At 45.3% G+C, this 72,089-nt stretch overlaps 1 protein-coding gene and 1 pseudogene across 2 annotated transcripts; one reads left to right on the top strand and one right to left on the bottom strand.

The window, feature by feature from the left end:
• Window positions 1-40,083: 40,083 nt before the first annotated feature.
• MIIP (migration and invasion inhibitory protein) lies at window positions 40,084-69,851 on the bottom strand. 2 transcript variants are annotated; one of them, XM_089681626.1, is made up of 10 exons: window positions 69,776-69,851; window positions 65,273-65,437; window positions 60,503-60,916; window positions 57,019-57,115; window positions 54,215-54,326; window positions 52,464-52,528; window positions 52,259-52,385; window positions 48,843-48,939; window positions 46,808-46,930; window positions 40,084-41,194 (listed from the first exon to the last, which is right to left on the bottom strand). In XM_089681626.1, exons 2-10 carry the CDS (start codon window positions 65,417-65,419, stop codon window positions 41,102-41,104), a joined length of 1,275 nt encoding a protein of 424 aa, XP_089537752.1. In that variant the 5' UTR covers window positions 65,420-65,437; window positions 69,776-69,851; the 3' UTR covers window positions 40,084-41,101. The 2 variants fall into 2 exon arrangements, with proteins under 2 accessions (XP_089537752.1, XP_089537753.1); XM_089681627.1 differs by lacking the exon at window positions 69,776-69,851 and adding an exon at window positions 68,195-68,402.
• LOC149459096 (U2 spliceosomal RNA) lies at window positions 58,144-58,255 on the top strand (annotated as a pseudogene).
• Window positions 69,852-72,089: the final 2,238 nt, after the last annotated feature.

Raw genomic sequence — 72,089 nt, 5'->3', positions numbered from 1 at the left:
AGCGTCTACAAACTGTGCTACAGATACTGCAATTTACACAGCTTTTACTTTCTGACTGCCCATCACATTTCTTGAGGTGCTAAAATACCAGGACAGTACAAACACCTCCAAATGACCCCTTTTTGGAAAGTAGACACCCTAAGCTATCTGCTGAGAGGCATATTGAGTCCATGGAAGATTTGTTTTTCCACAAGCTACTGGAAAACAAATTTTTTTTTTTTTTACATAAAGTTGTCATTTAAATGATTTATTTCTAAATATATTGGGAGCCTAGCCACATACAGGAGCCTGAAATCCAATGACCACTTTGAAAGCCTGAAGGTGCGTAACTTCCTCATTTCACTTCCTCACTACCTATCACAGTTTTGGAGGCCCTGAAATGTCAGGATTGCACCAACCCTCCCCACCCCACCCCTAAATTACCCCTTTTTGGAAAGTAGACACCCCAAGGAATTTAAAAAGAGGCATGGTGAGTATTTTGCAGATCTCATTTTTTCTCACAAGGTTTTAAAATATGAAAAAAGAAAAGAAAAAATATATTTTTGTTTTTTTTCTTAATTTTCTAAAAACTTGTGGCAACAAACGAGATCTGCAAAATATTCACCATGCTTCTTATCAAATTCCTTGGGGTGTCTACTTTCCAAAACGTGGTCATTTGAGGGGGGGTTTGGTGCTATGATGGAAATTTCAGGACCTTCGAAACTGTGATAGGTAGTCAGGAAGTGTAATGAGGAAATAAAGCCTTTTAAAAGCCTGAAAGTGCTTATTGGATTTTGGGGTCCTGTACTTGGCTAGACTGCCAAAACGTCTCTCACATGTGGTACCCCCATACTCGGGAGACATAGCAGAATGTATTTTGGGGAGCAATTCCACATATACCAATGGCATGTGTGAGCAATAAATCATTTAATTGACAATTTTGTGTAAAAAAAAAAAAAAATTATCTTTGTCATTTTCCAAAAACTTGTGGTAAAAAAATGAATTCTTCTATTCGTTCAACATGCCTCTCAGCAAATAGTTTGGTGTATCTACTTTCCAAAAAGGGGTCATTTTGGGGGGTGGGGGATTTTATGCCCAGCATTAGAAGTTTGTGCCACACATCACTCACTCTTCAAACCACCTGAAGATCAATTCTTTTCTGACACTTTTTGTTCACATGAAAAAAATCAGTATTTTTTTGCTAGAAAATTAATTGAAACCCCCAAACATTATATATTTTTTTAAAGCAGACACCCTAATGAATAAATTATTCACACAGCGATTTTTCAAAAGCAAATTAAAAACAAAAATTTTTTACTTTTAATGTACAAAAACACAATACAGTATGTAGCACTGCCCCTTGGGACAAGCTGGAATATATTATGGGTCCTGCGCTCAATAGATCCAACCCTAAGCAAACCCAATCCCTCTGGCACAACTGGTAATGAATAGCAAATACCCCGCCAAGAAGTTTGCTGACACAGGGTTAAATGAAACAAGAACAATTTTATGGAGAATGAAATGCAGTGTAGAGGGGTGGGGTTCCCCTTTCAACTTCAAAACTTACTTTTCTTCTTTTATGCAATGCAGTAAATTTGGTCTGCCACTAGAGGGCTTCACAGCCAAGAGTCTCCGGATGGCAGAACCGCACTTTAAGCAGAATACAACTGATATCAAACAAATAAACTTACTTATACTCTATCAATGAAATGTATTACCCACACCGGTGTATGATTCTGCTTCTGAGGGGCGTTAGCCAAAAATCACCTCAGAGTCAGAACAGAATGCAATAAAGAGGTACCTCTAATAAGGCTACTAAGCCAGATTCCCCCACTTCAGTCCTTGTAACGGTGGAGCTCTAGTTGGTGCACGTTTAGTCCTTACAATGAAGTAAATAGCAGCTGAAGGCTTCTTTGGAGTTTCAGCTGGTGTGGGTTACATCAGATTTCACTAGGTTTCTGAGCTGAGAGGGTCCAACCTCAGTGTCTAAAGGCAACACAAAGCACCCCAAGACCAGAGGCAGTCGCAGGATGCAATCTCCCAGCATGTGTCAGTCCCCGGGCAGACAGTCTCAATTACACTGGTGGTGAGGGGCAAAGCAGGCAGAGGGATCTGTGGCTTGCACAGGGCCCCGGATGGGTGAGATCCCAGCAGTGGGGTGCGGATGTCCCAGTCTATATGCAAAGTGTAAATGGTGTGTCTTACTCTCTCCAGTGGGACAGCTCACCAGACTCTGAACACACAGCAGGGTCCCTCTATCCGCGCTGAGTGCTGTAGTGCCTCCTCCTCTGCTTGGACGGGCTCCACATGTCCCTGTCTTTTCTCCAGCCTCGTGTCTCCCTGTTCTCCCCCTTCACTTCCTGCTTCCTCCCCCCCCAGCGTTCTTTGCTGTGTAGTGGATGAGTCATGAACTTGGCAGAATGCCCAGGTTTTACAAATAGGGGAGAGAGAGGAAGGACTGACTGCTGAACGTGTGATAAATCCTCTTGTACAAGGAGCCTGCTACAAGTATATTGGCCAATTATTTGGTAAAATATAAAAGATGATGGTATGCCCAGTAAACAGATTCCAAACATGACATTATTTAAAACTGCACATGCCCCGTGCAATGGCGACAAACTGCATACATTCACTAGGGGAGGGTAGTGTGTTCTTCACAGGAACACACTGATCTGGAAAGCTGAACTCTGCTATCTGGTAGAGTGTGCTGGAAACTGACAGGGAGGAGAGCTGCAGTGTAAACACTGCATCCGTCCTCTCTGTCAGTAATTGCCGGTAATCGCTGGGCTCCAGCGAGTAATCACCGACAGGGACTCGGTGATTGACACCTGTGGCCGCGATCGGCAGCGTGGGTAGGGCAGTCACACGCCTCCTACCCGATATGCAAAATCACGTATATATACATGATTTTGTGCAGCGGTGTCGCCCTTCCGCAGTGAATGTACTCTGGCTGGTCATCAACCAGTTAAAATCAATAAACTCCATGAACAATAAGAAATAATGACAGAATATCTGGTTGGAGTTTGATTTCCATCAGATCAGATTATTGGGAGAATATAGGAAATCTCAGGAGTATATGTCAGCTATATAAATGTGCAGAGCAGAGCAAAACACGACTTACCTATTCACTCTCCCAGCTACAACTGCCACTTCTGCCACTCACCTCCTTTATACCCCCCCCACTCCCCCCCCCAACACAGTGGAAGCTAGTCATGTGACCAAGCATCATACCATATATGGTCAAATGCACAAACAAGTGCCCAGCCATGTCTCCTATGTCAGACTTTGAATGACAATTGCGCGGTTATGCAACATTGTACCCATATGAAATTTGTATAAATAGAGCTTTCTTTTGGTGGTATTTAACCATCACTGGGTGTTTTATTTTTTGCGCTATAAACAAAAAAAGAGCAAAAAAGAAAGTTTTTCTTTTTTTCCATTATAAAATTTTGCAAACAGGTAATTTTTCTCCTTCGCTGACGTGCGTTGATGAGGTGGCACTTATAGGCAGCACTAATGGACACTGATAGGCTGCACTGATGAGGCGGCACTGATGGGCGTTGATAAGGAGGCACTGATGATGCTGCACTGACATGCAGAAATGATGGGCACTGATAGTTGAGACTGGTGGGCACTGATAGGCTGACAGCACTGACTGGCACTGCTGGGCGCAAATGCTGGGTGCTGATCATCAGGGCACTGATCATCACTGCCAATCTGCTGTGTGACATGTGCCGGTTATCGGCAGTACTTTCCTCGTGCCGTCACAGCGTGAGGAAAGTGCTACTGATAACCGGCAAATGTATTTACTCGGTGATCTGCTGTGTCATTGGAGACAGCTGATCACGTGGTAAAAGGCCTCTGTGATTGGCCTTTATTTCATCACACGATCAGCTGTGTCCGTAGGTTGTGAAGTGGTTACAATTGTCCTATTGTTGGCCAATTGCACACTGCTGTATTCTCTGCGGTATCTTTTTTTTTTTCACTTTAAAAATGTTATTGATTTCAACAAAGAGGTGATACAGAGTAATAAAAGCGTTTAGAAGTGCTGTAATGACATTTCTGAGCAGATGACATTCAGGTAACACACTATATTCGTATATACAGGATGAACTCCAGGAAGAGATGGTGTGCATCCTGACCCGGGTATCAACCAAAACAAAGAGAGAAAAAAAAGAGAGCTACATAAGGTACGTTGAAGCAATTCAAGCCAAGTATTGTCATCATATAATCATCGATGGGGGTGATCAGATGGGTTTCACCACAGATATTCCGGTGACAGGCAGAAACTATGTGATGAGAGGGTCACTGGAGAGATCATTTAGTCAGGGTGACCAATTTGCTAAAAATTTGGGGATTTTTAAATGAGCTTTAGCAAACACATATTCCATATTTAGAATTTGGTTAGGAATGGAAATAAGTTGTGGAATATTTGGTGGTGTTTGATTTTTCCAGGTGCGAGCAACAGATAGGCGTGCTGCTATCAAGATGTGTGTGATAATGGAGTGGTACTGACTAAGCCATCGCTCCAGGCTAATTCCGAGCAGCGCCAGTTGGGGTGTAAGATCATGGGATATACCTGGAATTCTTCTAATTAGGGACTGTACATCAATCCAAAAGGAAATTAAAATAGGGCAAGTCCACCAGATGTGTACTGTTTGTCGGAGATCGTCGCGCCGCTGGGCTCGGCGCAGGCGCAGTACACCTCCCTGTACGCGAGCGCCGGGACTTGGCCGACCGCGGCAATCAGGTTCGCGCATGCGCAGTAGTGACCGCGGGCGCGCGCCTGGCACCAATGACAGCGCAGGGCGGGATATTTAAACGGCCCTGAGCTGTCATTCAGTGCCTTTTGGTCTTCTGTATCCTGTGAACCTGTGAAACCTGTTTGAAGTAAGTTGCTGACCCGGATTGTGCCCTGACCTTGCTGTTTTCTCCTGTTTTGACCCTTGCTTGCCTGACCTCTCTCCTGAATGCCCCCTATTGGATCTGACCTGCTGTTGCTGACCTGGCGTGTGACCCGACTATTCTCTGCCCGCTGCTCTGTACCGCACCATCCCCATAGTTACCGACCCGGCTTGTATGACCCTGCTCCTGCTCAGCCATCCATCCATCCATCCGTCCCTCTCTACGGGGTCTCCAGACCTCCTCATACCTGGCTCTCTCCCGTGGGAGCCCCTGGCGAATACCCCTACCACTGACGGGTGTCCTCAGTAGTCACGACCTGGTCCTGGGGTACTCCAAGTCCATCCCCACCATCAGGGGCCCTGGTGAACAAGTACTCTGGGGCTTAGACTCCGTGCGCTGGGAACATCCGATCAGTGGAGTGCTAGTGGTACCGCCGGGCGGTCCCTTACAGTACCAAAAGGCCATGACTGAGCCTAGAGGAGGGCCCTCCCCGCTAGAGGAAATTTGCAGGCACCTAGCTAATTTGACGCAGGCCGTAACGGTCCTGCAGGACAGATGCATGCAGCTGGAGAATCGCATCCAGACTGGCTCTGTTTCTGACCCTGCCCCACAGGCCCCGGTTTCTGCACCCCCGGCCCTGGTAGCTCAGGAGCCAGTCTCAGGGGCCTCCGCCCCGCTCCCTATGGTAGAACCCCGAGTACCCCTACCGGAGCGTTTTCACGGGGACCGCACACGCTTCCGGTCATTCCGCGATTCCTGTCTCTTGTTCTTTGAGCTACAACCCCGTACCTTCCTGACCGAAAACGTGAAGGTAGGATTCATTATTTCACTACTACAGGGTGAACCCCAGGATTGGGCCCACCGGCTAAGGGGAAACAATGATCCTCACCTGGGATCGGTCAATAGTTTCTTTGAAGCAATGGCCATCTTGTATGATGACCCACAGCGGGCAGCCTCTGCCGAAGCGACCTTATATGCGCTCCGACAGGGCCGGCGGGCGGCAGAGGAATACGCCTCTGATTTCAGGCGGTGGATGGGGGACACACGCTGGAATGAGTTCGCTCTGTTGCACCAGTTCCGTATGGGGCTCTCCGATCCCTTGAAAGATGAGCTGGCCCGGGTGGAGGTTCCCGAATCTTTAGAAGACCTTATTGCCCTGACAATTAAGATTGACCGAAGACTGCGGGAACGCAGGCTTGAGAGGTCCGGCCAGGGTCTCGGAAATACCTGGGGTCCATTCCTAGGCCCCAGCCCACCAACCCGACAAAGCATCCAGAACCCACCACCAGGAGATGTTCCGGAACCTATGCAGCTAGGTCTGGCACGGCCTAAATTATCACTGGAGGAACGCCAGCGCAGACGAGCCCAGAACCTCTGCCTTTACTGCGGTGATGCTGGTCATATGGTGCGATCCTGCCCTCAGAAAATGAGTAAGTGCACCCGTTTTTCTTCCTTGTCTATTAGCAATACCTGTCCTTCGCAATACTTAGTAGTGCCCCTCTCCTTTCAGCTTCCAGGAAAGATCGTGGAGGTGACAGCCATAGTTGATTCGGGGGCATGCAGCTGTTTCCTGGATCTAGAGTTTGCTCACCAACAGGGTATCCCTCTCCAACACAGACAGAAGGGCTTCAACATCTTTTTGGCTGATGGTTCCCAGATAAAATCGGGGGTAGTTAATCAGGAAACTCCCCCCATTGCCACTATCATTGCGAACCAGCACCAGGAGTTCCTCCGCCTGGACGCTATTGCATCACCTCTTTTCCCAGTCATTCTGGGGCTCCCATGGTTACGGGCCCATAACCCCCAGATTGACTGGGAGACCGGGTCAATCTCGTTCCCTTCCCCATACTGTCGGGAACACTGTCGCACTTCGGGCCCCGCAGGGCCCCGAGTTCTCCTTTGCTCCGAAGGAGACTCCGACTTGAAACAGGTTATTCCCGCAGCCTATCATGGGTTCCTGGACGTGTTCAGTAAGCGGGGAGCCGACACTCTGCCCCCCCACCGCCCGTATGACTGTCCAATCGACCTGTTACCAGGCTCTGAAATCCCTTTTGGGCGTATTTTCCCCCTATCTGAGCTTGAATTGGGGGCCCTGAAGGAGTATATCGAGGACAGCCTCCAGAAGGGATTCATCCGCCCCTCCACTTCTCCGGCAGGAGCGGGAATCTTCTTCGTGGAGAAAAAAGACAAAACCCTGAGACCTTGTATTGACTACCGGGAGCTAAACCGGGTCACGATAAAAAATCGTTACCCATTACCATTGGTACCAGAACTGTTTCAGAGCCTAAAGGCTGCGGTTATTTTCACAAAGCTTGATTTAAGGGGGGCCTATAACCTGGTACGCATAAGAGAGGGGGACGAGTGGAAAACTGCTTTCCGTACCCGGTTTGGCCACTTTGAATACTTGGTCATGCCATTTGGGCTGTGCAATGCACCAGCCACCTTCCAACACTTTGTGAACGACATCTTCAGGGATTTTTTGGATGTCTTCGTTATTGTCTACTTGGACGACATACTAATTTTTTCACCCTCTCTAGAGGATCATAGGATACATGTGGCAAAAGTTTTGGGGCGATTGCGGCAGCATGGGTTATATGCTAAGGCGGAGAAATGTTGCTTTGAGCAATCTAGCATCACGTTTCTAGGCCTGATTATCTCCACTGCGGGGGTCGCGATGGACCCCCAGAAGGTCTCTGCAATTTTAGATTGGCCTGAACCCACGGACAAAAAAGGTGTCCAACGGTTTATAGGGTTCGCGAACTTTTATCGGAAGTTCATCAAAAACTTCTCGGGTCTGGTCTCCCCCATTACCCAACTAACCAAACTTGGAACCCGGTTCAAATGGACACCAGAGGCTCAAAGAGCCTTCGAAGCTCTGAAAAAGCTGTTTACCTCGGCACCCATCCTGGGCCACCCGGACGCGGCCCTGCCCTACATCTTGGAGGTAGATGCATCGGAGAATGCGGTAGGATCCATCCTGTCTCAGCGGAAAGGCACCAAAGAGTTACTCCATCCCGTAGCATTCTTCTCGAGGAAACTCACCCCAGCAGAGAAGAATTACGATATCGGGGATCGAGAGCTGCTGGCTATCAAAGCAGCGCTGGAAGAATGGAGATACCTGCTGGAAGGTGCCTCACACCCTATATTGATTTTCACAGACCACAAGAATCTGGAATATCTGAGGACTGCCAAGCGTCTACGCCCACGGCAGGCAAGATGGGCCCTGTTCTTTTCCAGATTCAATTTTCATATTACTTACAGGCCCGGTTCTAAAAATACGAAGCCTGACGCGCTATCTCGTATGTTTGAGGACTCCGAAGAAGAATTGGTACCCGACACTATCTTGTCCTCAGGGAACTTCTTGGCGCTCCAGACGGACCTTCGCTCCAAGTTAATAGAAGCATCTACGGCCACACCAGCCCCAGTTTGGGTATCCCTCCAGAACAAAGGGGGACTCCTGTGGAAGGAGGATTCTATCGTGGTTCCTGAGGAAGTCCGGACCCTGGTTTTGGGGCATTGCCACGATCACCCGCTGGCAGGTCACTTTGGCCCAGTCAAGACTCTGGAGCTTCTCCGGCGCTCGTTTTGGTGGCCAAACATGGCTAAGGATTGCAAGCGCTACGTGAGATCCTGTACCATCTGCCAGAAGAGCAAACCGTCAAGGAGCAAAGCCTGGGGGCTGTTGCGACCTTTGCCGATTCCCGAACGGCCTTGGCAGAAGATCGCGATGGACTTCATAGTCGAGCTCCCACCGTCACAAGACCACACAGCAATTCTGGTGGTCATTGATCGCCTATCCAAGATGGCTCACTTCGTGCCACTAAGGAAGACTCCGTCAGCAACCGAGACGGCGCGAATATTCATCCGGGAGATCGTTAGACTTCATGGAGTACCAGAGGACATCGTCTCTGATCGAGGGGTCCAGTTTACTTCTAAGTTTTGGAGGGCTCTGTGCAAGGCCCTGGACATCAAGTTGTCCCTCTCCTCCGCTTTCCACCCTCAGACCAACGGTCAGACTGAGAGGACGAACCAGACCCTGGAGCAATACTTGCGTTGCTACACGTCTTTCCTGCAGGATGATTGGCTGTCTCTTCTACCCCTGGCGGAGTTCGCTTATAACAACGCAAGCTATTCGGCAACGGGGCAGTCCCCATTCTTTTCGAATTATGGGTTTCACCCTGTCTTTCTCCCTGATTTGGTCTCTGAATGCCCAGTTCCAGCAACGCAGGATGCGTTGACCTTCTTCTCCGACAATAATAAATTACTCCAGGAAGCCATCGCTCGGGCTCAAGAGGACAATAAGAAGGAGTTTAACAAGAAACGAAGAGGGGATTTGGCGTTGCGGCCTGGGCAGAAGGTGTGGTTGGCCACAACCAACTTAAAGATGCTTTGTCCCTCGAAAAAATTGGGACCTAAATTTGTGGGGCCTTTTCAGGTAAAGCGGATGGTCAACGAAGTGGCATATGAGCTGATCCTCCCGGCCACGTTCAGAATTCATCCAGTCTTCCATGTATCTCTGCTGAAGCCAGTGATCCCAGATGCCTTCCCAGAACGAGAATCCAGACCCCCAGAGGCCATAACGGTCGAAGGACAAGAGGAGTTTGAGGTGGAAACGATCCTTAAGTGCCGAAGAAGGGGGGGCCAGACCCAATTCCTAATTAAGTGGAAGGGCTATGGTCCTGAGGACAATTCCTGGGAACCGGCTCATAATGTCCACGCACCTAGACTAGTCCGGGAGTTTCTTCGTGATCACCCGTGGTGGAGAGATCGGGTGGGCATCCGGAGGTTGCCCGTAGGGGGGGGGCAATGTCGGAGATCGTCGCGCCGCTGGGCTCGGCGCAGGCGCAGTACACCTCCCTGTACGCGAGCGCCGGGACTTGGCCGACCGCGGCAATCAGGTTCGCGCATGCGCAGTAGTGACCGCGGGCGCGCGCCTGGCACCAATGACAGCGCAGGGCGGGATATTTAAACGGCCCTGAGCTGTCATTCAGTGCCTTTTGGTCTTCTGTATCCTGTGAACCTGTGAAACCTGTTTGAAGTAAGTTGCTGACCCGGATTGTGCCCTGACCTTGCTGTTTTCTCCTGTTTTGACCCTTGCTTGCCTGACCTCTCTCCTGAATGCCCCCTATTGGATCTGACCTGCTGTTGCTGACCTGGCGTGTGACCCGACTATTCTCTGCCCGCTGCTCTGTACCGCACCGTCCCCATAGTTACCGACCCGGCTTGTATGACCCTGCTCCTGCTCAGCCATCCATCCATCCATCCGTCCCTCTCTACGGGGTCTCCAGACCTCCTCATACCTGGCTCTCTCCCGTGGGAGCCCCTGGCGAATACCCCTACCACTGACGGGTGTCCTCAGTAGTCACGACCTGGTCCTGGGGTACTCCAAGTCCATCCCCACCATCAGGGGCCCTGGTGAACAAGTACTCTGGGGCTTAGACTCCGTGCGCTGGGAACATCCGATCAGTGGAGTGCTAGTGGTACCGCCGGGCGGTCCCTTACACTGTTGTTCCTCTATGGCCACAATTTCTCCAGCAAGCTGGAGAGTTGGATGGAAAGAGATGGGAGAGTGTTGCTGGTGTGTAATACCAGTTGTGAAGGATTTTTGGGCTCTCTCCCAGTGGATGAGATTTCTGGAGAATCGTAGGGTAGATTGAGTTGCTGCATGCCATTCGGTTAAATCCAGCTGGAAGTTGAGCGATTTGTCCCAAGTTTCCATGGAAGGCAATATTTGTTCTGCGCATTGGGAATGTAGCAGTTTATAGATGTGTGAGATTCCTTTTAACGAGGATGATGGATGTTCAAAGAAGCGTATGATATCTCTCTGCAGTATCTTAATTCTTTCATTAAAACCTCAGTCTGAGCTCTTTGTCTCTAGTAAATTTGGGCCTAGTCTTGTCATGGGAATTGTCCTGCCATTGTCCTCCATGTAGTAAAAAAACCTGTTAATGCATTTCATGTTTTCTCTAGTACATTTTAACCAGTTCTCTCATTAGAAAAATGCCCTTCTGCTGGCTAATGTTACATGTTTATCCTCTGCAGTCACTCAAAGTGGAACTTTCTCTATCAACATGGACTATTTTAAATCCTTATGCTGCTAGCATGACTAAATGGATAGGAAGTATATCATATTTATTTGGTTTACATTTTTTTTTTCACATTTCTTCAGTTACTTCCTGTTTTCCAGCTTAGAAGAAATTGTCCAGCAGCAGGACAGATGAAAAAAGGGACATCCACGGTGAACTACCGGCTGATTTTTTTCCACCTTTGAAATCAGGCCTTTTACCATCTGATGAAAAAGCGCGTCGCTAATAATGATAAATAGAAAAAAAAATATTTTAAAACTGAAATGATTCAGATTGCAATGCTGCTGCTTTATGTAAGCCAAGCTAGATGGAAAAGAAAAAAAATCAATTTCACAGCCCCAATATGCACTGCCAAGGTACACTGTTACACTCGGTTCACATCTGTGCTGGTGGTGCCGCTGCAGGACCCGCACAAATACCTGCAGCCGCACCACCCACACAGAGGAAGGCGGGGGCCAATAATTCTAATGGCACACCACCCACACTGGAAATCGCAACCATACTGGGTTCCCGTGCGGGCTGCGATTTCCTAAGTAGTGCAGGGACTTCTTCCCTGAGTGTCCAAGGGCACGGGGGTCCATGCAAATGAATGCAAATCGCGGCCCGCACGACCGCGCAGATGTGAATCCGGGGTAACTGGGACTGTCAGTGAAAATCATACTGTTCTGTAACTCCATACACAGATTCAAGGCATTCCCAAGCATATTATTAACCCCTTGCCCTCCTGAGGATTTACCCCCCTTCCTGACCAGGCCATTTTTCATGATACGGCGCTGCGTTACTATAACTGACAATTGTGCGATCCCAAATTAAATTTACGTCCTTTTTTTCCCACGAATGGAGCTTTGATTGATTGGTATTTGTTTTTATTTTTTGCACTATAAACAAAAAAAGACCGAAAAGTTTGAAAAAAATCCCCATATTTTTGACTTTTTGCTATTAACCATTTGCCGCCCGCCCTATGGTCTAATGGCGGCTGGCAAATGTCGTCAGCGTTCCGGGTGGACGCCATATGGTGTCCTCCCGCACATGTGCAGATTGCGCTCCTGCAGAGCCGCGCAGCGGAGCGATCTGTCACCGGCCGTGTACCTCGGACACGGCCGATGACAGATCTGAGTATCGGCCCCCTTTGCCGGTACCATATGACCTGCGGTGACCAATCACAGCAGGTCACATGACAGTTGTATACAATGGATGGCTTCATTCATGCCATCCATTGTATACTAGTGTCTAGCTGTGAATGGTCACAGCTAATCACATGCACATGTCATGTGATTAGCTGTGGCCAAATCACAGCTAAGCACAAAATAAAAAAAACCCCTGAATGAATCGATGTCATTCAGGTAAATGATTGCTTATAGCAAAGTAATTCTTTGCTATAAGCAAATTGTGTGGAAAAAAAAATACTGATCATATTGGTGACAATATGTAAAAAAAACATAGTGAAACTAATTTTTTAAATTTTTTAATTTTCGGAAAAATTATGACAAAAAAAATACAACTTCAAAAAATTCGCAATGCCTGTTATGAAGTACGTCGGACTGTCTACTCTGCAAAAAGGGGTCATTTGGGGGATATCTGTACTGTTCTGACATTTGGGGATATCTGTACTGTTCTGACATTTGGGGGATATCTGTACTGTTCTGACATTTGGGGGATATCTGTACTGTCCTGACATTTGGGGGACATCTGTACTGTCCTGACATTTGGGGGATATCTGTACTGTCCTGACATTTGGGGGATATCTGTACTGTCCTGACATTTGGGGGATATCTGTACTGTCCTGACATTTGGGAGATATCTGTACTGTCCTGACATTTGGGGGACATCTGTACTGTCCTGACATTTGGGGGACATCTGTACTGTCCTGACATTTGGGGGATACCTGTACTGTCCTGACATTTGGGGGACATCTGTACTGTCCTGACATTTGGGGGATATCTGTACTGTCCTGACATTTGGGGGATATCTGTACTGTCCTGACATTTGGGAGATATCTGTACTGTTCTGACATTCTTGGACCTCAAGAAATTAGATTGGCTGTCAGTACTTCAGGATTGATCAATATTCAGATCTATACCATAGTTGGTGAACTCTATAACTTTCCTACAAACTAAAAAACACATCGTAATTTGGGTTATTTTCACCAAAGACATGGAGCAGAATACATCTCGGCCTAAATTTATGAAGAACAATTATTTATTTGCAAACTTTTATAACAGAAACAAAGAAAAACGTGTTTTTTAAAAAAAATTTTTGGTCTTTTTGTGTTAATTTAGCAAAAAATAAAAACCCCAGCGGTGATTAAATACCACCAAAAGAAAGCTCTAGTTGTGTGAAGAAAATGATAAAATTTTAGTTTGGGTACAGTGTTGTATGACCGCACAATTGTCATTCAAAGTGTGAGAGCGCTGAAACCTGAAAACTGGCCTGGGCAGGAAGGTGTAAAATTGCCCGGTATTGAATTGGTTAAACATGGGCAGTAAAAATTTTTAAAAAATCTACATTTCTTCATAAATTGAGGCCAATGTATTCTGTGACATGTCTTTGCTAAATAAAAATCCCAATATGTGTAAATTAATAGGCTTTTGTGAAAGTCATAACCTTTGATACTGAACGTCGCCACACGGAAAATTGGCGACTTCAGTCACAGAGGCACCAGCTAAGCGGCACCAACAATTTGCCCAATCTCAGTCCCTTGGCGGTGGGGGGCAGAAGGGGTACCTGCCCTGGGTGCCACGTTGAGGGGGGTGTGCTGGAGATTGGTTCCGCTCCTCATTGACTGAGTGACTTTAGGCTCACTCTTGCTAGAAGGAGGATTTGTCTTTCTCCTCCCTCCAGGCTGCAGAGGGCAGCAGAGAGCCGGGATGCTGGCAGCCCTTCTATCCCTCTGCCTTGTTTTTGGATCCCTTACCTGAGCTGAGGGGAAGGGGACATGAATGGCGGACTGAAGAAAACCATGTGAGTCAGATATTATCCCATATATACAGCTGAGAAAAGTGAGGCCAGCCTGGGCCGTATTGTATGTTTATCACCCTATAAATGTCCCTGGGGGAGGGGGGAACTGTCATGGCTGCTTAGCAACTGACTTCACACTGCTGATAGGTCTGAACCGGGCCTACGGTATTTCTGAGCACACATGTATTGTATGCCGTCCACACCGAGTACATGTATGGAGGGATTGTACGCCGTCTGCACCGAGTACATGTATGATGGGATTCTACGCCGTCCACACCGAGTACATGTATGGAGGGATTGTACGCCGTCCACACCAAGTACATGTATGGTGGGATTGTACGCCGTCCACACCGAGTACATGTATGGAGGGATTGTATGCCGTCCACACAGAGTACATGTATGATGGGATTGTACTCCGTCCACACCGAGTACACGTATGATGGGATTGTACTCCGTCCACACCGAGTACACGTATGATGGGATTGTACGCCGTCCACACCGAGTACACGTATGGAGGGATTGTACATCGTCCGCACCGAGTACATGTATGGAGGGATTGTACGCCGTCCACACCGAGTACACGTATGATGGGATTGTACGCCGTCCGCACTGAGTACATGTATGGAGGGATTGTACGCCGTCCGCACCGAGTACATGTATGGAGGGATTGTACGCCGTCCACACCGAGTACACGTATGATGGGATTGTACGCCGTCCGCACCGAGTACATGTATGGAGGGATTGTACGCCGTCCGCACCGAGTACATGTATGGAGGGATTGTACGCCGTCCGCACCGAGTACATGTATGGAGGGATTGTACGCCGTCCGCACCGAGTACATGTATGGTGGGATTGTACGCTGTCCGCACCGAGTGAATTTTTCTATCCATAGGCGACACTTTAACCGATTATCGCCGCCCGATAGCAGAAATATTGCTACAGGGCAGCAGCGGTGCGCAGAATCACCTATATATATATATATATATATATATAAAGCGGAAGTTACGGAGCGGCCATTTTGGAAAAGGTATTCATCCAGTTTTGCCAGTAGGAGTGTATGCTAAGACACCTTGCTTGTGTGTAAGCACATTTCATTATTAACCCCTCGCCCTCCTGAGGATTTACCCCCCTTCCTGACCACGCCTCTTTTTGCTACTTGGTGCTGCACTAATTCAACTGATAATTGCGCGGTCATGCAACGCTGCACCCAAACAAAATTTACATTCTTTTTTCACACAAATAGAGCTTTCTTTCGGCGGTATTTGATCACCTCTGCACTTTTTATTTTTCACGCTATAAACAAAAAAAATCAAAAATTTTGAAGAAAAACAATATTTTTAACTTTCAGCTATAAAAAATATATAGTAAACTCAAAGTTAGTTATAAATTTAGGCCAAAATGTATTCTGCTACATGGTTTTGGTAAAAAAAATCCCAATAAGTGTAATTTGATTGCTTTGTGTGAAAGTTATAGCGTCTACAAACTGTGGTACAGATACTGCAATTTACATCATCTTGCTATACAGCGCTGCGGTAGCTTAACAGACAATTGCGCGGTCATGCAATACGGTACATAAATGAAATTTACATCCTTTTTTTCCCACAAATTGAGCTTTCTTTCGGTGGTATTTGATTGCCTGTGTGTTTTTTATTTTTTGCTCTATAAAAAAAAAAGGTTGACAATTTTGAGAAAAAAATAACAATATTTTTTTTCATTATACTAATAATGGCGGTGATCAGCGACTTATGGCGGTGATCAGCGATGACAGTGATCAGCGACTTATGGCAGGACTGCGGCGGACATTTTGACACTGGGGGGGAACTGACTTGGAGTCACTGACATCCCCAGTGACACCAATACAGTGATCAGTGCAAAAAAAAAAACACTGACACTACTAATGGCACTGGGGAGGAAGGGGTTAACTTTTTTATTAAATGAAAGGGTTAACTGTGTGAGGGGAGTGTTTTACTAGTGGGTGGGGTGTGTACTTCACAGGAACACACTGATCCCCAGAGATAGTCTTCTCTCAGGTTCAGCATGCTCTGAACTGACAGATAGCAGAGCTGCAATGTAAACACTGCAGCCGTGCCATCTGTCAATGATTACCGGTAATCGCCGGCACCCGGCGGCTAATGACCCGCCGGGATCCGGTAATGGACTCCCGCTGTCGCAATCTGTCGTTATAGCGCTGCGTTACTATAACTGACAAATGCGCAGTCCCAAATTAAATTTATGTCCTTTTTTCCCACAATGGAGCTTTCTTTCTGTGGTATTTGATTGATTGGTATTTGTTATTTTGCACTATAAAAAAAACCCGACAATTTTGAAAAAAAAAAATATATTTGTGACTTTTTGCTATTAACCACTTGCCGCCCTGCCACTGCATATATACTTGTGCAGGGCGGCACTGGGGCGCAAAAGCACGTTTTAAAACAGGCTCCGCTCTCCCGACGTTTTCGCGGGCAGGTGGCGCGCGCTCGCGCGTGCTCCCTCCGACCCGCGGGTGACACCATTTGATGTCTGCCTGAAATCAGATGATCGGTCCCTGTCCTATCCTGTCCTGTGTTGACAGTTACACAGGACAGGATATGATGTCATTCTTCTCTGCCTGGGCACATTCCGTTCCAGACAGAGAAGAAGACATACAAATTGTGAGTAAAACAGCACATACCCACAGTTAGAACACTGTAGGACACATTTACCCCCTGATCACCCCCCCCAGTTAACCCCTTCACTGCCCTGTCACCAGTGTCACTGATCAGTGAACCGATTTTTACTGATCACTATATCAGTGTCGCTGGCGACTTCCGATAGTGTTAGCGCCCCTCCCAGATAGCGCCAGTTTGCCCGCCAGTACACCAGTAATCCCATTTAACCCCTTTATCGCCCCCCACCCCCCGCCAGTTAACCTTTTCACTGCCCTGTCACCAGTGTCATTGATTACAGTGAACAGATTGTTACTGATCACTGTATTAGTGTCACTGGTGACTTCCGATAGTGTTAGCGCCCCTCCCAGATAGCGCCAGTTTGCCCGCTAATGCACGGGATTTTTTTTACCAAAAACTTGTAGCAGAATACATTTTGGCTTAAATTTATGACTAACTTTGAGTTTACAATATATTTTTTATAGCTGAAAGTAGAAAATATTGTTTTTTTAAAAAATGTTTGTGTTTTTTTGTTTATAGCACAAAAAATAAAAAGCGCACAGGTGATAAAATACCACCAAAAGAAAGCTCTATTTGTGTGAAAAAAAGGACGTAAATTTCGTTTAAGTACAGCATTGCATGACCGCGCAATTATCATTTGAATTACTGCAGCGCCAAACAGCAAAAAAAGCTGTGGTCATTAAGGGGAGTAAATCCTCAGGAGCTCAAGTGGTTAAACATGGGCAGTAAAAAAATTTTTAAAAATTTAAATTTCGTCATAAATTTAGGCCAAAATGTATTCTGTGACATGTCTTTGCTAAAAAAAAAATCCCAATACGTGTAAATTAATAGGTTTTCGTGAAAGTTATAGCGTTTACAAAAGGCGGTATATATACTGGGATATTTTTTTTTTTATACTAGTAATGGTGGCAATCAGCGAGTTAGAGTGGGACTGCGGCGGGCATTCTGACCATAACTGACACTGACTAACTGTCACTGACATCTCCAGTGACACTAATACAGTGATCACGTATATACACATGATTTTGCGCAGCCCCACCTCCCTGTTGCAGTACTTCTGCTATAGGGTGGTCGGGAAGCGGTTAAAATGGTTTGTGTATTTTCATTGCTGCCTTTGAAGCCACATAACATACCCTGTCCCTGCTGTATAGTGTATTTATTTGGTACATGCCCCCCTTGGCAGCGCACAGCTTCTCGGGATTTTTTATATACAGTGGTAGCCTATTAGCTCTAAGAATGGCCAGAATTCAGCAACAAGATTCATTCCCTATAGACTCCGCCTCTAAGTTGGGGTTTCCCTCATTTTGAATGAGATCCACCCTGGAAGAACTAAACTCCGGCAAATTCGCCCGTCACTAAATCCGATGCTGCAGCTCCATCTGGTCCCATCGCATTCTGCATTGAATGTAAAGTATAAAGAGACCTGAGAAACAATGACCTGACTCCCTGGTTTATGATCAGCGGAAACCCCATGAAAAAGGGGTGTGGCCTTAATATATGGGACTGAGTGGATATCACAGCTATTTTTCACCTCGGGGTCAGTAGCAGATAGATGTCCTTATTAATCCAACCGTATTACAGATCATTTATTTAAAGTGTTACTAAAAACACAACAGTAAAATCAGTCGGTATATGCAGTCATGCATGCTTGTTCTACTCACTGTGGGACCTAAGGGGTTAATCCTCTGCATTATCTAAAGAGGCTGTTTGATCTTGTCTTCTTCGATCCTTCTTTTCTTCTACTGTCCCCAATCTATTTGCTGATAGAACAGAGCCTTTGGAGTCACTCTGTACATGCTCAGCTTAGTGTGTATGTGCTAGTGTTTTTTTTTTCTTGGGAGAGTGCATGTGAACAGCACAGGGCCAATCAGCGCTATCCAGAGGGTCAGGGGTCATGCAGCCTCATAGGGCAGTCATAGGAGAATGAAAACTCCTCCTACTAGCTTTAACCAGTGCTCTGCTGGACACTGATAGAAGTCACCAGGCTGCTGTATGCTGCTGATGAGTAAAGGTATTTAGCAGTTTATATTTACGAAAATAATTGCATTTCCGTGTTTTGTGTACTGTGGGAGACCAGATATGGTGAATGCAGGGCCCAGGGAGAGCGGATATAGTGAATGCAGGGTCCGGGAAGACCAGATATAGTGAATGCAGGGTTCGGGGAGAGCGGACATAGTGAATGCAGGGTTCGGGGAGACCAGATATAGTGAATGCAGGGCCCGGGGAGAGCGGACATAGTGAATGCAGGGTCTGGGGTGACTAGATATAGTGAATGCAGGGTCCAGGGAGACCAGATATAGTGAATGCAGGGTCCAGGGAGGCCAGATATAGTGAATGCGGGGTCTGGGGAGACCGGATATAGTGAATGCAGGGTCCGGGAAGACCGGATATAGTGAATGCAGGGTCCGGGAAGACCGGATATAGTGAATGCAGGGTCCGGGGAGACCGGATATAGTGAATGCAGGGTCCGGGGAGACCGGATATAGTGAATGCAGGGTCTGGGGTGACTAGATGTAGTGAATGCAGGGTCCGGGGAGAGCGGATATAGTGAATGTGGGGTCCGGGGAGAGCGGATATAGTGAATGCAGGGTCCGGGGAGACCAGATATAGTGAATGCAGGGTCCGGGGAGACCAGATATAGTGAATGCAGGGTCCAGGGAGAGCTGATATAGTGAATGCGGGGTCCGGGAGAGAAGATATAGTGAATGCGGGGTCCGGGGAGAGCGGATATAGTGAATGCGGGGTCCGGGGAGAGCGGATATAGTGAATGCGGGGTCCGGGAGAGAAGATATAGTGAATGCAGGGTCCGGAGAGAGCAGATACAGTGAATGCAGGGTCCGGGGAGAGCGGATATAGTGAATGCAGGGTCCGGGGTCTATATATGTACAGTATATAACCCATCAGGTGCTAAAGGGGTGTGACCACATGTTTAAACTAAAAATTCTGACAACTCTATGCACGTTTCTTAAACCTCCTTTCTAGCAAACTTTGCACAAAAACAGGGATTTTTAGTTTACATACATTGCAATATATGTTTAAGCCGGCCAACTACGTCAAAGTAATCCCTCTCTGGCCAGTCCCTAATCTACGCTGCAAAGTACTTGCTTATAGCATACTTATTTATTTTTTACAGGTACTTATATAGGGCCGTCAATTATGCAGCGATTTTACATATAACTTTAAATACATGCGCTAATGTGACAAATCATATACAGTATGCCAAAATAGAATAAAATATGTTGCCGCTGTTCCTAAAGTGAAAAACACTTTAAATAATAATAAATCAATAATACAGCGCAAACAATGCTTAAATGTGAAATAGTGAAAAAGTCCCCAACAAACTGTCCTTCAAAGAGATTTTTCTGTTGCAGGTGAAACGCGAAAGACTAGAATATCGTGCAAAAGGTCATTTATTTCAGTGCAGCAACTTAAAAGGTGAAACTAATATATGAGATAGACTCATTACATGCAAAGCAAGATAGTTCAAGCCGTGATTTGTCATCATTGCGATGATTATGGCTTACAGCTCATGAAATACATTACTGAAATAAATGAACTTTTCCACGATATTCTAATTTTTTGAGTTTCGGACCCCTGCAAATCATGGAGGGGTCTGAAATTCACATTGTAGGTCCATTCCCACTCTGAGAGACAGAATTGAAAAACAAAATTCAGGAAATCACATTGTATGATTTTTAAAGAATGTATTTGTCTTGCACTGCTGAACATAAGTATTTGAACACCTGAGAAAATCAGTGTTATTATTTGGTACAGAAGCCTTTGTTTGCAATTACAGAGGTCAGACGTTTGCTGTAGTTCTTGACCAGGTTTGCACACCCTGCAACAGTGATTTTGGCCCACTCCTCCACACAGATCTCCTCTAGATCTGTCAGGTTTTGGGGCTGGTCTCATCTGACCACATGACTTTCCCCCATGCCTCCTCTGGATCATCCAGATGGTCATTGGCAAACCTCAGACAGGCCTGGACATGTGATGACTTGAGCAGGGGAACCTTCCGTGCAATGCATGATTTGAAACCATGACGGCGTAGTGTTCTACCGACAGTGACCTTTGAAACTGTGGTCCCAGCTCTCTTCATGTCATTGACCAGCTCCTCCCTTGTAGTTCTGGGCTGATTCCTCACCTTTCTTATCATCAATGATACCCCACGAGGTGAGACCCCAGTCCGAGGGAGACTGACAGTCATCTTTAGCCTTTTCCATTTTCTAACAATTGCTCCAACAGTTGATCTATTTTCACCAAGCTGGTTGGCAATTGCCCCGTAGCCCTTTCCAGCCTTGTGGAGGTCCACAATTTTGTCTCTGGTGTCTTTTGACAGCTCTTTGGTCTCGCCCATGGTAGTAGGCGTCTGACTGACTGTGGGGTAGACAGGTATCTTTAAAGAGCTCAGACAGGTGCTACTACGTTAGAATAATGAGTGGAGTAGAGGTGGACCTTTTAAAGGCACAGTAACAGATATTTGAGACCCAGAATTCTTGCTGTTTCTTAGGTGTTCAAATACTTATGTTCAGCAGTGCAAGACAAATACATTCTTTAAAAAACATACAATGTGATTTCCTGAAATTTTTGTTTTAATTCTGTCTCTCAGAGTGGAAATGCACCTACAATGTGAATTTCAGACCCCTCCATGATTTCTAAGTGGGAGAACATGCAAAATCGCAGGGTGTTCAAATACTTCTGTTCCTCACTGTATATCCAACAAGGGATATCCTTTATATCAAAGAGACATCCTCCATGTCCAGCAAAGAGACATCCTCTATATCCAGCAAGGGATATCACCCATATCCAGCAAGGGATATCACCCATATCCAGCAAGGGATATCACCCATATCCAGCAAGGGATATCACCCATATCCATCAAGGGATATCACCCATATCCATCAAGGGATATCACCCATATCCATCAAGGGATATCACCCATATCCATCAAGGGATATCACCCATATCCATCAAGGGATATCACCCATATCCATCAAGGGATATCACCCATATCCATCAAGGGATATCACCCATATCCAGCAAAGGATATCACCCATATCCAGCAAAGGATATCACCCATATCCAGCAAAGGATATCACCCATATCCAGCAAGGGATATCACCCATATCCAGCAAGGGAAATCACCCATATCCAGCAAGGGAAATCACCCATATCCAGCAAGGGAAATCACCCAAATCCAGCAAGGGAAATCACCCATAGCCAGCAAGGGAAATCACCCATAGCCAGCAAGGGAAATCACCCATAGCCAGCAAGGGCTATCACCCATAGCCAGCAAGGGATATCCACTCACAGCCAGCAAGGGATATCACCCACAGCCATCAAGGGATATCACCCACAGCCATCAAGGGATATCACCCACATCCATCAAGGGATATCACCGACATCCATCAAGGGATATCACCCACATCCATCAAGGGATATCACCCACATCCATCAAGGGATATCACCCATATCCAGCAAAGGATATCACCCATATCCAGCAAAGGAAATCACCCATAGCCAGCAAGGGAAATCACCCATAGCCAGCAAGGGAAATCACCCATAGCCAGCAAGGGATATCACCCATAGCCAGCAAGGGATATCACCCATAGCCAGCAAGGGATATCACCCATAGCCAGCAAGGGATATCACCCATATCCGGCAAAGAGACATCCTCCATAGCCAACAAGGGTTATCACCCATAGCCAGCAAGGGATATCACCCATAGCCAGCAAGGGATATCACCCATATCCATCAAGGGATATCACCCATATCCATCAAGGGATATCACCCATATCCATCAAGGGATATCACCCATATCCAGCAAAGGATATCACCCATATCCAGCAAGGGAAATCACCCATATCCAGCAAGGGAAATCACCCATATCCAGCAAGGGATATCACCCATATCCAGCAAGGGATATCACCCATATCCAGCAAGGGATATCACCCATATCCATCAAGGGATATCACCCATATCCATCAAGGGATATCACCCATATCCATCAAGGGATATCACCCATATCCAGCAAAGGATATCACCCATATCCAGCAAAGGATATCACCCATATCCAGCAAAGGATATCACCCATATCCAGCAAAGGATATCACCCATATCCAGCAAAGGATATCACCCATATCCAGCAAAGGATATCACCCATATCCAGCAAAGGATATCACCCATATCCAGCAATGGAAATCACCCATATCCAGCAATGGAAATCACCCATATCCAGCAAGGGAAATCACCCATATACAGCAAGGGAAATCACCCATATACAGCAAGGGAAATCACCCATATACAGCAAGGGAAATCACCCATATACAGCAAGGGAAATCACCCATAGCCAGCAAGGGCTATCACGCATAGCCAGCAAGGGCTATCACGCATAGCCAGCAAGGGATATCCCCAATAGCCAGCAAGGGATATCACCCATATCCATCAAGGGATATCACCCATATCCATCAAGGGATATCACCCATATCCATCAAGGGATATCACCCATATCCATCAAGGGATTATCACCCATATCCATCAAGGGATATCACCCATATCCATCAAGGGATATCACCCATATCCATCAAGGGATATCACCCATATCCATCAAGGGATATCACCCATATCCAGCAAGGGATATCACCCATATCCAGCAAAGGATATCACCCATATCCAGCAAGGGAAATCACCCATAGCCAGCAAGGGAAATCACCCATAGCCAGCAAGGGAAATCACCCATAGCCAGCAAGGGAAATCACCCATAGCCAGCAAGGGAAATCACCCATAGCCAGCAAGGGATATCACCCATAGCTAGCAAGGGATATCACCCATAGCCAGCAAGGGATATCACCCATATCCATCAAGGGATATCACCCATATCCATCAAGGGATATCACCCATATCCAGCAAAGGATATCACCCATATCCAGCAAAGGATATCACCCATATCAAGCAACGGATATCACCCATATCCAGCAAGGGAAATCACCCATATCCAGCAAGGGAAATCACCCATATCCAGCAAGGGAAATCACCCATATCCAGCAAGGGAAATCACCCATATCCAGCAAGGGAAATCACCCATATCCAGCAAGGGAAATCACCCATAGCCAGCAAGGGCTATCACGCATAGCCAGCAAGGGATATCCCCAATAGCCAGCAAGGGATATCACCCATATCCATCAAGGGATATCACCCATATCCATCAAGGGATATCACCCATATCCATCAAGGGATATCACCCATATCCATCAAGGGATATCACCCATATCCAGCAAAGGATATCACCCATATCCAGCAAAGGATATCACCCATATCCAGCAAAGCATATCACCCATATCCAGCAAAGGATATCACCCATATCCAGCAAGGGAAATCACCCATAGCCAGCAAGGGATATCACCCATAGCCAGCAAGGGAAATCACCCATAGCCAGCAAGGGAAATCACCCATAGCCAGCAAGGGAAATCACCCATAGCCAGCAAGGGAAATCACCCATAGCCAGCAAGGGAAATCACCCATAGCCAGCAAGGGATATCACCCATAGCCAGCAAGGGATATCACCCATAGCCAGCAAGGGATATCACCCATAGCCAGCAAGGGATATCACCCATAGCCAGCAAGGGATATCACCCATAGCCAGCAAGGGATATCACCCATAGCCAGCAAGGGATATCACCCATAGCCAGCAAGGGATATCACCCATAGCCAGCAAGGGATATCACCCATAGCCAGCAAGGGATATCACCCATAGCCAGCAAGGGATATCACCCATAGCCAGCAAGGGATATCACCCATAGCCAGCAAGGGATATCACCCATAGCCAGCAAGGGATATCACCCATAGCCAGCAAGGGATATCACCCATAGCCAGCAAGGGATATCACCCATAGCCAGCAAGGTATATCACCCATAGCCAGCAAGGGATATCACCCATAGCCAGCAAAGAGACATCCTCCATAGCCAGCAAGGGTTATCACCCATAGCCAGCAAGGGATATCACCCATAGCCAGCAAGGGCTATCACCCATAGCCAGCAAGGGATATCACCCATAGCCAGCAAGGGAAATCACCCATAGCCAGCAAGGGAAATCACCCATAGCCAGCAAGGGATATCACCCATAGCCAGCAAGGGATATCACCCATAGCCAGCAAGGGATATCACCCATAGCCAGCAAGGGATATCACCCATATCTGGCAAAGAGACATCCTCCATAGCCAGCAAGGGTTATCACCCATAGCCAGCAAGGGCTATCACCCATAGCCAGCAAGGGATATCACCCATAGCCAGCAAGGGAAATCACCCATAGCCAGCAAGGGAAATCACCCATAGCCAGCAAGGGATATCACCCATAGCCAGCAAGGGATATCACCCATAGCCAGCAAGGGATATCACCCATAGCCAGCAAGGGAAATCACCCATAGCCAGCAAGGGAAATCACCCATAGCCAGCAAGGGAAATCACCCATAGCCAGCAAGGGAAATCACCCATAGCCAGCAAGGGATATCACCCATAGCCAGCAAGGGATATCACCCATAGCCAGCAAGGGATATCACCCATAGCCAGCAAGGGATATCACCCATAGCCAGCAAGGGATATCACCCATAGCCAGCAAGGGATATCACCCATAGCCAGCAAGGGATATCACCCATAGCCAGCAAGGGATATCACCCATAGCCAGCAAGGGATATCACCCATAGCCAGCAAGGGATATAACCCATAGCCAGCAAGGGATATAACCCATAGCCAGCAAGGGATATCACCCATAGCCAGCAAGGGATATCACCCATAGCCAGCAAGGGATATCACCCATAGCCAGCAAGGGATATCACCCATAGCCAGCAAGGGATATCACCCATAACCAGCAAGGGATATCACCCATAGCCAGCAAGGGATATCACCCATAGCCAGCATGGGATTTTAACCATATCAAGCAAAGAGATATCCTCTATATCCAGCAAGGGATATCACCCATATCCAGCAAGGGATTTTACCCATATCCAACAAAGAGATATCACCCATATCCAGCAAAGAGACATCCTCCATATCCAGCAAGTGATATCCCCTATATCCAGCAAGGGATATCACCCTTATCCAGCAAAGAGACATACTCAATATTAAGCAAGTGATATCACCCATATCCAGCAAGGGATATCACCCATATCCAGCAAAGAGACATCCTCCATATCCAGCAAGTGATATCCCCTATATCCAGCAAGGGATATCACCCATATCCAGCAAGGGATATCACCCATATCCAGCAAGGGATATCACCCATATCCAGCAAGGGATATCACCCATATCCAGCAAGGGATATCACCCATATCCAGCAAAGAGACATACTCAATATCCAGCAAGTGATATCACCCATATCCAGCAAGGGATATCACCCATATCCAGCAAAGAGACAACCTCCATATCCAGCAAGTGATATCCCCTATATCCAGCAAGGGATATCACCCATATCCAGCAAGGGATATCACCCATATCCAGCAAGGGATATCACCCATATCCAGCAAAGAGACATCCTCCATATCCAGCAAGTGATATCCCCTATATCCAGCAAGGGATATCACCCATATCCAGCAAGGGATATCACCCATATCCAGCAAGGGATATCACCCATATCCAGCAAGGGATATCACCCATATCCAGCAAGGGATATCACCCATATCCAGCAAAGAGACATACTCAATATCCAGCAAGTGATATCACCCATATCCAGCAAGGGATATCACCCATATCCAGCAAAGAGACATCCTCCATATCCAGCAAGTGATATCCCCTATATCCAGCAAGGGATATCACCCATATCCAGCAACAGACTAACAGACTAAAATATCTAATCTTTAGCTCCTGCTTTCTGATTGTTTCTTCCGCTTCCCATTGTTTATCTTTTGTTTTCTATCGTGAGATCTTCTCTGTGCCGCAGCCACTGTTCTTTCATTTTCTTTTCCTTTCTTTTTGCTTCCTCCTCTTTCAATCTCTCCATAATTCTCCAATCACTTTCTTCAATTCTCTTCTGTTCTTCTCTCTTCTTCTCTGCTTGTCTCCTTGTAGCCTCCTTTTTCCTGCGATCTTCTTCCAGACGCTTCTCCTCCTCTTCTTTTTTCTTTTCCCATCTTTTCCCCTCTCCAGCTCTGAGTCTGTCCATCATTTTCTGTACCTCTTCTTCCCTTTTCTTCCGGTTTTTTCTCATCTCCTCTGCTCTTTTGCATATATCCTCCTCTCTTTTGCGATCTCGATCCAGCCGCTTCTTCTCTTCTTCTTTCCTGTTTTCCCATCTCTGGGCCTGCCCAGCTCTGAATTTGTCCATCATTTTCTGTTCCTCTTCTTCCTTTTTCTTCCGTTCTTCTTTCCTTTCCTCTGCTTTTCTCCTTTTAACCTCCTCTCCCTTGCGAACTTGGTCCTGCTGCTCCTCCCCTTCTCTTTTTTTGTATTCCCATCTTATCGCCTGCTTTTCTCTGAGTCTGACCATTGTTTTCTGCTCCCTTTCTTCCCTTTCCTTCCGTTCTGATCTCTTCTCCTCTCCTTTTCTCCATTTATCCTCCTCTATCTTGCGATCCTCTTCCAGCAGGTGATCCTCTTCTTTTTTTGTGTTTTCCCATCTTCTGGCCTCCCTATCTATGAATCTGCCCAGCCTTCTCTGATCCTCTCCTTCCTTTTTCTTCTCTGCTTTTCTCTTCTCCTCTGCTTCTTTCCATTCAGCGTCTTCCCTCCTGTAACCTTCCTCCAGCCACTTCTCCTCATCTCTTTGCCTCTGCCTCTCCACTTCCATCTCTCTGGTTTTTGCCTCCATATATCTTAAACTTTCCTCCCTTCTCTTCTCCTCTTCTCTTTCCTTTCTCTTCTGTACTTCTCTTGTCTTCCTCAAATTAGCTAACTCCTGCGTGAAATATTCTTCCTGCTGCTTCTCCTCTTCTCTTTTTCTTTTTTCCCATTTTACCGCCCCCTCATCTCTGAGTTCTTCCATCTTCCTCAGTACCTCTTCCTCCCTACGATTCTGTTCTTCTTTCCTCTCCGTTGCTTTTCTCCAATGAGCTTCCTCCCTCTTGCGATTTTCTTCCATCTGCTTCTTCTCTTCTGTTTTTTTGCGTTCCCATTTTCTTGCCTCGTCATCTCTGAGTTTTTCCATCATTCTCTGTTCCTCTTTTTCCTTTCTCTTCTGATCTCGTCGCTTCATCTCTGCTGTTAACCACTTAGCTTCCTCCCTCCTTCGAACTTCTTCCTGCTGCTGCCTCTCTTCTATTATTTTGTTTTCCCATTTTCTCTTCTCATCCTCTCGGAGTTTGTCCATCTTTTTCTGTTCCTCCTGTTTCTTTCTCCTCTGTTCTGCTTGTCTCTTTTCCTCTGTTTTTTTCCAATTCTCTTCCTCCCTCTTGCGAAATTCTTCCAGCTGCTTCTCCTCTTCTCTTCTTTTGTTTTGCCAATTTCTCGCTTCCTCCTCTCTGATTTTATCCATCATTCTCCGTTCCTCCTCCTCCTTTCTCTTCTGTTCTTCTCTCTTTAGCTCTGCTTTTCTCCAATTAGCTTCCTCCTTCCTGCGAATTTCATCCATCCGCTGCATGTCTTCTATTTTTTTGTTTTCCCATTTTCTCTCCTCCTCCTCTCGGAGTTTTTCCATCTTTTTCTGTTCCTCCTCTTTCTTTCTCCTCTGTTCTGCTTTTCTCTTTTCCTCTGTTTTTTTCCATTTCGCTTCCTCCCTCTTGCAAAATTCTTCCTCTTCTCTTTGTTTGTTTTGCCACTTTCTCTCCTCCTCCTCTCTGATTATATCCACCATTCTCTGTTCCTCCTCCTCCTTTCTCTTCTGTTCTTCTCTCTTTAGCACTGCTGTTATCCAATTCGCTCCTTCCCTCCTGCGAATGTCATCCATCCGCTGCGTGTCTCGTGCTTTTTTGTTTTCACATTTTCTCTCCACCTCCTCTCTTTTTTCCTTCCTTCTCTGTTCCTCCACCTCTCTTTTTTCCTTCCTTCTCTGTTCCTCCGCCTCTCTTTTTTCCCTCCTTCTCTGTTCCTCCTCCTCCTTTCTCTTCTTCTCCATCATCTTCTGCTCTAATTCCATCTTTTCCGCCTTCCTTTTCCTGCGATCTTCTTCATACCACCTCTTCCTCCCTTTCCTCAGTTCTTCCCACATAATATCTTCCTGAACTCGGAAGCAAGATGTTGTGCGCTTCACCTATAAATGAAAACAAAGCGATTAGTGGACGTTCAGATTTACATTACATCGGCAGTAATTTGGATTTTGTTTTGTATGGTTGATTATATAATTGTGACGTTTCTGTAGAATATTTTCATCTGCATCACATAAAGTGTATGTAAACCCATATTCCATGTCTCACTATGTCTGGCATCGCCCCTCACTGTATACAGTGTATGTAGAGCCAAAGCCTTTTGTTCTAGTCTATAGATAGTATAGGGAAGGGTTACAACCCCTATGAAGTTATTTTTTTTTCTGTGTCCAGGAGATTTCCCATCACTTCTTGTCCTAGAGATGCAACAGGAAATGTGAGGAAATCTCTCTAATGTGAATGTAATTCCCTTCTTAGTTGTCACAGGAGTGGGTGTCTCTATTGGAAGATTTTCCTTCACCAATTGCCCAGAATGTTTGGATTAGCACTCCTCAGCGGCAACACAGATCACAAGAAGAAATCAACTCGGCATCTAACTTCTCACCACTCTATCCAAAAATAAAAGACGCCTTTACATATACTTTTAAAGGACAGTTTACCCATGAACAAAAATGCAATATATTGCATATAGACAGTCCTTACATGTTATGGCTGCATTAGTTTTCATTTTTCAGCCTAAGACGATTTTTAGCAAATACAGAAAATATCTGCTGATCTTGCCGAAAAATGCTGGAAATAGACAGCATTACCAAGGTTATCCTCCTTCTGAAAACTGTTAATTTCCCCCCATGTAATTTATAGAAGAACAAAGGCAGGCGTGTTTGTAGTCCCACCTGCGTGGCAGCCATGACTTCTTGTATAGATACAGTGGAGGAGTCAGGGCTGCTGCTGGAAAGCACAGGGACCCATACAGAAAACCTGACAGGGACCCCCAAATAAACTCTGTTTACTAGGCTTCAGTTAGGAATGAACACAGTGAGTGATCAACGCCGAACACTCATTGTGTTTATTCAGGAAAGAAATGGGCTGGTAAATGTGGCATTCATCGGACCCTTCCCCTGCTCTCCGTCCTGAAAGTTCCTATTAGGATCCTATTGCGTGCTTATAGCTGCTGGTGGTAAGGAGAGGAGAGAAGCTGGCAGCATTGTGGGGGTACACAGGGGGGCCTGGGCAGCAAAGGGAAATGTATGGTGCACAAGGAGAGTGATGGCTATGGCAAGGGGACAGTTACTGGAACTGATCCCCTGTATGGCTCTCCCTGCAGTGGCTGAAAGTTGTCGGGAGGGAAAAGAGAAGAATCCAGCTTTCAGCTGCTGCAGAGAGTCATACAGGGGATCGATTCAAGTAGCTTCCCCCCCCCCCCACTGTGCCAATCACACTCCATGTCTACATCCAATTCACCCTACTGCTTGGGTCCCCCTGCTGGCCTGGGCCCCATACAGGAGGACCGGTGGTACCCCCATATCCACAGCCCTGGGAGAGGTGAACATAGCCACCCAGGGACAGGAAATGTGTTCTTCACAGGATATGTAGGTGAAAATTTAGTGAAAAAGTCTGAAAATGAAAACGAATGCAGCCATGTGTCCAAATTAGGTAGATAATGTCATGAGCCCCCCCCCCCCCCATCCCTTTGTGTATGTGCAGTTGTGGGTGGGTGTCATAAGAATAGTGAAAAAAAATACTTACGAATTGGGTCATTTTTGCACTTCTCAGAATTTGTGTGAAAAATCACAACCGCTTAGCAACCGTCAATTAACGGTTACCAAATATGAAGTAGCCGACAATAAACCTGTAAAGAAAGAAAGACAAGATTAATAATACATTCATGTAACTAGACATCACACAAAGTCAGTGCCCATAACTACCACTAACAGCAATCATACGACTGAACAAGAGCCGAGAGGGAGGGGGCAGGGTATGCATCACCAATAACCACCAATGATTGTGGGATCGATTTTAAAAAAAAGAGAGGTGAATATGCAAACCCAAACTTTCCCTCTTTTTTCCATTATCTAATAAAAAATTAAAACCCCGGAGGTCATTGAAGTATAACTAAAGACAAAACTTTTTTTTTTTTGTTTTGGACATAATGGAGATGGATTAGTCCCCCTGGCAGGTTCTTATTGCTGTCTGTGTCCCCGTCAGGGAGATTCACCCTTCACTTCCTTAGCACAGGCTTTTCTAATTAGTGCAAATAATGAGAAATGGTCATATTGTAATAAATGACATTGTACACAGGCTTTTCTGCATAGACCGGGGCGGATTATATTCTATAGGGCGTTGCCCAGCTTTGGTCTTCATGGAACTGCTGCAGGTTGTTTAAACTGAACAGTCAGTTGGGATCTAAAAATAGTTCAAATCACATACTTGCTTGCCCCTCCCCTTTCTCCATAGCATCACACACACACACACTGCAATCTGCGCAGAGCAGAGCAGAACACAACTTACCTCTTCACTCCCCCAGCTACAACTGATTCTCTGCCTGCTCAGTTCTTAAATCACCGTCCCTCCGCTGTGATGTCATCAACAGTGGGCGGAGCCTGGTCATGTGACATGCCAAGCCTTATATGGGCAAAGGAACAAACAAGTCCAGACATGTCTTCTGCGCAGTGCAATGAGGATATTAATGCAATGCTATAATTATTGTTCTTGGTGTCATTAATGAATGTAATGATTTAAATAAATATAAATGTATGTAATTTGTGTAATTGAATATTGTAATGTAATAATTGCAATGCAATGATATAATGTAATCCGTGTTCATGTAATTATTTAAATATAATTAATGTAATTAATTACATGAAAATCATTTTTAATTTCTGCATAGACCGGGGCTGAGCATATTCTATAGGGCTTTGCCCAGCTTTGGTCTTCATGGAACTGCTGCAGGTTGTTTAAACTGAACCGTCAGTTGGGATCTAACAGTAATTCAAATCCTACACCTGCTTGCCCCGCCCCTTTCTCCATATCAACGCACACACACATAATTGATGTGATTGATTATTGTAATGTAATGATTAAATGAAATGATAGAATTTAATGAATGTAATTGTTTAAATAATATAATAATGTCATGATATAATTTGTGGAAAAGCGTGTTACTAATTACAGAGACTGTACATGACATTTGCTTTAATTCCCCCAAAATGTCACCAGCTGAGCTAAACTAAAATATCAGTTAGGATTTAAAACTATCACAGCCAGCATGTCCCTGTATATACATCATTATCTATATGTCCATCTATATATCTATTATATTTAATATCAATAAACTCCATGAACAATAACAAATAATGACAGAAGATCTGGTTGGAGTTTGATTTCCATCAGATCAGATTATTAGGAGAATATAGGAAACCTCAGGATATGTCAGAGTTATATAAATAAGTAGAACAGAACAAAAAACACAACTTACCTCTTCACTCCCCCAGCTACAACTGATTCTCTGTCTGCTCAGCTCTTAAATCACCTTCCCTCCGCTGTGATGTCATCAACCCGGTCATGTGACATGCCAAGCTGGTCATGTGACCAAGCACCATACCATATATGGTCAAAGGCACAAACAAATGCCCAGCCATGTCTCCTGTGCAGTGCAATGGGGATATTAATGTCATGATATCGGTGTCATTAATGAATGCAATTATTTAAATAATATTAATGTAATTGATGTAACTGATTCATGTAATGTAATGATTTAATTAAATGATATTAATTTAATGAATGCAATTGTTTAATATAATAACGTCATGATATAAGTTGGGGAAAAGCGTGTTACTAATTACAGAGACTGTACATGACATTTGCTTTAATTCCCCCAAAATGTCACCAGCTGAGCTAAACTAAAATTTCAGTTAGGATTTAAAACTATCACAGCCAGCATGTCCCTGTATATACATCATTATTATCTATCTGTCCATCTATATATCTATCTATTATATTTAACCCCTCGCCCTCCAGAGGATTTACCCTCCTTAATGACCACGCCTCTTTTTCTACTCGGCGCTGCACTAATTTAACTGATAATTGCGCGGTCATGCAATGCTGCACCCAAACGAAATTTACATCCTTTTTTCACACAAATAGAGCTTTCTTTTGCTGGTATTTGATCACCTCTGCGCTTTTTATTTTTTGCTCTATAAACAAAAAAAAAAAAAAAATTTTGCAGAAAAACAATATTTTTTACTTTTGGCTATAAAAAATATATATTAAACGCAAACTTATAAATTTAGGCCAAAATTTATTCTGCTACATGGTTTTGGTAAAAAAATCCCAATAAGTGTAAATTGATTGCTTTGTGTGAACGTTATAGCGTCTACAAACTGTGCTACAGATACTGCAATTTACACAGCTTTTACTTTCTGACTGCCCATCACATTTCTTGAGGTGCTAAAATACCAGGACAGTACAAACACCTCCAAATGACCACTTTTCGGAAAGTAAACACCCTAAGCTATCTGCTGAGAGGCATATTGAGTCCATGGAAGATTTGTTTTTCCACAAGCTACTGGAAAACAAATTTTTTTTTTTTATTTTTTAAATAAAGTTGTCATTTAAATGATTTATTTCTAAATATATTGGGAGCCTAGCCACATACAGGAGCCTGAAATCCAATGACCACTTTGAAAGCCTGAAGGTGCGTAACTTCCTCATTTCACTTCCTCACTACCTATCACAGTTTTGGAGGCCCTGAAATGTCAGGATAGCACCAACCCTCCCCACCCCACCCCTAAATTACCCCTTTTTGGAAAGTAGACACCCCAAGGAATTTAAAAAGAGGCATGGTGAATATTTTGCAGATCTCATTTTTTCTCACAAGGTTTTGAAATATGAAAAAAGAAATATTCACCATGCTTCTCATCAAATTCCTTGGGGTGTCTACTTTCCAAAACGTGGTCATTTGGTGGGGGGGTTTGGTGCTATCCTGGAAATTTCAGGACCTTCAACACTGTGATAGGTAGTCAGGAAGTGTAATGAGGAAATAAAGCCTTTTAAAAGCCCGAAAGTGCTTATTGGATTTTGGGGTCCTGTACTTGGCTAGACTGCCAAAACGTCTCTCACATGTGGTACCCCCATACTCGGGAGACGTAGCAGAATGTATTTTGGGGAGCAATTCCACATATACCAATGGCATGTGTGAGCAATAAATCATTTAATTGACAATTTTGTGTAAAAAAAAGAAATTATCTTTGTCATTTTCCAAAAACTTGTGGTAAAAAAATGAATTCTTCTATTCGTTCAACATGCCTCTCAGCAAATAGTTTGGTGTATCTTTTTTCCAAAAAGGGGTCATTTTGGGGGGTGGGGGATTTTATGCCCAGCATTAGAAGTTTGTGCCACACATCACTCACTCTTCAAACCACCTGAAGATCAATTCTTTTCTGACACTTTTTGTTCACATGAAAAAAATCAGTATTTTTTTTGCTAGGAAATTAATTTAAGCCCCAAACATTATATATTTTTTTAAAGCAGACACCCTAATGAATAAAATATTCGCACAGCGATTTTTCAAAAGCAAATTAAAAACAAAAATTCACTTTTTTTACTTTTAATGTACAAAAACACAATACAGTATATTGGCCAATTATTTGGTAAAATATAAAAGATGATGGTATGCCCAGTAAACAGATTCCAAACATGACATTATTTAAAACTGCACATGCCCCGTGCAATGGCGACAAACTGTATACATTTTTAATATCCATAGGCAAGGTTTTAAAAGCCTTTAAAAGCTACCATTTTAGATTTACAGAGGAGGTCTAGTGTTAGAATTACTGCCCTTGAGCTGACGTTCATGGCGATACCTCACATGCATGGTACAACCGCTGTTTACATACCGGCACTGGGTCAATGCTCGTGCACACAGGTGTGCGTGTGTGTGTATGGGGGGGGGGTCAGGTTTTTTTTAAGTTATTTTTATTTTTAAAAAATTATTTTTACACTGCCCCTTTCATTTTTTTTTTTTTCACTTTTAATGCTATCACAGGGAATGCAAATATCCCCAATAACTTCAATGGGCATTGTCATATATTTTTTTTTTTTTCAGAAATTTGGGGTCTATCAGACTCTAGATATCTCCTCTGCCCTTACATTATCTAATCAAACCAAGATCGGTGTGATCAGATGCTTTCCCAATTTACAAATTGCGCTGTTTATATCCTGCGAAACTGAAGTGATGAAATGCTCGTAGCTATCCGACTTAGACTATAGAGATGATTGGCACCATTCTGGTCTGCAATCAGCTCTATGGTTATTTTTTGCTCTATAAAAAAAAGACTGACAATTTTGAGAAAAAAACAATATTTTGGACTTTTTGCTATAACACACCCAGTAAAAAAATTTAAAAATCACATTTTGTCATAAACTTAGGCCAAAATGTATTCTGCGACATGTCTTTGCTAAACAAAAATCCCAATACGTGTAAATTAATTGATTTACGTGAAAGTTATAAGATTTACAAATGGCGGTGTATATATACTAGAATTTACATTTTTTTATACTAATAATGGCGGCGATCAGCGACCTATGGAGGCGATCAGTGAATTATGGCGGGACTGTGGCAGACATTCTGACACTGGGGAAAAACTGACTTGGGGTCACTGACATCCCCAGTGACAACAATATAGTGATCAGTGTAAAAAAAAACCCACTGCCACTTTGTAATTATTGGGAAGGAAGGGGTTAACTTTTGGAGAAAATCAAAGGGTTAACTGTGTGAGCGGAGTGTTTCACTAGGGGGCGGTAGTGTGCTCTTCACAGGTACACACTGATCTGGAAAGCTGAACTCTGCTATCTGGTACAGTGTGCTGGAAACTGACAGGGAGGAGAGCTGCAGTGTAAACACATTTTTCTCCTTCACTGACGTGCGTTGATGAGGTGGCACTTATAGGCAGCACTAATGGGCACTGATAGGCTGCACTGATGAGGCGGCACTGATGGGCGTTGATAAGGAGGCACTGATGATGCTGCACTGACATGCAGCAATGATGGGCACTGATAGTTGGCACTGGTGGGCACTGATAGGCTGCACTGGTGGGCATTGATGAGGAGGCACTGATGATGCTGCACTGATATGCAGCAATGATGGGCACTGATAGGCGGCACTGACTTGACAGCACTGACTGGCACTGCTGGGTGCTGATTATCAGGGCACTGATCATCACTGCCAATCTGCTGTGTGACATTTGCCGGTTATCGGCAGTACTTTCCTCGTGCCGTCACAGCGTGAGGAAAGTGCTACTGATAACCGGCAAATGTATTTACTCGGTGATCTGCTGTGTCATTGGAGACAGCTGATCACGTGGTAAAAGGCCGCTGTGATTGGCCTTTACTTCATCACACGATCAGCTGTGTCCGTAGGTTGTGAAGTGGTTACAATTGTCCTATTGTTGGCCAATTGCACACTGCTGTATTCTCTGCGGTATCTTTTTTTTTCACTTTAAAAATGTTATTGATTTCAACAAAGAGGTGATACAGAGTAATAAAAGCGTTTAGAAGTGCTGTAATGACATTTCTGAGCAGATGACATTCAGGTAACACACTATATTCGTATATACAGGATGAACTCCAGGAAGAGATGGTGTGCATCCTGACCCGGGTATCAACCAAAACAAAGAGAGAAAAATAAGAGAGCTACATAAGGTACGTTGAAGCAATTCAAGCCAAGTTTTGTCATCATATAATCATCGATGGGGGTGATCAGATGGGTTTCACCACAAATATTCCGGTGACAGGCAGAAACTGTGTGATGAGAGGGTCACTGGAGAGATCATTTAGTCAGGGTGACCAATTTGCTAGAAATTTGGGGATTTTTAAATGAGCTTTAGCAAACACATATTCCATATTTAGAATTTGGTTAGGAATTGAAATAAGTTGTGGAATATTTGGTGGTGTTTGATTTTTCCAGGTGCGAGCAACAGATAGGCGTGCTGCTATCAAGATGTGTGTGATAATGGAGTGGTACTGACTAAGCCATCGCTCCAGGCTAATTCCGAGCAGCGCCAGTTGGGGTGTAAGATCATGGGATATACCTGGAATTCTTCTAATTAGGGACTGTACATCAATCCAAAAAGAAATTCAAATAGGGCAAGTCCACCAGATGTGTACTGTTGTTCCTCTATGGCCACAATTTCTCCAGCAAGCTGGAGAGTTGAATGGAAAGAGATGGGAGAGTGTTGCTGGTGTGTAATACCAGTTGTGAAGGATTTTTGGGCTCTCTCCCAGTGGATGAGATTTCTGGAGAATCGTAGGGTAGATTGAGTTGCTGCATGCCATTCGGTTAAATCCAGCTGGAAGTTGAGCGATTTGTCCCAAGTTTCCATGGAAGGCAATATTTGTTCTGCGCATTGGGAATGTAGCAGTTTATAGATGTGTGAGATTCCTTTTAACGAGGATGATGGATGTTCAAAGAAGCGTATGATATCTCTCTGCAGTATCTTAATTCTTTCATTAAAACCTCAGTCTGAGCTCTTTGTCTCTAGTAAATTTGGGCCTAGTCTTGTCATGGGAATTGTCCTGCCATTGTTCTCCATGTAGTAAAAAAACCTGTTAATGCATTTCATGTTTTCTCTAGTACATTTTAACCAGTTCTCTCATTAGAAAAATGCCCTGCTGCTGGCTAATGTTACATGTTTATCCTCTGCAGTCACTCACAGTGGAACTTTCTCTATCAACATGGACTATTTTAAATCCTTATGCTGCTAGCATGACTAAATGGATAGGAAGTATAATATATTTATTTGGTTTACATATTTTTTTTCACATTTCTTCAGTTACTTCCTGTTTTCCAGCTTAGCAGAAATTGTCCAGCAGCAGGACAGATGAAAAAAGGGACATCCACGGTGAACTACCGGCTGATTTCTTTCCATCTTTGAAATCGGGCCTTTTACCATCTGATGAAAAAGCGTGTCGCTAATAATGATAAATAGAAAAGAAAATGATTTTAAAACTGAAATGATTCAGATTGGAATGCTGCTGCTTTATGTAAGCCAAGCTAGATGGAAAAGAAAAAAAATCAATTTCACAGCCCTAATATGCACTGCCAAGGTACACTGTTACACTCGGTTCACATCTGTGCTGGTGGTGCCGCTGCAGGACCCGCACAAATACCTGCAGCCGCACCACCCACACAGAGGAAGGCGGGGGCCAATAATTCTAATGGCACACCACCCACACTGGAAATCGCAACCATACTGGGTTCCCGTGCGGGCTGCGATTTCCTAAGTAGTGCAGGGACTTCTTCCCTGAGTGTCCCAGGGCACGGGGGTCCATGCAAATTAATGCAAATCGCGGCCCGCACAGATGTGAACCCGGGGTAACTGGGACTGTCAGTGAAAATCATACTGTTCTGTAACTCCATACACAGCTTCAAGGCATTCCCAAGCATATTATTAACCCCTTGCCCTCCTGTGGATTTACCCCCCTTCCTGACCAGGCCATTTTTCATGATACGGCGCTGCGTTACTATAACTGACAATTGTGCGGTCCCAAATTAAATTTACGTCCTTTTTTTTCCCACGAATGGAGCTTTGATTGATTGGTATTTGTTTTTATTTTTTGCACTATAAACAAAAAAAGACCGAAAATTTTGAAAAAACTCCCCATATTTTTGACTTTTTGCTATTAACCATTTGCCGCCCGCCCTATGGCCTAATGGCGGCCGGCAAATGTCATCAGCGTTCCGGGTGGACGCCATATTGCGTCCTCCCGCACATGTGCAGATTGCGCTCCTGCAGAGCCGCGCAGAGGAGCGATCTGTCACCGGCCGTGTACCTCGGACACGGCCGATGACAGATCTGGGTATCGGCCCCCGTTGCCGGTACCATGTGACCTGCGGTGACCAACCACAGCAGGTCACATGACAGTTGTATACAATGGATGGCTTCATTCATGCCATCCATTGTATACTAGTGTCTAGCTGTGAATGGTCACAGCTAATCACATGCACATGTCATGTGATTAGCTGTGGCCAAATCACAGCTAAGCACAAAAAAAAAAAAAAACCCTGAATGAATGGATGTCATTCAGGTAAATGATTGCTTATAGCAAAGTCATTCTTTGCTATAAGCAAATAGTGTGAAAAAAAAAAATACTGATCATATTGGTGACAATATGTAAAAAAAAAAATTGTGAAACTAATTTTTTTAATTTTTTCATTTTCGGGAAAATTATGACAAAAAAAAATACAACTTCAAAAAATTTGCCATGCCTGTTATGAAGTACGTCGGACTGTCTACTCTGCAAAAAGGGGTCATTTGGGGGATATCTGTACTGTTCTGACATTTGGGGGATATCTGTACTGTCCTGACATTTGGGGGATATCTGTACTGTCCTGACATTTGGGGGATATCTGTACTGTCCTGACATTTGGGGGATATCTGTACTGTCCTGATATTTGGGGGATATCTGTACTGTTCTGACATTTGGGGGATATCTGTACTGTCCTGACATTTGGGGGATATCTGTACTGTCCTGACATTTGGGGGATATCTGTACTGTTCTGACATTTGGGGGATATCTGTACTGTCCTGACATTTGGGGGATATCTGTACTGTCCTGACATTTGGGGGATATCTGTACTGTCCTGACATTTGGGGGATATCTGTACTGTTCTGACATTTGGGGGATATCTGTACTGTTCTGACATTTGGAGGATATCTGTACTGTCCTGACATTTGGAGGATATCTGTACTGTCCTGACATTTGGGGGATATCTGTACTGTTCTGACATTTGGGGGATATCTGTACTGTTCTGACATTTGGGGGATATCTGTACTTTCCTGACATTCTTGGACCTCAAGAAATTAGATTGGCCGTTACCCATGAGCCTGTTTTTATATTCTAAGATGTGAGTTACTAATCTTTTTATTAAATACCTTCACAGTACACAGAGGCGCTGTGTTTTTGTTTTCCCTTCTGCAGAGTTATGCTTCACTCCTACGCAGCTTGCCCTTAGTGCCTACTGGACTACCTTCACCCCTGCCCATTTGGAACTCATTAAACATACATGGACTGCCGCACCATGCGCCTGTTATCCCTTTTGTAATGAATACTGCAACCACTTCCCCCAGGTGGACGTCTTATGAAGTCATCCGTTTGAAATGGTTATACCAGAATGATGCCTGCAGCTACAGTACACTCAGCTAGCAATTCCCTGTAATGCATAAGCGATGTGAGTAACAAAGTGATACATATATTGTTTAAGAACAAACAAGGCTTTATTTTCATGATATTGTCTTGCAAAAATAAATTTTTCTTTTTATGCATTCCGTAGACAAAAAATTTAAGAAAACGAAAAAAAAAATTTAAAATTTTTCCCATTTCCACCAAAGTTCTTAAAAAAAAAAAAAAAAAAAAAGTGCTTCCGTTGAATACAAACGTATTTTTATTTGATAACTTGTCCTGTTTAAAATTACAATAAAAAAACTAATTTTGGTAAAAAGCACTGCAAACGTTTTTTTACAAAGGAAATAAAGGTTGCTGTTTTTCCATTTTGTGCTTTAAAACGTACAAAACACTGTAAAAACCAAAACACACACACAAAAAAAAGACAAATAAATGAAAAAAAAGCCTACTAGTTAATTGAATCAAAAATAAGAAAAAAAAAGGAAAATAGTTGAAGGGAAGGAGTTTATCAGGGCTGATTCGGTTAAACTAAAGGTTAATAAGGAAATGTATTCAAATTTTTTTTTAAATTGACTTGTTAGGTTGCTTTAACGGACATCATACGCAGCCCAAAGTTCATCCCTTTGATCTGCGGAGGAATGAAACAGATACAGAAATGTCGCAGTTGGAGGAACTTCTGTACATAGACAGCAAATCCTGATTTCATTTTCAGAGGCAAGAACTGCGAGCAATTGCCAGAAGGGGGGGCGGCAGGGGGGTGGAGGGACTGGATGTGCTACACACATCCTGTATACCTTGATTACGTTTTCTGGGCATGTGTAGCACGCCCACTGTCCTCAACTGCTTAAGAAAGAAGCTGCACCTGTATCCAAAGAAAGTCATGTTATGCATGTATGCTCAACTGAGCTGTAACGTCTATAGCCAGCTACAGACCTGCTCTCAGATACTAGGAGCAGTAAAGTACAGTCACTGTGCTGCGCTAGTAAACAGGAAGTGGACACGCAAATGTATAAAAGATAAACAGAGGATTGAAGACATAAAAGCACATATAGATCAGATTATTTATATAATGTATTTAACAATCACATATAGTGTATATTCATAAAAAAAATAGATTCATGTTAAAATCGGTGCACTATGTCCCTTGGCAAAAGGTTTTTCACAGCCGCTTTTGGTTATTGTTCTTCCCTGAGAAATATAGTTTATGGATGGAGTTAAGGAGACATTCTGCTTCTTCTTGCCTGCATACAGACTACAGACTATTTGTCTGTATTGTGATGGAATGCGATGGAGCGGGACATATTCAGAAGATTCTCAGACCTCGCCCTCGAAGCGTAGTAAGGTGCATTGTCCTGGAAATGGAAGCATATACATTGGTTATCACTGCAGGGATGAGCTTGTATTTTTAACTCCTAGTCAGCTGTCATTCCCGGGCCAATTAGCTGCAGGCAGAGGATTCCCCACACTGCAGCTGACATGCAGAAAAGGGAGGGGATGCTCGTGATACCGATGACCCAACAAGGAGTCATGGCCAGATTAGGTCAATGACTGGCAAGCTACAGGCTTGTGAATCAGTAGTGACCCCCCACCCCCCCTGCAACATGTGATCACTCCACTGTAGTGCAAGCAGGCACAGCCTACATGGGAGTGACAACTCTGCTCTGAATTCAGGAGCAAGGCAGCATCGTTGCCACACCATTATAGATGTGGCAATGATGAACAGTGACAGGAGCATTAGGTATTTGTGAGACTTTGCAGGGGGTGCTAAGAGAAAAACTAAGTGCAGGTACACTTACAATAAAGCATACCTTTCTTTATGGGAGGCCATAGTTCTACTTTAAATAAGTTTGACCCTCAAAAAATAACGTAGCCCTTACAAGATCAATCAGTTTCAACATACTATAATACACACACACACACACATATAACTAGATTAACCACTTCCTGTCCGGCCCATGTACATAAACGGCCGGACAGGAGCAGTGCAGGAGCGGGTTGCTGTTTATAAACGGCCCCCGCATTTACTGCTTGTGCGCGCTCCCTGGGAGCGTGCGACACTGCAATCCGGTGCCCACTGTGTCCTCCAGTCCAGTGAATACCAATTGCTGTACAAGACCTCTCTGTGAGGTTCCGATCATGTGATCACTGATTGGCCAATCAGTGATTACATGAATAGTAGTAAGCAAGATGTCACTTCCTGATATCATTGCTTACTACTAGTGAAATCTGTGAATGATCACAGAGGTCACATGGTACAAGGCTATTCACAACAGCCTTGTACCATGTGACAAGCTGTGACCAATCACAACTCTCACAGTATTTCTCAATGGCTGCAGGAATGCAGCCACAGAGGAGAAATTGCTTTTACAGTCTTTATGGGTGTAAAAAAAGAATCAAAAATCTTTATCACCCCCCACAAGTAGTACAGTGTAACTATGTTGACACTGTGCTGCTAGGGTGACAGTATGTTAAAATACAAAAAAAACAAAAAACAAAACAAATAATATAAAAAAAATAATAAAAATGTAAAAACATTTTTTGAAAAATTATAATAATTTTTGGTTATAAACGAATTTGGGTTATTTTTTTTTACTAAAAAAGTTTGCTGAATATATTTTGGCCAAGATGTATGAAGAAATATTATTTATTTGCAAAATTTATAAGAAATTTTTTTTTCAAAATGTTTGGACTTTTTCATTTATATAGCAAAAAAAATAAAAGTCCCAGTGGTGACTAAATATCACCAAAATAAAGTTTTATCGGTCTCAAAAAAATGCAAAAAATTTCATATGGGTACAGTGTTGCATGACCGCGCAATTGTCATTCAAAGTGTGATAGCGCTGAAAGCTGAAAATTGGCCTGGACAGGAAGGGGGTAAAAGTGTCCGGACTTGAAGTGGTTAATATTATAAAATGTGGAGTCCAAGGGCGTGAATATTTGTGCAAAGCATTGTAGCCTGCAAGCGGTCCGCCCTTACTATAATCACCATACTGCCATTCTGCTATTGGACAGCCATGACGAAGGGGACGGCACTGCTGCCGAAACTCGTTAGATTCACTTGTTACCTGCGAACTGCAAAATTAAAAAACCTTCATAAATATACCCTCAAGTGTGACCAACGTTTACACCAAGCGCACCTCTATACTCACCATAGCTGCTATGATCATATTATTGGTCTCGTTGTGGATAAACACTACATATTGCACCCTTTAGATGTGTTTTGTGAATATGTGAAATTCCCAGTTCAGTAAACCAAAAAGGACATTGGCTGGGGTGCCAAATTCCATGAACCTGCATTTTGATCTCAAGCTCTAGGCAAACTTTTGGGAGTGCAAATAACCAATAAAGTGCTGTGTGTGTCCACCTGGAGAGACTTCCCCTTCATTCTTAAGCTGATAACAGCTGTATATGGAACTGGAAGCGAGGGGAAAGGGTTAGGCTTAGTTTACACTTGCAGTTGTGGGATGGTAAAAAGACGCTGCTGAGCTATGTTTACCACACCCATCCACTCCCCGTATGCAGTAAAGGCAGCTGTATAGGGATAAATACATTCTGCTGCTGCAATACTTTGCATTGAGACGCAGCAAAAATGAACCCACTATTGCCTTTGATGGGCAGTACCACCCACTGTGCACAACCTATTTCAAGGGAATGGGGCCATGGTGCAGGCTTTTAGGGGTTAAAACAGGAGGTGACAAAGTGCCTCCTCAATGCCTGTCAAACACCCTCTGAAAGGCAATCTGTTGTGGATCGCTCTTCAGAGGGCACTGCTGGTGTAAATGTTAGCGGCTATTAGAGGCTCTGTATTTTGTACTGTCATCTGTGTCCACCGAGGTCATTTTCTTTCATCTGTATAGGGTATATCTCAACAAGACAGCCAGAAACAACTAAAAAGGGGCTCCAACCTAAAACTAAACAATAACAAATGCTGGCTGAAGTTCTATACCAGCACACCTAAGCTGTGTGCCCAACTCACAATATAAACAAAAACCTAGGTGTGAAAAGGGCAATATTATTATTACATCGCGTTTATACAGCGCCAAAGGGTTTGCTCAGCGCTGTACAATAGAGTGGGGGACAGAACATGAAACAGAACAGCAACTACAAACAGCACACGAGGGGTTAGAGGGCCCTACTCTTTCCAGCTTAAAATCTAGGAGGGAGGGGGTAGTAGCACAGGAGGAAGTGGCTGTGGGGGATGGAGTGGTAGGAGGAATGAAGGAGAACAACTGTTAGGTGAGGGTGGGGTAGGCTTCCCTGAAGAGGTGGGTTTTCAATACATTACAAAATGGCATTGCACTAATTCCTGTCCTAGAGTGACTACACAGCTCCTCCCATCAAGTACAGTGAATTAGTGTGGTCACCAGGGCTGCTGTTAGAAACCATGGGGCCCCATACAGCCAACCTGACAGGGCCCCCAAAAGATATGAAAGTTAGGAATGAACATAGTGAGTGATCACTACCAATCACTCATTGTGTTCATTCAGGAAAGAAAGGGCCTGGCAAATGTGACATGTTTACTGGACACTTCCCCCACTCTCCATCCTGAAGGATCCTATTGTGTGCTTGCAGCTGCTGGTGGGAAGGAGGGGGGGGGGGCACGGCAAGGGAGGGGGCACACAGGGGGGCAATGTATAGTGTACAGGGAGGGGGATGTGTGTGGTGGGGGAGAAATTACTGGAAACGATCCCTCACTCTGCAGCAGCTGACAGCCAGCAGGAGGGAGAGGAGGAGAAGCCAGATTTCAGCTGCGGCAGAAAGAGCCATTCAGAGGTGTGGTTCCGGTAATTACCCCGACCCCCCCATCATGCTGATCACCCTCCCTGCCCACATCCAATTCACCTGGCTGTCTGGCCCCCCTGCTGACATGAGCCCCATACAGGAGGACTGGTGGTACCTCCTTATCCACGACCCTGGTGGTCACCATAGGGTGGGAAATATGTTACTAGCAGGAATTCCAGGTGCAAAAAAAAAGGCAACATAGCTGGAAAAAAAAAACAAAAAACAAAAAGGTAGCCACTACATCTAAGGACTAGTATGCTGAAATGTAGACTTTGTACTTGGGTTTACCTATTCCTTAGAGCCTTGGCCATGGGTAGCCCATAACGGCTATGCGCACACTTCTGAGGCCCCGTACAAATGTACAAATGTTCATGCCGCTGATTTCACTGTAAAACTAAATAGTATACCAGGATATGTAAGTATGTTACTATATGTAAGTAAACTGATCAAAAAGAGTCCGCACTGCAGTGCAGGACTGAACAGGATTACAGAGGGGCCGTAGGTCAGGTTGGGGTACAGAACTGCAGGTCGGATAGGATTTGGTTTTTACCTATGAGAAACGTTTCCTGTGCTTTGAGCGCAAAAGGAAACCTATCCTGTAAGAACTACGGACGTTACGCTACAAAAATGCTAGGTGTCTGGCTGTTTTGTCAAACCTCTGGCTTCAATAATTTGAGTTAGGCCTCATGCACATTGAGCGTTTAGCTCCGGTGCATGAGACTCTGGAGCAGGGGCGGACTGACAACTCATGGGGCCCCCGGGCAATAGGGGATCATGGGGCCCCTGTGTCCTTGCCCAAACTCAAAAAAGCCTATGAAAAAGGTACCAGGGGCATCTCATGGGGCCCCCTACTGACCCCTGGCCCTCGGGCAGTGCCCGAGTTTCCAAATGGTCAGTCCGCCCCTGCTCTGGAGTTTAGGTGCGGGAGGAAGGGATGGGGGTGCACTGTGCAGTCCTGCTGCAGGCTGCCTGTAAAAGTCTATGGGAGGCTGGCAGCTGCTGCGGCTGGATGATGGAACTTATATTTAGGGCAGGCAGCACCCAAGGACAGCTGCCCAGAGCAAAGCCTGCAAGTATGCAGATAGTCAGAAGCCCTCATTTCCATATTTGCTGCCAGCAACTAACATTTCCAGAAGGGGGCAGTACTCAGTCTCCAGCAGTCGGCTGTAATCTGACAGCAGTCTTCAGCCAGCCATAGATGGATCGAATCTCAGCCAGTTCAGCGGGGGCCAGCTGAGATTTCATCCATTTATGGGCAGGCAGGTTGTACTGGGGTCGATCCATCAATCGACTTCAGTACAACCAGAATTTTTGTGTAGCAGTTATAGCCACTAGCAGTGACCATTGTGTTGTACTGGCAGGGAAGGCTCCCCACTGGCAGAACCCAATAGCTCCGTGGGAGGCATGGACAACACAGCTCAGTGTTGATGGGGAATGGAGTGATTTTCTTTCCTTCCATTCGTGGAAGAAGGAAAGTAAATCAAATCATGGGCAGCACAGTGGCTAAATGGTTAGCACTTCTGCCTGGCAGTACTAGGGTTGTTGGTTTGAATCCCAGCCACGGCACCACCTGCCTGGAGTTTGCATGTTCTCCCTGTGCGGGTTTCCTCCGGGTACTCCAGTTTCCTCCCACACTCCAAAGACATGCTGGTAGGTGAATTGGCTCCTGTCTAAATTGGCCCTAGTGTGTGTATGTATGAATGTAAGTTATGGACCTTAGATTGTACACCCCTTGAGGGTTAGGGACTGATGTGAATGTACACAATGTATGTAAAGTGCTGCGTAAATTAACGGCGCTATACAAGTACCTGAAATAAATAATAATATCATCTATGGCCTGCTTTTACAACAGCTGCAGGCTCTAACCTATCTCTTGTGTTGGAGATGAAACTCCCATTGTTACCATTGCTGACTTGGTTTGTAAGAGTAAACCTGTCATAACATAGAGGCTGCACTGCTGAAGATGCTGCTTGCCTGGCTGTCTTACTGATCCACCAGCACCAGCAATTCCACTAACTCAGATCAGGAAACTCCTGTTTTGCATAGTTTTACCAGACCAGTGACCAAGAAAGTGCCGAAGCCATTGGAACAGCATGACAGCCAGTTCGATAGCATTTTAAAAAACAGATGAAAGCATGTCCTCTCTCAATATTTCCTGCCTATTGCAGAGTCTGTCTCCTTACCGTGGTTATATTAGAGGACGATGCCCTAGTCACTGCGCTGGGTTCTACAGAAGTTTTCATGTCGAGGCTGCTGACGCGGAGGCCACATGATGGAACGGCATTTTCCCATCCCGCTAAACAATGCTGGAAGACAGGAAATGGATCGTTACATTATTTCAACATGCATTTCCCAGCTGCCTACAACATTCTGGACGAATTATGGAGATTATACGGCCGACCACGGCACCAGCTGAGAAAACAACCAAGCCGAATATCTCCAATATTTACAGAAACGGTTTTCTTGGAACTGAAGTCACCAAATTATGACATGAAAGTACTTTTCTAAAGAAAGACGTTATGAATAGTACAGCCGGCAGATGTCTTCACTCCATTTCAGATGCATAGTGTTGGATCTGGCAGACCAATCACCTTCTACGATTTATAAATCTGCCAATCATTTATTTCACCGATTGTAATTCAGCAGTTCAGCAGGGGCCACCTGAATCTCGATTAGTGTATGTTCTCTGGTGAAGGGACAAGATGGAAAGATTTTCTCAATCAGAGCTTGCAGCCAGCTATGGCCAGCCTGTATCTAAAAGGTCCCTATCTTATATATATATAAAAAATACACACACACACATATATATATATATACATATACACACACACATATATATATATATATATACACACACACACTATATTGCCAAAAGTATCGGGCCTCCTGCCTTTCCACACACATGAACTTTAATGGCCCCCCAGTCTTAGCCCGTAGGGTTCAGTATTGAGTTGGCCCCGCCCTTTGCAGCTATAACAGCTTCAACTCTTCTGGGAAGGCCGTCCACAAGGTTTAGGAGGGTGTCTATGGGAAGGTTGGACCATTCTTCCAGAAGCACATTTGTCAGGTCAGGCACTGATGTCGGGGGAGGAGGTCTGGCTCGCAGTCTCCTCTCTAATTCATCCCAGAGGTGTTCTATGGGGTTGAGGTCAGGACTCTGTGCAGGCCAGTCAAGTTCCTCCACCCCAAACTGGCTCCTCCATGTCGTTATGGACCTTGCTTTGTGCACTGTTGCTCAGTCATGTTGGAACAGGAAGGGGCCATCCCCAAACTCTTCCCATAAAGTTGGGAGCATGAAATTGTCCAAAATGTCTTGGTATGCTGACGTCTTAAGAGTTCCCCTCACTGGAACTAGGGGGCCAAGCCCAACCCCTGAAAAACAACCCCACACCATAATCCCCCCTCCACCAAACTTTACTCTTGGCACAATGCAGTCAGGCAAGAACCGTTCTCCTGGCAACTGCCAAACCCAGACACGTCCATCAGATTGCCAGTCAGAGAAGAATGAATGGTCACTCCAGAGAACACGTCTCCTCTGCTCTAGAGTCCAGTGGCGGCGTGCTTTACACCACAGCATCCGACACTTTGCACAGCACTTGGTGATGTAAGGCTTGGATGCAGCTGCTCGGCCATGGAAACCCATTCCATGAAGCTCTCTACGCACTGTTGTTGTGCTCATCTGAAGGCCACATGAAGTTTGGAGGTCTTTAGCTATTGACTCTGCAGACAATTGTTGACTTCTGTGCACTGTGCGCTTCAGCATGCACTGACCCCGCTCTGTCATGTGACGTGGCCTACCACTTGGTGGCTGAGTTTCTGTTGTTCCCAGTTGCTTCCACTTTGTTATAATCCCACTAATAGTTGAGCGTGGAATATTTAGTAGCCAGGAAATGTCACGGATGGACCTATTGCCCAGGTGGCCACCTATCACGGGACCACGCTTGGAGTCACTGAGCTCCTGAGAGCAACACATTCATTCACCAATGTTTGTAGAAGCAGTCTGCATGCCTAGGGGCTTGATTGTATACACCTGTGTCCATGGAGGGGATTGGAACACCTGAATCCAATGATTTAGAGGGCGGGCCCAATACTTTTGGCAATATAGTGTATATAAACATGCATACATACACACATACATACATACATACATACAAGGGCCAACTTAGATACCAGCATGTCTATCAAAAGATGGAAGTGCAGGGGCATACTGCAACTTACTGATGGCAAGGCCAGGGTGTCTGTGGGGTCGAAACTTTTCCTCCGATGAGCTCTGTACTTGTATGGAGGGAGCAGGGTGGATCTGGGGATACTGACCCTGAAAAAAAAAAAAAAGAAAAAAAAAAGCTATCAAATAAAGAACCAGAAATGGAATGTTCTGTGCACTACATAACAAAGCCAATAATAATGAACGCTAGTAAATATATATAAATATATGTAAAGAAATCATCAAATCATAAGTCCAAAAAAATATATATGTACCAATACCACAAAAAAATATAAAAAACTTTTTAGGTGCAAAAAAACTTTTGTGCAAAAGGAGTGTCTCAATATAAAAAAAGTGTCTCAATATAAAAAAAAAAAAAAAAATTCACCAAAAAACCTTGATAATATAATGGCAGATCATCCATAAAAATATCTTCAGAAACGGAAGCTCTCCAACACACCGATCCTCATCGATCGAAATAACAGGACGAAAAACTTTGTAGTTAATCGAAAATCCACTTCTCCAATAGAAAAAGGACCACCTTCAAACGTATCCATGGGGGGAAATGCCAAGCACTCGAGAGAAACAGAAAGACTTCATGGTGCAATATTATAAAAACCAATTCCTTTATTAGATACTCATTGCACTTACTCAAGAGGTGTCCCAGCCGACACCAGCATCAACAGCAATCACATAAACGAGCCTGACTACTCAGCACATGTGCAATAGCTGGCAGTCAAAAACGTAATGACATCACATCAATCAAGCTCCGCCCAAAGGGAGCTTGATTGATGTGATGTCATTACGTTTTTGACTGCCAGCTATTGCACATGTGCTGAGTAGCCAGGCTCGTTTATGTGATTGCTGTTGATGCTGTTGATGCTGGTGTCGGCTGGGACACCTCTTGAGTAAGTGCAATGAGTATCTAATAAAGGAATTGGTTTTTATAATATTGCACCATGAAGTCTTTCTGTTTCTCTCGAGTGCTTGGCATTTCCCCCCATGGATACGTTTGAAGGTGGTCCTTTTTCTATTGGAGAAGTGGATTTTCGATTAACTACAAAGTTTTTCGTCCTGTTATTTCGATCGATGAGGATCGGTGTGTTGGAGAGCTTCCGTTTCTGAAGATATTTTTATGGATGATCTGCCATTATATTATCAAGGTTTTTTGGTGAAATTTTTTTTTTTTTTTTATATTGAGACACTTTTTTTATATTGAGACACTCCTTTTGCACAAAAGTTTTTTTGCACCTAAAAAGTTTTTTATATTTTTTTGTGGTATTGGTATATATATATTTTTCTGGACTTATGATTTGATGATTTCTTTACATATATTTATATATATTTACTAGCGCAAATTATTTATTAATTGGTACACTTTATATATGGTGGTTTTTTTGCAGCTGGTACACTATTAGTAAGTTATACAATTTTAACCATAGGCGCTATTATTAATTTTTCTTAATAATAATGAACGCTGGACCTCATTTATCAAAGTGTCTGAAAGATGAACTGCCTGTGTTGTCTATAACAACCTACTGCTTTTCAATCCTAAAGCGTTATTTAACCCCCCCGAAAAAAAAAATATATATATATTGCAGCTTACCAATTGTTAGATGTGGAGGCTGCATTAGTTTTCTCCCTTTAGGCTTTTTATTTTAATCTCACCTGGTGATTCTGCCTGTAAGTCTTATATTTCATCTTTCCAACCTTTAATGGACCAAGCTTTCTAGGAGAAGTATCAGAGTATTGAGATGAACTGTTTACCACTGACAGGGGTGTTTACAATGGTCAGCTTTTATTTATGTAAAAACTTTATTCCAAAAATGGAAAAAAAAATGTTCCTGTAACTGCTTAAAAAGTGTTAGCTGGAGTTCGGCTTTAATTTGTTGGTTAAATACACCTAAGTCTGTTAGTCCATCTAACACTACCCTCCCCACAGACTGACAATGCTGCTGTCCAAGTGCACTGAAGTTGATCCATCATTCGACTTCAGTACAACCAGCCTATCTGATTTTTTGCATGCAATTACTGTCGGTGGCTATAGCCGCCAGCAGTGATCATTGTGTTCTGTTGATAGGGATGGCTCGCCGCCGGCAGAACACAATAGCTCTGCGGGAAGGTTGCCTCCATCAACACTGACTGTGCTGATGGGGGAATCAAGTGATTTTCTTTCCTTCCACCCAAGTGTGAGCCAACCACTTGTTTTACTGCATTGTACCACACTGTCAATGTAAAGTTGACCATACGCTATACAATCAGATTGTACATTCTCCTTTAGCATTACCAACAGTTATGCAGTACCTGTTTGATACAATTTGCATAGATAGTTTGGGTAAACTGGGATATAGTTTTGGAATGTACAATCAGATTGTATACTGAGAGGCCAGTTGATTAATGAGAGCTTGCTGATAGGAGGAGCCAATGGTGTACAGCCCTTTTGATAACGTGCTATAGCACGAAACGCATTAAGGAGGAGCCCTAACGCGGTGACGTCACGCTGCTGGAGCAGCACGTGAGGTCCGGCGGCCATTTTGGTTAGTGGCTGATTCAGCCTTTCACATCAGCTCTGCAGTTTTTTCGTTTTGTATGGAGTTTTTGCACAAGTTGTATTATTGAATAGAGGATTTTATATCCTCAAATATCTGTAAGAAGGATTCTTAATACATTTTTTAGCAAAAAATACTACACTATCAGTTTTGTTCTATATATGGCTTGGCTTTGAGCCATCTGCTTGGAGAGACCCCCGGTGGAAGAGGAGCTGTACTGGAGGCTGGTGTCCGGACAGAGGATCCATACTCCTGACTGACCTACTTTAAAAGGGGACCCCGCAGAGAGCATATATTTAATGCACAAATTCCTGGTGTATTTGGTGAGTGCGCAATTCTTACAGATTGGAGCGCGGAGTCACTATTATTTATCACTAAGGAGGATTCATTCCCTGCTGACCACTGCATGTCAAGCCCAGGGGCGGACTGACAACTCATGGGGCCCCCGGGCAATAGGGGATCATGGGGCCCCTGTGTCCTTGCCCAAACTCAAAAAAGCCTATGAAAAAAGGTACCAGGGGCATCTCATGGGGCCCCCTACTGACCCCAGGCCCTCGGGCACTGCCTGAGTTTCCAAATGGTCAGTCCGCCCCTGGTCAAGCCTTCACCTTTCAGCACTTATTGACTATCATTGTTATATTGGGTGCAAACTGGCACCATATGCTTAAGAATTCTTTAGCGCTGCACCTATTTTATTAATTATCTTTTGTTATCTAATCAACAGACTGAGGTAGATGGTGACAGAGCTGCTAAACCACCATGGGAAAAAGTGAAATGACCTGCCTGTGTCTGGATCACAAGACTGGCTGTACAGAATTACTAAACTTTTGTCAGGTAAGACACGTAACACATGGAGGCATTTCACTCTTTGCCTGACAAACCTGACATAAGCCGGTTCATCCAATGTTGTGCGGCGCCTTCCCCTGCGCTTCTTACAGACAGGACAGGCAGACTCCGCTCCTACAGGCGATATAAACAGGCGGCTGTTGACCCTGTAGCAGTAAACACCTAGAAGATATCAAAACCGGAGACATTAATGGAAAGTCTCCAGACTGGATCATAATTATCAGGACAGAATTCACATACATTGGTGAGTGTCCAGCGAGAGGTTCGGCTCTTCCTCAGATTCAGAGGATTGTTCTTGGCCATCTCTAGATACAAAAGCAGTGACACGTTAGGAAATTCAAACAGCTGATAAATCGTAAGTCAGTGTTTACCAAAATCAAGAACATGGGGAAATTACCTTAAACTATCTGGAGGAAAACCCAAAACCAATCTCAGAAAGTATTATTTTACTGAAAGAGTAGTTGATGCTTGGAATTAACTTCTGGCAAAGGTAGGGAGCAGGGGCGGACTGACCATTTGGAAACTCGGGCACTGCCCGAGGGCCTGGGGTCAGTAGGGGGCCCTATGAGATGCCCCTGGTACCTTTTTCATTGGTTTTTTTGAGCTTGGGCGTGGACACAGGGGCCCCATGATCCCCTATTGCCCGGGGGCCCCATGAGTTGTCAGTCCGCCCCTAGAAGGGAGTCCAGATCTCTACTCGAATTAACAAAAACAAACAACAAAAAAAGAGACAAAACAAACCCCCCCCCCCAAAAAAAATGGCAGGCTCGATGGACCACTCAGTGTTTTTCTGCCGTCGCTTTTCTGTTTTGTACTATTAAAAATTCTTTATTTTTGCATGAACTTTTTTTCCAGTCTAAAAGTTATTTTAAACAAGCCACAGACCTATAGGACAATTGGGAAACGATATATTGCTCTACATGTATGTAATATACGCAGAGCTCAATCTCAGTCTTCACGGGACCGAGACTGAGCTCTGCAGTCACTTTTGCAGCAGTTTTCTTATTCCGGTCTACAATCCTTATGTCCTTTTGGTCAGCTGACCATGTCAACCGCGCTTACGCTCGTCAGACAGCGGTTTCCCAGAAACAAAATATGTTGTCATAAACTTTGATACTGTACCTCTTCACAAGGCAAATAAACTGGCAAACTTCAGTCACAGAGGCACCAGCTAAGCGGCACAACCTCTTTGAAGCTCCGTAAGCTCTGACATGCCTCCGTATTACTAGCATCGCATGCAGTGAATGTGGAAAATAAGGCTTCCCACCTGTTAGCTAGGTGTCTCATCACACAGCAGAAGCAAAAGAATGTTCACTTACACTTTTACCGCAAAACACGTCGTCACTTTCACACCTGCAATGTAGTGTTTACATATTTTTGTCTAACCCACAGATATATATATATATATATATATCTGTGGGTTAGACAAAAACATATATATATATATATATATATATCAGGACCCTCCTATCCCTCTTGTATTGAACTGTATTGTCTCCCGTTATATTGTAAATCACTGAGCAAACTGTTGGCGCTATATAAAACCTGTAGTATAATAATAATAATACACACACCCAATATCGGGGCGGATTGACAACTCATGGGGCCCCCGGGCAATAGGGGATCATGGGGCCCCTGTGTCCTCACCCACACTCAAACCACACCCAAAAAAAGCCTATGAAAAGGTACCAGGGGCATCTCATGGGGCCCCCTACTGACCCTGGGCCCTCGGGCAATGCCCGAGTGCCCAAATGGTCAGTCCGTCCCTGCAGTATATACACATATAATAAAAGGGGGGTGGGAGCAGTTTTAGGATTAATTAGTATAAGCCCAGAATTCTTTTTCCGTTTAAATTTTGTGCAGATTAACTGGAGCGTGTGCTGGGGGATTTGTGGATTACTCTGCTTGTTCACACCTTTTATATTTTTGTTAGTTATAAGCAGATCTGAAATAGTGCAGCACATCACCTATGCCCGCTCCACAACACTCACCCTGATAAGGAAGCATTAACACATTCCTCTCTGTTGACCCGTCGGAATTCACTGATGTCTGAGAAGAACTCATCCGATTTATCGGTGACCCCGGAGTTCACTTCCAGCAGCCCTGAAGGACAGACCATTATTGGAAACTGGCTAGACAGAAGATTTCTATTTGATCAGAGGTCAGAAAATGTTAGGTTTCATGCACACATGCGCCTCGAACCGTATGATGTAAAATCCAGTTGTATGTCGTGGCCCTAGGGCCACAGGCGTAGTGTAAAGCCATCCACAGAAATCAATGGCTGTATGCAGGTAAACAAAAGAATGCATACAGACACCTCTGGACTTAGACTACATATAGGGGTGTACATCTGTACCTACTGTGGTGAACACGGTGCCCAACCCCTACACTTCTCACCAACTCGTGACAAATGAAGAGCCAATCTCACACCACACGGTCACTTATGTAACAATGTCACTCTCAGCTGCCCTCACCCTGCACAAAGATTTTCCAGCTTTTGGGACCACAATCTAGGTGCCAGCAGCCTGTCACTGGGTTTAGTTAACTAAGCTATATACTCTTTAAACTGCCATCACCACCTTTTGACCGAGAAGGCGGAAACTCAAAATTTTAACAAGAACTACTATGAAAAATAAACATCTGTACACACACACTGCCACCACAGACAGGTATATTCAGAGATGTGCCATATACAGTAGCACTCTTCAAGAGACAGGGATTCTTTCCTTTGCATTAAAAACTTTAGGGACAGTTGTAACACTATTCAAAACAGGGTTTAATAATGAAAAGGTCAAAATGATGCAAATTAAATATTTACAGAAAAAAAGGTGTTATAAAGAAATAAAAGAGACAAAGCAACAGAGAATTAAAAAGAAGTTGAAAATGAAGAATACTTGCCAAGTCCTTGGTTTTAGCAGAGTCCAATTGATCAAGTAAAAATGGTACAGTGGCTCTCCCAAGTCTGGTTAGGTGTTCCTTGGTTTATGTTAAAACAAGAGCTGTCAAATCTGCTTGCAATCTCTTTTTTTATCTGACATCAAGGAGGGTGTTGACAGACGATCTGAGCAATCATCTGGTTTAAGACGTGGGTGCTGGGTGGTCACCATGTTTATGACCAAGTCCCAAATACAGTTTCTTATAAGTATTCATATTTCTGAATACACCATTTACAGTCTGCTCCCAGGCAGATTATTGTCCAGCATGAAATTAGCTTCAAAATGGATACAGGTAAGACAGGTCTTGGAGGTCGGTTTCTCCAAGGAGGGGTGTGGAGGCCTAATCCACTCTGATACCCCCTCGCATAGTGGTGATACCCCTCGCATAATGGTGTTTGTGTTCAAAATGCTACCCGATAACTGGTGAAGATGAATATGACTTTATCCTGGCTATACCATCATAATTTCAGAAGATATGAAACATGCTGAAGTTTTAGAGTCTTGGCTGATAAACAGTCTATCAGGAAATGTGTATTCTAGAAACTTCTGCTAAGGTATTTATGGCCCAATGTCTAGTTAGTTCTCTGGATTGCCCAAGCTGCCTAGGGTGACAGTTTTATTAGGGTTTCAAGACTGAAATGGTGGATTGGGCTAACAGGCATGAGAGGGTCTGTATCTGTCCTGGACTGATAATAAGGCACTGGCAACAGTTGTGTGTTGCACAATACACAACTTCCTGGGGGAATGAAAAGAAGGGAATCACTGCTGCTATTCACCAACTTGTTTTACAAACTGTCATGGCTGAAGTCTGAACAACATGGAGTCCTTGCCCTTTCACACAGCTTTGTGAAGGCTTAATATGCATTATCATTACACCCAAGCAGGGGCGGACTGAAAACTCATGGGGCCCCGGGCAATAGGGGATCATGAGGCCCCTGTGTCCTTGCCCACAGTCAAACCACACCCAAAAAAAAACTATGAAAAAGGTACATCCCATGGGGCCCCCTACTGACCCAGGGCCCTCAGGCAGTGCCCGAATGGTCAGTTCGCCCCTGCACCCAAGTGTGAGTTTTTACACAAGTACCTGTGCATACCCGTGTACAGCCATTCATTTTTACACAAGTACCTGTGCATACCCATGTACAGCCATTCATTTCAATGGTTGGCTATTCACAGCACCTGTGGCTCCCAGGTGGGGAAGTATGCCCGAATTTTACAACATACAGCCCCAGATGCATGAGGCCTTAGATGAGTGGACCAAAGTGTGTGTGTGTGTGCGTGCGTCTGGATAACCAATTTGCTTACCAACTCATATTTTTGCGATTACTTTTTTGGAAGAACATAAGGCTTTTCTTTAGTGTGCCATTTTTATCATTATTCTTATATACGGTATATATCCACAGAACTGCTGCACAATTATCACTGTCATTCTTTCTGTGCAAGTATCAGTGACAGCTTGCAGGATTGCTTGTGAACTGAAGCTCACATGATCACCATGACTGATGTCCATGGTGATCACAGGAACAAGAACCATGCTGATATTCTCAGATTACCTATTGGACACCAAACAACTGTCAGTGGCAGTGTAGTCACAGAGGTAGTTTGAAGACTATCACTGACAGCGTCTGGTCTAAGATTATTTACAGACGGCTGGTTGCCTGGCTGTCACTCTGATTCTTTGGCTACATTATTTTATGTCACTGAGCTGGAAGAAGTATGCCTGGGAGTTCAGATACTGTATCATTCTAAATTGATCAACCAGGTCAATGAATCTGAAAGCAATGAAGCCACAGACAGGGCACAATGGCAGCTCGTATAATGCTCTTATGACACGCTTCCGGTAATATATCTGTACTCACCTGCTATCCAGTCATAGCCCAGTAAGGGACGCCCAGTCCACTGGTTACTATGAGGAGCTGTAGGGCTGGACAGGAAAGTCACACGTCCAGGATCTCTCTGTAAGAAGAAATAGGCACATATAGTACAAAGGCTGTAATGTTTAAGGTTCAGTCCATCCACAACTGATTTTTTTGGTAGATGCTGAAGTGTAAATAATTATGTCACGGGGGATCTAGTTGTTGGGAGTATCCAGATCAGCCCACGATGCTCCTGCTATAGTGACCCTGATACTTCAATCATCCACCTAGCAGAACAGAAATGAAAATTCAGAGGACTGATGTCTCGGCTGCTCACACATACGCATTCAGCAGCACTGTGATGTAAAGCGTCTGGAATGCTGCCAAATCTGGTGTTAGAACAGGGTCAGCAGAACTGAGGAGTTACACTACAAAACAGAAGTCAGATCTGTCGAGCCCGGTTGGCCGGTTGGTTGACCATCGATCTTAGTACCCCGAAATGCCTGATAGATAAAGGGCCTCGCTGAACGGACTGTGGATGTGGAGACAGCCAGAAGATGGAGAAAAAAAAAAAATATGAAAAAAATAAGCAAACGATTATATTGTTTGAGTGTGCTTCTTATTCACTAGATCACCTTATTGACAGGCTTAATAGACAAGTGCACTTTAAAGGCAAAGTGCACATAGCCCTCCCCTTCCTCTTCTGACAGAACCAAACCAGATTTCCCCCTCCTCCACAGACCAAGATACAGTGAAGGAAATACGTATTGGACCATGCAAGAACCATGGTCACCTTAATTTGCATACTCCTTTTGCATACCTCAAGTATGGGATTATTCAAAAACATGCAAATTTGTCTGACATTACCCACCCATAAAACCCCTAATTTTTTCCCAGATGCCCGCTCGGATCCAACGGATCACCCCTCTCACCATCCCCCGAATCCATGAACAATCATTATTTTGGACCATACTATTTTAACTTAGGGAGAGCATTGTATCTAATTAGCATATTTGCTCTCTCCCTCTCCACTGATAGGGGGACCTGTGATGTAATTGAGAGACTCTGATGTGATGTTATTTTATAAACTATGTATCATCCTAGTCTCAGGTTCCCACTTTATGGTAAGTAGCTTCTCGGCCTTTTGGCTAAGATCAAGTGTAGTATCTGTTCTTATCAGTAGCAATGGCAATCCAAGGGGGGTTGCCTCTCAGAACATTTATGCATGCCAGGAACCTGAGCAGATACAGACACTGCCCCTTCTGCATCATCCACGAGGAAACAGCTCATCACGTTTTCTGGGAGTGCTCTTTTGCTCAGGACCTGTTGAGGGCCCTGGAACCTGAACTCAAGGACTTTGTGCCACAGACAGCCATCACACACTTTGGGGTGTTGAATGGACTTTTCTGTGGAACTTTTTCCCTGGAGGACATTGACAGCGCCTGGCGGGTGCTGTGTTGCTTTAAGGACGCTTTATGGTGCACCAGGAAGCGCCTCATCCACCAGCGGGAGAGGATGTCCATTGAGGACTGCCGCAGACTGCTCCTCAGTCTGCTCAGGGACTATACCTTGATGGACTTTAAGGAGGAAGAGGACGTCTGAAGATCTCCCCTTCCCCCTACTCCCCCTTGCGTGTCTTTGTCCCTTCAATAAAGCTTCGGGCCTGTGACCCCTTTTCCCCCCTCCCCCCCTCACACCCGATGCTTATTGTATATTGTAACTAATCGTATCTTGCATGACTTTGTAATGGTAAGAAAAGTTCTCTGTCTTAGGATGCTATGGTCTCGGGGTAAGCGGCGTTATGCATGACGTGTTGGTCTGGGGATCCGTCCGCCACGCACATCACGTCAGGCATCATACCGCTGAGTGAATGTATTATTGAATGTATTTATCGTATGCCTGGAACTATATTGCAATGTGGTGCGCTGCGTCGCAGTATAGGGTGAGATGTACCCCGATAACGAGTATCATGTTTTTTTATACTTCTGTAATAAAGTATCTTTTTCAATCAAAAATCTGTTCTTATCTCTTACCTCAGGGCCTGGTCTGTGCACTATTTGGCACGACCACTTTTTTATTTTCTATTTATTTAATTTATTCACCTCCCACGTTTTGTCACTTTTTCTTACTTATGTGTGTGTTTTCTCACAGGATGGAGGGTGTGGGTCCTCGGGCCTGCCCTGAAGTCTAGGGGGAGGATGTGTGGCCTTTTGGTTCCTTCCTCCCCTGTCCCTAGGGGGGTTTTCTCTTCGGGAGAGCCCCCTGACCAAGTACTGGGTGTCTGGCTTCGGCTGGACACAAGGAACGGTGGTCCACCAGGCCTTTTGGCCAGGAGGACCAAATGGGAACCTTGTCCCTGTCAGGAGCTTCGTGCCCCGGGGGATCAGGGTAGTGGTCCATCCCCTTCGGGGGAAGGACAAAGCACACCCCTAAGTGCACTTTTTCGTGTGGTGTTTTGCACTTGCACATTTTTTGTGAACACTTACGGGTTTTTTCGTTATCTGCACGTTTGCGGACTTAAAAAAAAAAAAAAAAAAATCTGTTCTTATCGCTGGACCTTTATTTATTTATATATATATATATATATATATATATATATATATATATATATTGTACATTCACATCAGTTTCTAACTCACATTCATACATACTAGGGCCGATTTAGACAGGAGCCAATTAACATACATGGTGGTGCCATTCATCTTGCCCATGCACTGCAAGGCATTACAGCACACCATAAAGGTGACCAGATCCAGGCACCCCCCATGCAGCTTTGTAGCAACAGATCACTTTTAGGAGAGATCTATTACTGGGTGCAATCCATCCACCATAGAACACTGGAGCAGTGATCTATTGCTGCATGGAGATGCTGGACAGAGCAGAGTTTGAGTTGCCAAACGTCAGCCCCCAAACCTACAATTCCATACATACAATGCTCTCCCTAAGTTAAAATAGTAGAGAAGTTGCTGTTTAAAAACAGTACTGGAGACTTGAGTGGTTAAAGCAGAACTCTAGCCAAAAACATGATAGAAATGTATAATAGACCATTAAAAGATAAAATGACAAAATTTGCTATTGCTGCAATAGTTACCTGCAATCTAGAGATCTCCACCAGATCTGGAGATGTCCTCAGTCTGATAGTCAGCATCATATATCTGCTTCCTCTGAGCCCAGGTTGTCCTAAACCCACCCAGACTGTGACTGAACCGAGAAGCAGCGCAGGGATGAGCCCAGCTCTCTGCCATGCTGCTTTCTCATCTTGTCGGCACATGAACCGATTTGCTCTTTTTGCCTCTTTTTCCCCTCACACTCCAGCCCTGCTTTACAGGGCGTAGAAGAGGCTGATACCTCGTCACAGGGGAGGTAATTATACGGATTGTATTTTAAAAAAATAGATTAATTGATGTATTAAGGAGAGCTGCATTCGTTTGTGCCCTTCACATCTGCCTGAAGCTCAGCTTTAACACACACTGCAAATTCATCGTACCTTGGGAGTTCGGTTTGGTGTGATCAGAATAGATTTCGGAGTCCTTGGCTCCTTGGCCCTCATGTTCCCATCATCCATTAAGTGGTCCACATACTGCCTGGTGAACAGAAACGAGTCTCCCTCTGGGTCTGGGGGACCACAGTCCGCCATAGAACTGGCAGCGGTCAGGCGTTTCACAGGCGATCGGATTCTTATTACGTCTTCATCAGTGCTGACCTTCACCGATGAACTGTGATGGAGACCATGAGAGGAGAAATCGGTCTGACATAACGTGGAGCTGAGAGGATCCAATGACTCCATATGACAGGTCCTCTTGGGTGTCGATAGTGCTTGCCTAGCAAGGGAGGATAAACCACGGGTGGCCAGGAAAGGGGGGTCCTTTTCTCCATATACTGGTGGACGGTCCTTCCAGACCTAAGAACCAACAACATGCTATTAGGTAAAGCAAGACACGTCATACAAAGGAGCCAAATAGATTTCTATCTGATAGACCAGAATCATCCCCGAGAAACTCGCTGGGTTTGTGGCATACAGAATGGATAAACAATGCTAGGGGCAATGTGCTGACATTAGACCAGTACAAGATGGCTTCTGATTGGTTGCTCTGGGTCCCTCTTCTTTCACCGAATAAAACTCTCAATGAAAAAATGTATTTAGTTCACCTTTTGTAAAAAATAAATAATGCATCTTTTTGCAGGTAAAAAAAAAGTTCATTTATAATTTTTTTTTATTTTGCAACCTGTAAAGCATTGTACTGGTGATCAGCACATCGCAGTTGTAATGCCAGGATCCTGCAGACACTCAATCAGCTGTCTGCTGGTACCTCCCATACAGGCAGGCAGTTATTGAATGGTAGGAAGGATTAATGAAATACAAGAGCGTTCATCAACTACAAGCTGTCTGCCACAGAGGCTGATGGTACCTGTAGTTCACTCATTCATAAAACTCTGTGAATGAGTGATGTGGACAGAGCCCCGCATAGCCGCACTCATTTTCACTTGTGACAGCGGGAGCAGGGAGAAGATTCCCCCACCTGCTGTCACAGGGAGGGGGGTGGAAATCGGGAGGAGAATGTCCAGGAGCTGGCACGTGTGACATGTTTCACCACAAAATCAGGAGGAACATGACCAATGATCCAAAGGTAAACTTACCTTTTAAATCTGACCGGCGACCTTCCTTTTCGTCTTGCACAGTTGTACCGGCTCCTCTTCTGTGCTGAAACAGCTTACTCTAATCTCAATGCACACTGTGAGCTTCTCACCATGTATATTAGAAGCTGCAGCAAGTCAGATAGAGCCTAGCCTCATTTCCTGACTGGACACGTCCATTATCATCCAGTTCTTTCCCCCCCAGCCTGACATTGCCCAGCCTGTCCCCTTCATTCATTGGATTTTAGATGTTTCAGCCATGCAGGCTTATCCTCCTATGTAGGTGTTCGCTACATGCAAATACAGCCTGTCTGGGAACGCCCTCTCCTCCAGATGGACATCACCCGCCCTCTCCTCCAGATGGACATCACCCGCCCTCTCCTCCAGATGGACATCACCCGCCCTCTCCTCCAGATGGACATCACCCGCCCTCTCCTCCAGATGGACATCCCCCCATCAAGGCATATTGATATTTGCATAACTCCTCCCAAGAACCAACCCACAGCTTGTATCAGGGCTGAGGGCTCTTCTGAGGGTTGTGGGGTGTATCAGACATTATACTAGTGTACAGACGGGTGGTGGGGGGTATCGGACATTATACTAGTGTACAGACGGGTGGTGGGGGGTATCGGACATTATACTAGTGTACAGATGGGTGGTGGGGGGGTATCGGACATTATACTAGTCTACAGACGGGTGGTGGGGGGTATCGGACCTTATACTAGTGTACAGACAGGCGGTGGGGGGTATCGGACCTTATACTAGTCTACAGACGGGTGGTGGGGGGTATCGGACCTTATACTAGTGTACAGACAGGCGGTGGGGGGTATCGGACCTTATACTAGTGTACAGACGGGTGGTGGGGGGTATCGGACATTATACTAGTGTACAGACGGGTGGTGGGGGGTATCGGACATTATACTAGTGTACAGACGGGTGGTGGGGGGTATCGGACATTATACTAGTGTACAGATGGGTGGTGGGGGGGTATCGGACATTATACTAGTCTACAGACGGGTGGTGGGGGGTATCGGACCTTATACTAGTGTACAGACGGGCGGTGGGGGGTATCGGACCTTATACTAGTGTACAGACGGGTGGTGGGGGGTATCGGACATTATACTAGTGTACAGACGGGTGGTGGGGGGTATCGGACATTATACTAGTCTACAGACGGGTGGTGGGGGGTATCGGACCTTATACTAGTGTACAGACGGGTGGTGGGGGGTATCGGACCTTATACTAGTGTACAGACGGGTGGTGGGGGGTATCGGACATTATACTAGTGTACAGATGGGTGGTGGGGGGGTATCGGACATTATACTAGTCTACAGACGGGTGGTGGGGGGTATCGGACCTTATACTAGTGTACAGACGGGTGGTGGGGGGGGGTATCGGACCTTATACTAGTGTACAGACAGGCGGTGGGGGGGGGTATCGGACCTTATACTAGTGTACAGACAGGCGGTGGGGGGTATCGGACCTTATACTAGTGTACAGACGGGTGGTGGGGGTATCGGACCTTATACTAGTCTACAGACGGGTTTTGGGGGGTATCGGACCTTATACTAGTGTACAGACGGGTGGTGGGGGGTATCGGACCTTATACTAGTGTACAGACGGGCGGTGGGGGGTGTCGGACATTATACTAGTGTACAGACGGGCGGCGGGGGGTGTCGGACATTATACTAGTGTACAGACGGGCGGTGGGGGGTGTCGGACATTATACTAGTGTACAGACGGGCGGTGGGGGGGTGTCGGACATTATACTAGTGTACAGACGGGCGGTGGGGGGTGTCGGACATTATACTAGTGTACAGACGGGCGGTGGGGGGGTATCAGACATTATACTAGTGTACAGACGGGTGGTGGGGGGGTATCAGACATTATACTAGTGTACAGACGGGTGGTGGGGGGGTATCAGACATTATACTAGTGTACAGACAGGTGGTGGAGCGTATCGGACCTTATACTAGTGTACAGACGGGTGGTGGGGGGGTATCAGACATTATACTAGTGTACAGACGGGTGGTGGGGGGTATCGGACATTATACTACTGTACAGACGGGCGGTGTCGGACATTATACTAGTGTACGGACAGGTGGTGGTGGGGGTACCGGACATTATACTAGTGTATAGACGGGTGGTGGGGGGTGTCGGGTATTATACTAGTGCTCACTACATGCAAATACAGCCTGTCTGGGAAGGCCCTCTCCTCTAGATTGACATATTGATATTTGCACAACTCCTCCCAAGAGCCAGCCCACTGCTTTCATCAGGGCGGAGGTCTCTTCTGAGGCCAGGTGCTGTGATGTTACAATGAGAATGGATGGGTCGTCTTGAGTCAAGGCTGCTACATCCCTGGATTAAATCACAAGGAAAATTGCCTCCCATGGGCCTTTAATGCAGCCATAACAGCTTAGGTATGTAAGAAATGCATTATTAGTGATAGAAAAGTAATCATAAAAGAACAATAAAAACCATTCAATTCGATGGAATTCAAGATATATACAGTTGTACAACCTGTACCTCTAGACTTCGTAACACATGATCCAACATCAGTAACAATTTAGCAAACAGCCACTTATACAAGCTTTTACTACAATAAAGTCTATTTCTGACGCGTTTCAATTTGAAATATAATCTTCCCCTCACGCGCTTCAATTTGAAATATCTTCCCCCGTCGTGTTTCAATGTGAAATATAATCTTCCCCTCGCGCGCTTCAGTTTGAAATATAATCTTCCCCTCGCGCGCTTCAGTTTGAAATATCTTCCCCCGCCTCGTTTCAATTTGAAATATAATCTTCCCCTCACGCACTTCAATATGAAATATCTTCCCCCGCCGCGTTTCAATTTGAAATATAATCTTCTCCCGTCGCGTTTCAATTTGAAATATAATCTTCCCCCGTCGCGTTTCAATTTGAAATATAATCTTCCCCAGCCGCGTTTCAATTTGAAATATAATCTTCCCCAGCCGCGTTTCAATTTGAAATATAATCTTCCCCAGCCGCGTTTCAATTTGGTATGTAAGTTTTATATTATATACCAAAGATTATATACCAAGGTCCCGGTTGTACAACTGTACAGAGCTTGAATGCCAGAGCTATTCAATTGTTTTTATTGTTCTTTTATAATGAATTTTGTAAACAATGAAATACTTTTTTTTACGGACTTGTGCTGTTATGCCTGCATTAAAGTCCCATTGGAGACAGTTTTCCAGGTGACATAATGTTTTCAGGAATCTATGTACAGCACCCTGCCAGCCCCTCCCACCAGCCACAATCTGCCTGTATTGTGTAGCGAAGCACAGAGACCCTGTAATGAGGTCACTATTATATGTAATGAAAATGGAAGGATGTTATTTAAAAATGTCATTATCATGTTGGGGGAAGGGGGGTGGGGCGAGCAGAGGAACCAGGGAAGGCTGAATAAAACCAAATTAGACTTCAACTTTTAAAAGGATCTCAGATACAGAACAGGTCACCGGATTATAACCACAACACAAGGCTGGCTGTGAGATAAATAGGGAACTATGTACTTGGCTGGGATGAGAATACAGCAATGCCTTGCACCTCTCTGCACACAGCCATGACAGGAGGATGGGTCTGCTCTGTGTTCTCACCTTTGCTGTGCCTCCATCTTGGTCCCGGCTCTGTGCAGTGCTGTTTGCAGGATTCGGTTTCCTAAACTGGTTTTGTTTTGTCGCCAGGCGTTCCAGGAGAGACTTGTTTAATCTCCGCAGTTCTTCCAGATCCCCAGAAGCAGACATTTTCTCACATCAGTTGATCTTTAGAAACACATGAGAGTTAACATTTATTAGGCAATATGGAAACACTAATTCACTGCTATTATAATTATACAGGGTTTATATGGCGCCAACAGTTTGCTCAGCGCTTTACAATATACCGGGAGACAATACAGCAACAATACAGTTCAATACAAGAGGGTTAGGAGGGTCCTGATCCTCGGAGCTTACAATCTAAGAGGGAGGGGCTAGTGGTACAAAAGGTAGTAACTGTGGGGGATGGACTGGTTGGAGGAGTAGAAGATTCCATTATTAGCTGAGGGCAGGATAGCACTGCTATTGTACTGGCATGGCTGCAGCAGTCTGTGTAACAGAGAAAACCGTTGAATATACATATGGCTGACCATACACTACAATCTGATTGTACAATCTCCTTTAGATCCATCATCAACCATGTAGTGCAAAGGCTTGACTGATTTCACACCGACTTGGTTGCTACGGTTTGGCCCGCTAAAAAATGCAACCAAAAGGCCGCGGTCATTTGATGATGCAGACAGGACCAGCCTTTTTGTAGGCAGGGTTCTTTGAGCAATCTCTGCCTCTTAAGCCGGCCATACATGGATCAAAATTTGGCCAGTTCAGGAGGGACCAGACGAATTTCGATCCATGTGTGGGTTGGCTGACTCTGCACAAGTCAATCAACTTGTGTACAACCAACCCAAGTTTTTCCTGAATGATCAGTGCCAAGGGCTATAGCCAGAAACACGGAACATTGTATTCCGACAGCAGAGAAGGCTCCCCACTGGCAGAATACAATAGCACTGCAGGAGGATTCCCCCATCCCAGGGCCGGATCTAGCCTATCTGGTCTAGGGGTGCAGTAGAAAAAAGTCAGGGGGCTTAATGCCAACACTATGTGTGAGTCACTGAGAGTCTGTCACACTGTCTGACACAGATCCTGTCCTCCTTATATCAAATGTCCCTATCACAGTCCCCCTTTACATTGGGGCCCATTCAGCTTGCCTCCTTACATTAGGTGTCCCCATCAGAGTGCCTCCATCAGAGCTCCCCCTTACATAAACTGTCCTCAACAGAGTGCCCCCTTAGATCAGGGTCCCTATCAGCGTACCCCCTTAGATCAGGATTCCTATCAAAGTGCCCCCTTAGATCAAGGTCCCTATCAAAGTGCCCCTTGGGGGATATCGGACATTATACTAGTGTCCAGAAGGGCAGTGGGGGGGGTGTCGGACATTATACTAGTGTACAGACGGGCGGCGGGGGGTGTCGGACATTATACTAGTGTCCAGAAGGGCAGTGGGGGGGTGTCGGACATTATACTAGTGTACAGACGGGCGGTGGGGGGTGTCGGACATTATACTAGTGTACAGACGGGTGGTGGGGGGTATGGGACATTATACTAGTGTACAGACAGGGGGTGGTGGGGGTATCGGACATTATACTAGTGTACACACGGGCGGTGGGGGGGGTGTCGGACATTATACTAGTGTACAGACGGGCGGTGGGGGGTATCGGACATTATACTAGTGTACAGACGGGCAGTGGGGGGGTGTCGGACATTATACTAGTGTACAGACGGGCGGCGGGGGGTGTCGGACATTATACTAGTGTACAGACAGGCGGTGGTGGGGGTATCGGACATTATACTAGTGTACACATGGGCGGTGGGGGGGGTGTCGGACATTATACTAGTGTACAGACGGGCGGTGGGGGGGGGGTGTCGGACATTATACTAGTGTACAGACGGGCGGTGGGGGGGGGTATCGGACATTATACTAGTGTACACATGGGCGGTGGGGGGGGGGGGGGGTGTCGGACATTATACTAGTGTACAGACGGGCGGCGGGGGGTGTCGGGCATTATACTAGTGTACAGACGGGCGGTGGGGGGGTGTCGGACATTATACTAGTGTACAGACGGGCGGTGGGGGGGTGTCGGACATTATACTAGTGTACAGACGGGCGGTGGGGGGATGTCAGACATTATACTAGTGTACAGACGGGCGGTGGGGGGGTGTCGGACATTATACTAGTGTACAGACGGGTGGTGGGGGGTGTCGGACATTATACTAGTGTACAGACGGGTGGTGGGGGGTGTCGAAGATTATACTAGTGTACAGACGGGTGGTGTGGGGGGGGTATCGGACATTATACTAGTGTACAGACGGGCAGTGGGGGGTGTCGGAGATTATACTAGTGTACAGATGGGTGGTGGGGGGTGTCGGACATTATACTAGTGTACAGACGGGTGGTGGTGGGGGGTATCGGACATTATACTAGTGTACACACGGGTGGTGGGGGGTGTACTAGTATAATATGTAAGGCCCCCTGCACAGGGGATGTATCATTGTACCCCCCATGTAAGGGCTGTGATTGCCCGCACTGTAATGTGCAGGCGCTCCATGCATCCCTGTCTGGCCGGTCTATTGGGACACAGGGGCTGCACAGCCTGCTCTCAGTCTGAGGTCGGTATGGGCGCGGGGGGGGCGCAGTTGAACGCCCGCGGTCCGTATCCAGGGGCAGGTATCAGATGGGGAAGAGCAGCTGTGGCCCAACAACCAATAAGAGTGTCTCCATGGGGATGCAATGAGTACCTGTGCAAGTAAGCCCAGACCTCACATGGAGTACGCGTTCATACACCGCGCTCGTACGCCGCATGTGAATGAGCCCCGATACCAGCCGCTTTCTATCAACACAAACGAAAAAAAAACCCCACAAATTTTCTACAACAAAAACAACAGCTAATAAACGGTCACTAAAAACAATAAATCGGACGCACTTACAGGACGCGGGCACACAGACGCAGCGTCGCGGCGGAATAATCTGCGCTCCTCTCCCCTCACGCTTGAAGCCGTGGCAGTTTGTTGGACGTTTGTATCACGCGCTGTCTTCCTGGTTGTCAAGGCAACAGTGTTTGGTGGGCGTGTCCTCCTTTTGTCAAGTGAAGAATCCTCCCTAAATACCTCCAGATCAGAGGGCGTGGCCCAGAGCTATTAACCCCTAAGGGACTGAACAGCCTGTGTGTGCCCTGCTACATAGCTGATGGTAGATCTGCAGGAAATTGTACGAGGGCTGGCCTGATTGGATACAAACTGATTGATCGGTGTAGGTGGGACCTCACCAGGGGCGGACTGACCATTTGGGAACTCGGGCACTGCCCGAGGGCCTGGGGTAAGGGTCCCCATGAGATGCCCCTGGTACCTTTCATAGGCTTTTTTGGGTGTGGTTGAGGACACAGGGGCCCCATGATCCCCTATTGCCCGGTGGCCCCATGAGTTGTCAGTCCGCCCCTGGACCTCACATTATACAGATTCCGTAAATTAGAAGTTGATTGTACAAAGATTGTACGGGTCAGTTTGTAACGTGTATGGTGACCCTTTCCATACAATCTTTGTGCAATTAACAAAACTAAGCCTGGCCATACATTATACAATCTTCCTTTAGATTTACCAAAACCATAACACCCCAGGTTCACACCTAAGCGTTTTCCGCAGCATTTTGCAGTAATGCAGTACAGTCCATTTAACATGATTGGGCAGCACAGTGGCATGTAATAGGGGCGTTGGTTTGAATCCCGACCACAGCACCACCTGCCTGGAGTTTGCATGTTCTCCCTGTGCCTGCGTGGGTTTCCTCCAGTTTCCTCCCACACTCCAAAGACATGCTGGTAGGTGAATTGGTTCCTGTCTAAATTGTCCCTTGTATGTATGAATGTGAGTTAGGGACCTTAGATTGTACGCCCCTTGAGGGTTATGGACCTTAGATTGTACGCCCCTCGAGGTTTATGGACCTTAGATTGTACGCCCCTCGAGGGTTATGGACCTTAGATTGTACGCCCCTCGAGGGTTATGGACCTTAGATTGTACGCCCCTTGAGGGTTATGGACCTTAGATTGTACGCTCCTCGAGGGTTATGGACCTTAGATTGTATGCCCCTCGAGGTTTATGGACCTTAGATTGTACGCTCCTTGAGGGTTAGGGACCTTAGATTGTACACCCCTTGAGGGTTATGGACCTTAGATTGTACGCTCCTTGAGGGTTAGGGACCTTAGATTGTACACCCCTTGAGGGTTAGGGACTGATGTGAATGTACAATATATATGTAAAGCGCTGCGTAAATTGACACCTGAAATAAAATAAATACATTTCCTATGGGACACGTTCACATCTCTGCACTTTCACCCGCTGCGGTTTTTGGAAAGGGTCAGGGACTTATTTGAATGCAAAAAGTTGTGTTTTTCGGTTCAATAGACTTCAATGGAGACGCTGCAGAAAAGAATAGCGTAGTGCGGTTTTGTCGCGTGTTTGATGCGGCCTCCAGCACACCCTGCCCCCACCCTGCAGTGGAAGCCCATTGTCACCCACCTTGTCCGGCTGTATTGTTCCTCTGAACCCTCCATGTGACTCTGGCTGCAGCTCTGCGCTCCATTCATAATGTCTGGATCCCAGACACAGGAACCAGGCCAGCTCAGCCGAGTACCTATTCGAGGCCTGCTCTGCTCAGAAGGAACATTGTAATGCCTAAGGGCCTCATCCTGCTCAGGATGATAATCTGACCATTAATATATATTTATTTATTTCAGGTACTTATATAGCGCCGTCAATTTCCGCAGCGCTTTACATATATATTGTACATTCACATCAGTCCCTGACCAGGGGCGGACTGACAACTCATGGGGCCCCCCGGACAATAGGGGATCATGGGGCCCCTGTGTTCTTGCTCACACTCAAAGCACACCCAAAAAAGCCTATAAAAGGTACCAGGGGCATTTCATGGGGCCCCCTACTGACCCTGGGCCCTCGGGCAGTACCCAAGTGCTCGAATGGTCAGTCCGCCCCTGTCCCTGACCCTCAAGGGGCGTACAATCTAAGGTCCCTAACTCACATTCATACATACACATACTAGGGACAATTTAGACAGGAGCCAATTCACCTACCAGCATCTTTGGAGTGTGAGAGGAAACCCACACAGGCACAGGGACAACATGCAAACTCCAGGCAGGTGGTGCCGTGGTTGGGATTCAAACCGGACGGGAGGTGGTTAAACTCAAATGTCTCTATGGCAGATTTGCTCAGTTTCACGCAGAATGTTCTTTTCTAATTTTCTGTCCATGATGAAATAGCAGACGTGGTGGGTTTTGGGTGACTTTGACCAGGGCCCAGCGGCGGACTGACCATTTGGAAACTCGAGCACTGCCCGAGGGCCCGGGGTCAGTAGGGGGCCCCATGAGATGCCCCTGGTACCTCTTTCATAGGCTTTTTTGAGTTTGGGCAAGGACACAGGGGCCCCATGATCCCCTGTTGCCCGGGGGCCCCATGAGTTGTCAGTCCGCCCCTGCCAGGGCCATATTGTAATGGCTAGACCACCAGGTCAGGACATCTCCAAAACTGCAGCTCTTGTGGGATGTCCCTGGTCTGCAGTGGTCAGGACCGACCAAAAGTGGTCCAAGGAAGGAAAACTAGTGAGCCAGCGACAGGGTCAAAGGGAAGCCAAGGCCCATTGATGCACATAGGGAGTATAGGCTGGTCTGTGTAGCCTGATCCTATAGAAGAGCTGCGGTATCTCAAATTGCTGAAAAAGCGAATGCTGGTTCTGATAGAAAGGTGTCAGGACACACAGAGCATCGCAGTTTGTTGTGTATGGGGCTGTGTGGCTCCAAACCAGCCAGGGTGTCCAATGCTGACCCGTGTCCACAGCCAAAAGTGCCTACAATGGGCACTTGAGCATCAGAACTGGACCACAGAGCAATAGAAGAACGTGAATTTAACAATGGTTTGAGGAACACAATGAGTTTAAGGTGTTGACTTGGCCTCCAAATTCTCCAGATCTCAATCCAATCAAGCATCTGTGGGTTTTGCTGGAAAAAACAAGTGCAATCCATGGAGGTCTCACCTCACAGCTTACAGGACTTGAAGGATCTGTTATTGATGGCTTGGCACCAGATACCACAGCATGCCTTCAGAGCTCTAGTGGTGTCCATGCCTCCAAAGGGTATGGTGGGTGGTCATAATGTTTTGGCTGATCGGTGTATACCATTCATTTGTTTCCATTTTATACATGGATGTACGCTTAAATCTGCATGGTTGCTTTTTGGTATCATTTACCCACCTGAGTGAGTCCACCAGGAAGAAGCCTCCTGTACTGGGCCAATCATTTGCAGCTGTGACATTCTCCATCCTGCAGCTGTATGTATACAAGGGGCAAATATGCATGTGGCAGTGAATGTCATAGACCTCCTCTGTCCAATTACATCCCACTACCTCCAATCCGCTCTGCAAAAATGGAACAGAACAGGACGCAGTCTTCTTGTTTTTTTTTTTTTGTGGATCAGGCACAGGGGTAGGCAGGTGTAGAGAGACACATCCATTTACACTCGCTTGTCCATAGGGATGCATAGGCCTTCCGATCAGGTCATCCTGAAAACAGATGGACCAGATCAGAATGCCCATGTGAAAGGGGCCTTAGAGTGCAGCTTCCTAACTGTGATCATTTCTCCTTATGCAGATTTATTTATTTCAGGTACTTATATAGCGCCGTCAATTTACGCAGCACTTTACATATATATTGTACATTCACATCAGTCCCTAACCCTCAAGGGGTGTACAATCTAAGGTCCCTAACCCTCAAGGGGCGTACAATCTAAAGTCCCTAACTCACATTCATACATACACATACTAG

Source organism: Staurois parvus, unplaced genomic scaffold, assembly GCF_062004578.1.
Source record: "Staurois parvus isolate SC_StPar_1 unplaced genomic scaffold, SC_StPar_1.0 ptg000274l, whole genome shotgun sequence".
Classification (NCBI taxonomy): domain Eukaryota; kingdom Metazoa; phylum Chordata; class Amphibia; order Anura; family Ranidae; genus Staurois; species Staurois parvus.
This window is presented reverse-complemented; position numbering and strand designations above follow the sequence as displayed.

Excerpts from the sequence above, each read along its gene's own strand:
- MIIP (XM_089681626.1), bottom strand. The coding sequence starts at position 65,419 with ATGTCTGCTTCTGGGGATCTGGAAGAACTGCGGAGATTAAACAAGTCT. Across the intron at positions 52,386-52,463 it reads CTCGCTGGACACTCACCAAT|GTGTTTACTGCTACAGGGTC; the intron begins GTATGTGAATTC and ends GATATCTTCTAG. Across the intron at positions 48,940-52,258 it reads GATGAACCGGCTTATGTCAG|GGTCAGTATCCCCAGATCCA; the intron begins GTTTGTCAGGCA and ends TTTTTTTTTCAG.